Source organism: Amblyomma americanum, chromosome 10, assembly GCF_052857255.1.
Source record: "Amblyomma americanum isolate KBUSLIRL-KWMA chromosome 10, ASM5285725v1, whole genome shotgun sequence".
NCBI classification, from domain to species: Eukaryota; Metazoa; Arthropoda; class Arachnida; order Ixodida; family Ixodidae; genus Amblyomma; species Amblyomma americanum.
The window spans coordinates 50,861,608-50,933,696 of NC_135506.1; the positions used below are offsets into that span (position 1 = coordinate 50,861,608).

Genomic DNA, 72,089 nt, shown 5'->3' on the forward strand with positions numbered 1-72,089 from the left:
TGGCAGAAATTTAATAAAATTATTGCCTAACTATGATCACTTCAATCCCTAGTATACTCCATTTCATATATCATGTGCAATGCTGCCAAAGCTAGCACTCAAACAAGTGCTGCATGCCAACATCCGCGATCAAAAACAAGTGCATGCATTGTGGCAAGTGAAAACTAATAAATGCTTTGCTTTCAGGCTTATTACATGACGCAGTCATCATGAGCTTGATTAAATGCACTCTTATTGGTGACAACACACCGTCGCTTTCTCAAGCCTTAGACCACTCGAACTCAAACAAAGCACGGAGTGACACTCCTCACTCCATTTTTTCATGTGCACTACTTCTATACCTTTCACAGCATTGCACCTCATGTATGAAAAAGAGTATAGATACAAAACAAAACATGAATGTGTTGGCACAATCGCATTGGTGCATAGAAACAGAAACTTGGCGCCGTACTGCTAAGACTGATGGCAAAGCTTCTCTTCGACATGCATAGAGATTATTTCAAATCTGCACAACACCTTTCAATCCCCAAGGTTTGAATGTTGTAGACAGAATGAAACAACACTTCAAGAGCAATGTGCCTGCAGGCTTCTTTGCAAAATTAAGAGTACCAGTGGTCACATCATGCCAAGCAAAAAACACTGCCACCATAGAGATAGTGTTAAACAAGCACCCTTACAATGGACACACCTTGCAGTCTCGAGGCTCCAGTTCTAGGGCATCACTGATATTATTTTCACACAGCTGCCAGTAACCTTTAATATTCTGACAACTTTTAAACCAGACTGGTGTGGTCATCACAAAAGCTTTTCTAAGAAAACGAAGGCATGTTTTTGGCAATGCATACAAACTGCACCTCATTAATACTAGGTATAAAATTTCAGAAATTTTCAAAAATTAGTAGTGCTTATAAAATGACCTTTAATGCTAGGACAAAAATGGTTCGAGAAAATCTCTCTAAATCCCTACAATAAATTGCAATAAAAATAGTATATCACTACATTCTGCAAATAGCAAAACACTGCCATTCCAAATTTCATTGTGACATTACGAGTGATTCCAGTAATAAGCACGAAGGTTGCACGAAAAACACAAACGAAAGAAAATTCATACCAAGATATTCATTGATAGCGGCAGTGCAGGATCTGGGACAAAAAAACACGTTTTCATTTTTTTTTATTCTAGCTGCAAAACTACAGAAAGATACGTTTGAAACAAGGAAGCTTCCTTTACCTGCCTACAGCATCAAAGTGGTGGGAAACACCACTTTATTATTTCTTTGTCGTAAATGTAGGTAATAGTGCTTGTTTTTCACTCACTGGTCATGTTTACGTCACAGTGTGCTAATTTTTGCCTCCAAATTCGGCACTGGTGTTGCTGCACATCAAAGAAAAAGGCTTGCAAATAATAAAATGAGCAAAAATTAAAAGGTATTTTTCTCACCCACGCATCCCCTTAACAACTGCTAATAGAAAAAGATACTGAAGCATTGGAGATCATGAGTACCAGATGTCATGCCCCTTAGTTGCCATTGCTGTATCGCCAGCCACTCCCATCCTCAGGCCTCGCAACACCATCATTACCTTCTCAATATCTCCAAAGAGTGGCTAGAACCACATGGGTGTTCTGCTAAGGTGACCGTGTGCCAGCATGTTTCTAATAAACAGTGGTTGAACCAATTCCCATTCTAATTATTGACCTGTTTTATATGTAGACTTCAGTAAAGCACAACTGGAATAAATTATACAGTTCAAATTAATAAAGTCCCAAGCTTTTCCTGTATGAGGGTCCATAGGCCAAAACAAAACTGGGACAAGTCATGAGCGCTAAGTGAGGTCACAACATGTAAAATCAGGAAGTCAGGAAACCATCACATAAAACCTCAAGTGCAAAGCAAATCTGCCTTAGTATTGTTATAATGGTAAGCAAGCGTGCGAATGCACTAGACAACAAATAAAGGCACACTCTGGAACACAATGCACTGCAGTGAAAAAGGAGGAATGGCTCCACCAGAAGTGATTCACAGATTTGTAGTGGAGACTTGCATTTCATCAACTATGTCACCAAGGCTTACTATCTGAAAAAAATAAAAAGGTAATATTTTATCACTGGCCAAATGTTCCATTCATTACTATTTATGCACTTCTCTCTTTTAGACTTTCACCACAAACACGAAGCAAACTGTGACAAGATTATACGTAGACCAGCTGAAATGTAAAATGCATCAGCAAGGAGCAAAGGGATTCTTTTATTTTCAAAAGAATTAGGACACCAGTGATAAATTAAGACCACAAAAGAAACTGTATCATTGCAGTGCTTGTTGTACAGTTCAGATACCTGTGCTGTGTAGCGAGCCTCAAGGCAATGGATCTATCAGAAAGCTGCCCTTACACACAAATATTCTTATGCTTTCAACTACACAGAAATCGTGTACAAGAGAGTGCTAACTCAACACTCCTTTAACTCTTTTGACCATTAGGATAAACTTTGATCTGCCCCTCTCAAATAGTGAAATATATTAATTTCATTCATAAATTTCTGGTTCATATGGTCAAAATCATGAGCAATTCAATGGCGTCAATTTTTTCTGCTGCTTAATACATTACCAGATAACAAACGTTTTGGTAATGCTATTATTATTTTTGCCAAATTTTGATCATACGATATGCTTACAGTCCAAGCATGAAAGCACAGCAGCTTTTCCGCAGTGCATCGTTGTGGGGTGCCGAGCATCAAAAAACGTTGGTGACTACAAAGAAGCCCCGGCTACTTTCGCACATGCAGTAGTTGAGCGGCACATGTTGCAAAGGTTTGCACTAAGGCTAATGTAAATGATATAAACAAGTGCACAAGCAGTAATGAAAATTTTTCGGGCTGCACCACCAAGTGCTCAGAAGGCTTGCCAAAGATGTCATCGAATACCTTTGTAGTTTCCGCTTGACTTGTTTTTTAAATTCGGCAGTTTTAAACCACACTTTGCAAGATAAAAACCTTTTCATTTGTATATTTAAAAACAGATAAATGCAGCTCTCCTGCATTTGCTGATTTTGCTTCATTTCATTTATTACTGAGAAAAGAAATTTTGACATTACGAAATCATAAAAAACACATATAAGGCATTGGAAGATGACAAGAAATTTGGAGAACGGCCAAATTAACTAGAATAGTGCAGCTGCTTTCCAATCATAATATACCTTTAACACAGTAGTAGTTTTCAGGCTGCAACAATGCTTCAAACAATGAGAACAAGATGTGGGAAGGAATCCTGCATACACAATAAATATAGCACTACAGAAGACATTACACAACTTTTCAAGGAACCATTCAACGCCATTGGCCTTTTCAATTCCCAGCTTCAACAATGTGCCTGAATCTTCTTTGTTCTGTTCTCAATGCCAACATAGTACATTTATAAGGTTTTGAAGTGACACTGTTAAAAAATGTCACATATGATTACGACATTTGGTTATGTGAAATTCAGCACAACTGCGGAGGAATACACTCACACAAGACGTTGGACACAAACACACCAAATGCAGATCACTAAGCAGCTTCTATTCTTTTTTCTTTTTCACAGATCACGCCTGGTGCATCATTACTGTCTCACCCAGTTCATCAAACTGACAAATTACGTTTTGTGCTTCATAAAGTAAGACAGTATTTCATCCACATTATACGCCAAATCTCCGCATCTGCTGCCTCACACTTCCGAATCTTTGTGGTGGCAATGCATAGCCTCCACATTACAGATACGAAGAAAACATTCAGCACTTTCCTCACACAAGCAAAGTGACATCTACAAAGCACAATCAAAGCAAACAAGTAAGGGAGAAGCCTCAGAAAGCTTGCCAACGTTTCAACAAAGGACACATCTTCACCTGGGCAAAGCTTCATCATCATTGGCGGGGTTTACATAGGGCCTTCACTCCGAGGAGGAAGGTTCGCTGAGGAGGATGGCATGAAGTGGGAAGGGTGTTCGGATGGGAGGCGTGAACCTTGTCCAGGCATGATGGTTGCCAGAGAATTAACCAGTTGACCCGCAAAGCTGTGAAAAGAAATGCATCAGCAAAGTAGAAAGGAATCCATTCAGTGACGTGGGTGCATAGAAAGCGAAGATGTGTTTGAAGAGCTACGCGACCACACATGGGGAGCTGCGACAGGTGGCATGGTACGACTGATTGGGCTGAGCAGGATAAACTGAAAAACGAGTGAGCATAAGGTTTTATGGAATACCTGAAAGTGAAGAAGGAGACAAAAATAGGGGCAGAGAGAAATAAAAAAATAATAGGTCGGGCGAGAGAGTGTGAAAGCAAAGAGCTACTCAGAAATTGTAGCAGCTGGTGCGGAGATCAAGGGAAAGATAGGTAATAAGAAATGATAAAGAAAGGGGGAAAGAGGAGAATATATACGGAGGCAAGCAGGGTGAAAGAGTGGATAAGGAGGTGAAATGCAGCACTCAATCTGGTGTACTGATATTTTTCTTATTGCTTCTGCTCTGGTCATGTGCAAGACTTCTTTTAAGAATTATGTCAGTGCTGAAATGGAAAGGAAAGATTCCAGTTACTTTTGGAGATGTTGATCCCTGCTGGCTGTAAGGTTTTAATTTTGTAGACAAAAGACCAAATTTTGCTGCAGTAAAATACTTTTAGCAGTACGTGACTTGGTTTCTGGATGCAATAAAGGTTACCTTGGAAGTTTCTGATGCATTTAGTGAAAAATTATACCTGCACAAATTGTGACGGTTTATGCACATTGCAAGGCATCTACCAGCTTACAGTCCTTGCCCTTAATGTAAATGATAAAAGCATCAAAAAAGCTGATGTTATAAATGAAATAGAGAAATTTAGCACTCTTTCACACAGCCTAAAAAATAATGAATGAAGGTGATGTACTGCAACACGGCAGGAATAATTTTTCCATCTGCTCAGCCCCAACACAGCAAAAATATGTTTGATAACGTTGCTTTCAAAGTAGCTTTTCGGTTCAACAGCAATAGGGCATCTTTATGATATGTTTCTTTTTTTTTCAAATACGCCTACAACCTAAATTAGTTAAAGTCCCAAGAGGTGAATGGGCAGGACACTTCTTAGTTAGGTCATTATTGCCACTGGTGGTAACAAAAGATAGTTTTTGGCTGTTGCTAAAGTTCTGCAATATGAAAGTATTCCCATCACAGAAGGTAATGCCCTCTTTTCTTTTATCAATTTGAAGGTTCATTTGGCCCCAGCTTCCATCTAAGACAAAAAGTATATATAAAGAAAGTAGCAAGAACATTTACGCACCGTCTTAAGTGTATGACACGATAGTGTTAATGGGATACTGTCCATATATGCAGAAATGGTAACTGTCAACTTTACATTTATAGATCCCTGGGAGTACTCACATCACACCTGGCACAATGGTATAGCAGATAAATGATGCGTCATTGCCCTGCGATGGCAGGTGCTGCCAGCAGTGAAGCTTGAGCGACCAGCATTGCTGTTTCCAAGCAACCTCTCACGGCCAGTCATTCGGCCACCTGCCACGGTGGCCACTTTGCTCACAATTAAGTGGACAGGTTGTGATAACCCGAACAGAGCATCTTATCACTTAGCAGCTTGGGACCACACTTGTGGACGAGTAAGCTGGTGACCCATTTTCTCTGATGCACGGGAGTTAGATCAGGCACTCATTCGCGTGCATTGCACCTGCATGCTTGAAGCGCCGACAGAGCCTTTGGAGACCTCTGCCCGTAACTGTAAAACAAGCTGCAAAAGTTAAGCGATCACAGGGAACACAAAAAACGTATGCAGAAGCTAGCTGTGCATACTGAAATTAACACAAGAGCAGTGTATGCCTGCAGGTTCGCATCTACCAGTTCCACTCTACATGCATAATCAAAGAAATTGCACTTTTTTGGCAGCCCACAAACTAACATTGGCAATCCAAGAAAGCACAAAAAGGAAGTAACTCAGCACCTTTGCAGGCCTATTGCATGGTCCGACTGGCGCAGACAGCTTAATATGGCTCCGGCACAGAGGAAAGCAACTAATCAATAAAAAAAACAAGAAATAATTAATAAATAAACACAAGAAACTTCAATCAAATAGACTCTTCCTAATTCGAACTTCTTTGATTCAAATTACCACTTTGCTGGAATTGAAGGTTTGGTCTAGTCTACAGCAGGTATACTAAAAATGTTTCCATTATTTCAAACTCTGCCTGAATTGAACAAATTCTCAGGCTCCTTCAAGTTTAAATTACATGATAATCAACTGTAGCATATAACAAACATTACATTTAGTTTTATTGTTTTAGAATGAATATTAATAGCAAAAAGCTGTCCAAATGAGAAAAAGTAAAGCAGATAACAGTAAAATTGTAGTTGAGTGTAGCAAGAGTTTCATTTAATAAGTAAGCAAATTTCCAATGCCCTGAAGTAAAAATAAAAAGCTTTTAAGTTTACTGTAGTACCCACAGACTACATTGCCCACAGAGTACATTGTCAAGTGACCACGAATGCTTCCCAGAGCATATATTTGTGGACCCCGAACCATGAATGCCTTTGAGGTGCCACAAATTGTTCGGAAAAGGATAACTTATTGAACTAAATATAATGCATTGTGGACATAATAGGCAACTTTATTTCTACCAAAGTACTAACTAAAACATAACATTTCCAGTACGCAGTAAGCAACTTCATTTCTACTTCAGCTGGGACTCCTTTGATGCTATGGTCATACAAAGCCATAGCTCTATGCCTGCACTAGTAGTTGTGTTTATCTTTTCTCTCAACCATGAGCATGTGTTAATTGCAGTTTCCAAGGTTTTATTACAGTCTACGAACATGCACAAGTGAAAATACTGAAATCTTATTGCAAGGTATATGCTTCGAGAATCCAGCAGAAGTGGCAGTTCACGAATAATTCGTAAGCACTAAATTTAGCCAGGTGGCAAGGCATTCAGTCCTCCTGTCTTCCATGGGACAGTTAAATGCTTTTACATGTAATGTGCATAAATATGCATTACAGCAAGGATAAAATTGCAGTGAGTGCAAAGCACGATAAAGTCGACGAGAGTTCGATGTCTTATTGAAGTGTACCTTCAAAATGACTGGTAAAATTATGCTTCATGAACTACATACACTCTGGCAGGAATTTTGTGAAATCCTCTAATTAAGCATGAATTCCAATTAAAAGCGCTCATCTGTATCAAATAGATAATGAGGAGACGGAGAAGAAAGTGTTTTTCATAGAAATCGTTGCTACCAAAAGAAGTCTCTCAGCACGCCTGCACGTGGAATCACTGAATATAGAGTTACCACCAAACACAATCAACACAACAAAGGTGAATCTTCACCTGGCTTGTGCACTATCATTATGTCAGCTTGTCAAAGCTACTGAAGCTGCTTCTTACTCGGTCAATTCTTCATTGTAAGCAAGGAACTCGTAGGAGGTTCCGAGGCCCCTAATAACTGTTTTTGTTTTTTGATAATTGGTTAGTGACCCAAGGCTCGTTCAACTGAGCAAAATTGTGTAAGCATTTTGCCACATTAATTTGTAAACATGAGGTGCGCGCAAAAATTGTTGTTCACGTTAATTTTAAGCAAGCTTTATTGCTGCAAGAAAACAAAGTAAGCAACAATGATCTGGCCACAGCAAAATTACAAATGGGTGCAATGCTAACTAAAAATTCTTGCCAGCTAATTTGACCTTAAAGTAAAACTGTGCTAGAAAACTTCACTTATTTCATGCAGAAATGAAATAACAACAAAGAAAAATGAACACTGCAGCACTCTTATTTTATGATGTAAAGCAAAGAAAATGACATTGGGCGTTGCTGCAGTGAGTGCTCTAGAATGGCTTCTTGCATGTGTCGGTATGAATGTGTTTCACCATACTTCTCTTCGCAGTGAAGCTCTTGCTACAACGAGGGCACTGGAATGGCTTCTCGCCTGTGTGCATACGATAATGCCTCACCATATTCGACTTTTGGGTGAAGCTCTTGCTGCAACGCGAGCACTTAAACGGTCTCTCGTCTACATGAAAGTCAAAGTGAACCCTCAGATGACTCTTCCCACAAATGGACTTGCTGCAAATTCTGCACTGGAAAGGGCGATCCCAGGTGTGTGTCCGCAGGTGGTCCTTGAAGTGAGTTGGATGATCTGTAGAATAGCCGCACCCAGGGCACACGTACTGTAGCCTGCCTGCTTGCAATTTCTTTTGAGGCGGTGAGCTGCATGCACTCCCGGTGCTGAACAATCCTGCAGAGTGCATAAAAGCATGTTTTCTAAATTCTATATAGGAATAAGCTTTACTCATTTAGTTGGGAGCACCTCTGAAGCTAGGCAATCTAATGATAAGGCCTTTTAAGCAGGTGTTTTAATATTTGATGTAAATGACATCAAATGAGTGTGTCAAAGTCAGATCATAAACAAATTGTTTCTTATCGTTAGCATGCAGAGTAGTCATAGACCATTATTGCACAAAGAAGAGTTGATACATCAGAATAATCTGAGCCCCTGTAATAATTCTGATCACTATACTCTTTACAGACACACAAAACCGTATATGTCAGCACATGCCACACTGCCTCTAACATCTACATCTTAAAGTAGCAATATGCACAAGTAGCAACAACATAAAACACATGCCAAAAAAAGTAAATGTTTGAGCCAAAAAATCATAGGAGGCAAAACAACAAATCCGGAAGGTAAAGAGTAGAACAGTACACGAATGATACAAAGAAAATTTTTCAGGACTGATTAAATGCCAGACCATCTCTGGTCTAATTTGCCCATAATTCTAAAGCTGAACACTACAGATCAAAGCACATTTGCAACGTCAAGAAACTCCACTGTTCACAGTTAAAGACCTCTTCATGTAGACACTGCATACATGTTCTAATCAAGCTTTATAGCTCCTCTTTCAGGTATCCTCTCTGAAAACTTACTATAGAAATTTGAGCACACATATCAAAATAGCAAACAAATCCATATATTGTGTGGCACAGGTTCTGTAATACACATAAAGAATCGGTCGCACTCTCCAAATTGGGCTACCAGTTTAAATAATGAACTCTCATTGTGATCGTTTTAATATGAAATTTGATTACCTAACAAAGTATTATCGCCAAGATTTATCAATATTCTTTTTATGACCAGTATCTGTTGAACACGGCCATTAAAGCCACACTTTACGCCGTAAAAGCAAGTAAATTCATGCCATCTCCTTGGAAATCATGAATACTTGTATCTCATGAACCACTGCAAGTACTCAGTGGCAGAAATTTAATAAAATTATTGCTCAACTATGATCACTTCAATCACTAGAATACTCCATTTCATATATCATGTGCAATGGTGCCAAGGCTAGCACTCTTGTTTGTGCTGCCTACTTCCACAATCAAAAAGCATTGCGTCCATTTTGGCGAGCGAAAACTAATAAATGCTTTGAATTCAGGCTTCTTTCGTGATGCAGTAGTCATGAGCATGATTAAATGCGCTTATTGGAGACGACACGCTTTCATTTTCTCAATCCTAAAACCACTCGACCTTAAAAGAAGCGCGGAGTAACACTCCTCTCTCTATTTTTCCATGTGGACTACTTCCATACCTTTCACAGCATTGCACCTCATGTATGAAACAGAGTATATGTACAAAGGAAAAAAAAGTGAATGTGTTGGCACAATCGTATTGGTGCATAGAAACAGAAACTTGGTGCCATACTGCTAAGACTGATGGCAAAGCTTCCTTTGTATATGTGCAGAATACTTCAAATCTGTACAACACCTTTTAATTCCCAAGATTTGATTGTTGTAGACAGCATGAAACAACACTTCAATAGCAATGTGCCTACAGGCTTCTTGACAAAATCACGACTACCAGTGGTCACATTATGCCAAGCAAAAAACACTGCCACCATGGAGATATTGTTACACGAGCATGCAATGGACACACCTTTCACATTCTTGAGGCTCCAGTGCTAGGGCATCACTGATACTATTTTCACACAGCTGCCGCTAACCTTTAATTACCTGACGACTTTTAAACCAGACTGGTGTGGTAACCACAAAAGCTTTTCTAAGAAAACGATGGCATGTTTGTGTCAGTGCATACAAACTGCACCTCACCAATACTATGTACAAAATTTCAGAAACATTCAAAATTTTTAGTGTTTAAAAAATGTCTTTTAATGCCAGGAATGCAATGGTTTGAAAAATTTCACTCCAATCCCAAGCACAAATTGCAATAAAAATGGTATATCGCTGAGTTCTACATATAGCGAAGCATAGTCATACCAAATTTCATTCTGATGTTACGAGAGTGACTACAGTAATAAGCACCGAGATTGCATGAAAATGATAAACTAATGAAAATTCATCCCATGTTACTTAATCAGATAGTGGCGATGAAGATTTCATGGACATAAAAAACACATTTCCATTTTTTTTTCTTCAAGCTAAAAAACTCGAGAAGGATGCGTTCGAAAAAAAAGGCTTCCCTTACCTCCCTACAGCATTGTAGTGGCAGGAAACCGCTATATAAATTTTTGTCGTCGTGAAAGTAGCCATTAGCACTAATTTTTTGGTCACTGGAAATGTTTACGTCACAGTGTTTACTAAATTTGCATCTAAATTTCATGCTGGTATTGTAGAACATGAAAGAAAAAGGCTTTCACATTAAAAAAAGATTTAAACAGGTATCTTTCGATAAAAACCGCGATTTTTTTCAGCCACTCGTTCCCTTAATAACAACAGCTAATAGAGAAGGCTACAGAAGTCTTGGAGATCATGGCTGACAGATGTCATGCCCCTTAGTTGAAATTGCTGTACCACCACTCCCATCCTCGAGCCTCGCAACACTGTTGTTACCTTCTCCAAATCTCCTTAGAGCGGCTGGAGTCTCATGGGTGTTCTGCTGTAGCCACCGTGTGCCCACATGATTCTATTAAACAGTGGTGGAACCAATTCACATGCGAATTACTAAGCCATTTTATATGTAGACTTCAATGAAGCAAAAATTAATTAAGTCATACAGTTCAAATTAATGAAGTTTCGAGCTTTCCCTATTTGATGATTCATGGAGCAAACAAAGCTAGGACAAGTCATGAGCGCCATGTGAGGTAACCATACATAAAATCAGGAAGTTGGCAAACTGTCACATAAAACCTCAATTGAGTGCAAAACAAAACTTCCTTAGCTTTGTTACAATGGTAAGCAAACATGCGAATGCACATGACAACAAATAAAGGCACACTCTGGAACACATTGCACACCAGTGAAAAAGGAGGAATGGCTTGGCCAGAAATGATCCACAGATTTGTAGTGGAGACTTGCATTTCATCAACTATATCACAAGGGCTTACTATCTGAAAAAAAGAAAAAAGGTAATGTTTTATCACTTGCCAAATGTTCGATTCATTACCATTTATGCACTTTTCTCTTTTAGATTTTAATCACAATCTCGAAGAGACAAGAATATATAGACCAGTAGAAACAAAAAATGCATCATCAAGGAACAAAGGAATTAATTTTCACATTTTCATAACAATTATGACACCAGTGATAAACTAAGATTATGAAAAAAACTGGATCATTGCAGAGCTTGTTGTACAGTTCAGACATATGTGCTGTATCGATCGGCCACAAAGCACTGGATCTATCTGAAAACTGGCCTTACACACAAATATTCTTATGCTCGCAACTAGACATAAGTTGCATAAAAGAGAGTGCAAACTCAACACTCCTTTGACCCTTAAGCTCACCATTAATATAAAGCTTGACCTGTAGCTCCCAAGTGGTGAAATATAATAATTTCATTCATAAATTTTTGGTGCACATGCTCGAAATCATGGGAAATTCAATGACTCCACTTTTTTTCCACCACTTAATACATTACCAGATAACAAACTTTTTCGTAATGCCATCCATAATTTTGCCAAATTCTGATCCCACAAGATGCTTACAAACCAACTATGAGAGCACAGCAGCTTTACTGCAGTGCGCTGCTGCAAGGGTGCAGAGCGTCAAAAAACGATGGTGATTGCAAAATAGCCCCGGCTACTTTTGCACTTGCTGTTGTTGGGCCGCACATGTTGCAAAGGTTTGCAATAAGGTCAATGTAAATGTGGACATGTTCACAAGCAGTAATAAAGCTTTTTCAGATTGCACCAGCAAGTGCTGAGAAGGCTTGCCAAATATGTCATTGAACACCTTAGTCGTTTCCTCTTGAGTCATTTTTCAAAATCTGCAGTTTTAACCAACACTTTCCCAGATAATACACTTTTCATTTATATATTTAAAAACACATACATGCAGCTGTACTGCATTTAGTGAATTTGTTTTGCTTACATTTATCACCGAGAAAAGAAACTTTGACATTAGGAAATGGTAAACTAGGGGTGTGCGAATATTGAAATTTTCGAATATGAATCGAATACAAATATGAAGGAAAAATGGCTTCGAAAATCGAATCGAATAACTGGTCAGCACAATAAATAAATTCAGAAAAGATAAGCAAGCAAAAATTGTTGCTCATATTTTTTTCAAAATTGTGTATGGCCTTTGCAACTGAAGTAAACAAATCTAGACTGCCTGAGCACCGTACAAAAAAAACATGATGTGCGCAAAAATGTATACTACCTAATTGAACTGCATAACAATATCCAACCTGTAATGTGGTCAGGCAAAATGCAATCCATAACATGACAAGACTGGAAACAAAAAATAACGTGATGGCTAGTAAACCTCATTAATTCAGAGCTCAAAGAACCAACAGAAATGCCCAGGTTATTTGAAGGTAGATTTACAAAATTCTCCGGGGTCCCGAAAAAAAATACCAAAAATGCGGTAGTTTTATGAGGTGGCTCTATCATGCAAAAAACTGTAATCCAGTGACGAGCACAGAGTTACGGTGTGCTGGAAGACATCGCGAACATAAGCGAGATGGGAACGCACATTGACGTCGGAATGGCGAGACTGTTTCTAAAAAAAGAAAAGAAATGGCGAGCGACATGGTGCTGAGATTGGACTACTGCCGAATGCGCGGGCCGACAGTTGCCATTGCAACGGGCGAGCGGCCAAGCTCAGAAATCAAAACTACGCGGCCAGGTGGTTTTTTTTTGACCTAGTGACAGGGGCCTTCCGAACATTGTCACGCCTGCCGTTAGGCCCACTTAAGAGGTGCATGGGTTACAGTGCACAATGCAACACGCGGGATTTTTACATGATCGCTTCCCCTGTTATGACACCTTGACTCGCCCCTTCGGGAGCCTCACGCGAAATTCCGCGAGAAGGCTTTCCCGCATAGCGTAGTTGACAAAACAAGTGGTCACGCTCAGAGAGTTAAGGTGACAGAACGATTGCCATGGATGTTGGCATTAATTAGATAACATGTTACAGAAGGATAAAAAATAAACGCGCTTTCGCGTTGCAATTGTTAGAAGCGGGTCGTCCCCCATATTGTTCGCAGCACGTGTGGTAAGTGGGAAAGCCCACTTGCAAAATTGCACGCAAGGTCAAGCCTAGCAGCATCGGAATGCGATCGGTCGACGCAATAAACGACAAAGAAGGAAGAGAACAGGGCCTTTATATTGTTTTCCTGGAATTTTAAACTCTATATTCAGATAATTTGTCTTTATACTGCGCTTTTGTAACAATCAGATTAACGAAAGTCGGCGCTGTATACGATCGCTGCCGAGTATTCTGGAATTTTTGAATATTTGGAAATTCATGAATATCATTTCTCGAATACGAATATCAACCGAATATGAAAATTATTCCATTCGTATTCGAAATTTCGAATACTCGCACACCCCTATAAAAAACACAAATACGGCACTGCAAGATGACATGAAATTTGGAGAAGAGCCAAATTGACCACAATAATGCAGCTGCTTTCCATTTATAATAATCTACGACAAAGTAGTAGTTTTCAAGCTGCAACAATGCTTCAAACAATGCGAACATGATGTGGGAAGGAATCTTGTGTGCACAATGAATGTAGCACTACAGAAGACATTACGCAACATTTAAAGAGAACATTGAACACCACTGGCCCTTTACAGCCCACTTCATCAGTGTGCCTGAATCTTTTTTGTTTTGTGTTCTCAATGCTTACATACTACGTTTACAGATTTTGGTATCACTTTATTAAACGAGGACCCATATGATTACGACACACGGTATTGTGAAAATCAGAACACCTATGAAGGAATACACTCCCTCAAGACATTAGACACACACACCGTATGCAGACCACTAAGAACGTTCTATTTTTTTTTACACAGATCTCACCTGGTGCATCATTAGTTTCATGCCCAGTCCATCAAAGTGATAAATTAGAATTTGTGCTTCATAAAGTAAATTACTATTTCATCGAATTGATACACCAAGTCTCTGCATCTGCTGCCTCACACTTCCGAATCCTTGTGTTGAGAATGCTTAGCCTTCATATTGCAGATTACAGCCGTTCTTTTACACTAGCAAAGTGGTGTCTACAAAGCACTTTCAAGGAGAACAAGTAAGGGGGAAGCCTCAGAGAGCTTGCCGTTTCAACAAAGAACACGTCTTCACCTGGGCAAAGCTTTGTCATCATTGGCGGGGTTTACAAAGGGCCTTCACTCCGAGGAGGAAGGCCCGGTGAGGAGGATGGTGTAAAATGGGAAGGGTGTTGGGAGGCGTGAACCTTCTTCAGGCATGATGGCTTCCAAAGAGGATTAACTCGTTTACCCGCAATGCTGTGGAAAAAATATGACAGCTCAGTAGAAAGGAATCTGAGCGGTGGCGAGTGTGCATAGATAGCGAAGATATGTTCGAAGAGCTACGCATCCACACATGGGGAGCTGCGACAGGTGGCATTGTACAACTAATTGGGCTGAGCTGGATAAACTGGAAAACAAGTGAGCATAAAGGTTAATGGAATACCTCGAAGTGAAGAAGTAGACAAAAATAGGGGCAGAGAGAAATGAAAAATTATCGGTCGAGCGAGAGAGTGTGAAAGCAAAGAGCTACTCAGAAATTGTAGCAACTGGTGCAGAGATCAAGAGAAAAGTAGGTAATAATAAATGGTAGTAAAAGAAAGGGGGAAGGAGAACAAGAGGACGGATATGGAGGGGAACAGGGTGAAAGAGTGGATAAAGAGGAGACATGCAGCACTGAAACTGGTGCAGTGATATTTTTGTTAATGTTTTTTGTCCTGGTCATGTGCAAGAAGTTTTGTAATAATTATGTCAGTGCTGAAATAGAATAAAAAGATTCTTGTTAGCTTTGGAAATGTCGATCCCTGCTGGTTGTAAGCTTTTATTTTCCAGACAAAAGACCAAAGTTCGCTGCAGTAGAAGACTTTCAACATTACGTGGCTTGGTCTCTGGATGCAATAGAAAATTACCTCGAACTTTGTGATGCCTTTAGTGAAAAGTTATACTTGCACAATTTGTGATGGTTTTTGCACATTGCAAGGCATCTGCCAGCTGACAGTCCTTTCCCCCTAGGTATATGATAAACGCATCTGATAAACGCAAGAGCTGATGTTATCATCGAAATAGAGAAATCTAGCACACTTTCACACAGCCTGCAAAATTATGAATGAAGGTGATGTATTTTAACAGGACAGGAATTAACTTTTCCATCTGCTCAGCCCCAACACAGCAAAAAAATGTTTGATAACTTTACTTTCAGTTGTTTTTCGGATCAACAGCAATAACGCATCCTTATGACATGTTTCTTATTTTTTTTCTAATACGCAATGTGAATGGACAGGACACTGCTTAGTTAATCATTTCATCATTGCCACTGGTGGTAACAAAAGATAGTTTTTGGCTGTTGCTAAAGTTCTGCAATATTAAAGTATTCCCATCACAGAAGGTAATGCCCTCTTTTCTTTTACCAACTTAAAAATCCATTTGGCCCCAGCTTCCTTCATATACAAAAAGCATATATAAAAAAAGTAGCAAGAACATTTACGCTCCATCTTAAGGGTATGACACGATAGTGTTTATGGGATACTGTCCATATATGCAGAAATGGTAACTGTCAACTTTACATTTATAGATCCCTGGGAGTCCTCATATCAGACCTGGCACAAAGGTATAGTAGATAAAATATGCGCCACTGCCCTGCGACGGCAGGTGCTGCCACCAGTGAAGCTTGAGTGACCAACATTGCTGTTCCCAAGCAACCTCTCGTGGTCAGTCATTCTGCTACCTGCCACAGTGGCCACTTTGCTCACAATTGAGTGGGCAGGTTGTGATAACACAAACAGAGTCTCTTATCTCTTAGCAGCTTGGGACCACACTTGTGTAGCAGTAAGCTGGGGACCACTTTTCTCTGATGCACGGGAGCTAGATCAGGCACTCATTGGCACGCATTGCACCTGCATGCTTGAAGCGCCAACAGAGCCTTTCAAGACCTCTGCCCATAACTGTAAAACAAGCTGCAAAGGTTAAACGATCACAGGGACGACAAAAACGTACACACAAGCTAGCTGTGGATCTTGAAATTAACAGAAGAGCAGTTATGCCTGTAACTTCACATCTACCATTTCCACTCTACATGCATTTCCCAAGAATAGCACTTCTTTGGCAGCCCAGAAAATAACTTTGGCAGACCAAGAAAGCACAAAAAGGAAGTAACTAAGTAGCTTTGCAGGCCTATGGTATGGTACGACTGATGGAGACAGCTAAATATGGATCTGGCACAATAGAAAACAACTAATTAATTAAAAATCCATAACTACTTATTAATTAAATGCAAGAAACTTTAAAGAAGTAGATGCTTTATAATTTGAACTCCTTTGATTCAAAGTACCACTTTGCTGGAACTGAAAGTTTGGTCTAGTCCACAGCAGGTATACTCAAAAGATATCAATTATTTCAAACTCTGCCGAATTTGAACAAATCCTCAGGCTCCTTCAAGTTTATATTATATTATTGATAATCGACTGTAGCATAACACAAACATCACTTTTAACAATTTCAAGTTTTATTGTTTTAGCATGAACATTGATAGCAACAAAAGTAAAGCAGATAACAGAAAAATTGTAGTTGATTGTAGTAACAGTTTCATTTAATAAGTAAGCAAATTTCCAATGCCCTGAAGTAAAGATTAAAAAGATTTTAAGTTTACTGTAGTACCCATAGACTACATTGTCAAGTGACCACGAATGCTTCCCGGGGCATATATGTTTGTGGACAAAGAACCATGAATGCCTTTGAGGTGCCACAAATTCTTTGGAAAAGGATAACTTATTGAACTAAATATCATGCATTGTGGACATATTAGGCAACTTTATTTCTACCAAAGTACTAACTAAAATATAACATTTCCAGTACGCAGTAAGCAACTTCATTTCTACTTCAGCACGGACTCCTTTGACGCTATGGTCATACACAGCTGCAACTCTATGCCAGCGTTAGTAGTTGTGTCCATTTTTTCTCTAAACCATGAGCATGTGTGAATTGCAGTTAACCAAGGTTTTAAGACAGTCTATGAGCATGACAGAGCACAAGTGAAAATACTGAAATTTTTTTGCAAGCTCAACACTTTGAGAATCCAGCTTAAGTGACAATTCACGAATGATTAGTGTGCACTAAATTTAGCCAGGTGGCAAAGCACTCAGTACTCCTGTCTTCCATGGGACAGTTGCATGCTTTTACACGTAACGTGCATAAATAAGCATTACAGCAAGGATAAAATTTTAGTGAATGCAAAGCATGATAAAGTCGTGAGGTCGACATCTTATTGAAATGTACCTGCAATATGAGTTGTAAATTATGCTTCATGGACTACATACACTCAGGCAGGAATTGTGAAAGCTTCTCATTAAGCATGAATTCTAATTAAAAGTGCTCATTTGTATCAAATGCATGATCTGCAGAGAGAGAAGAAAGTGCTTTTCATAAAAATCGTTGCTACGGAAAAAAGTCTCTCAACACGGCTGCACATGGAATCACTGATTATAGAGTTAACTCCAAACACAACCAATACAACAAAGGGTAATCTTCACCTGGTTTGCGCAAAATCGTTACGTTGACTTATGAAAGCTACTGAAGCTGCTTCTCGCTTCGCCAGTTCTTCATGGTGAGCGAGGAACTCCTAGGGGGTCCCGATGCGTCTAATAACTGTTTTTGTTTTTTGACAATTCTTCAGTGACCCAAGGCTCGTGTAGGTGAGCAAAATTGTGTAAGCATTTTGACACATTAATGCGCGGTACCAAATTTCTCCCAAATTCAATGCGATTTGCAAAAATGAGGTGCTCACAAACAATAGGTTGTTCACGTTACATTTAGGCAAGCTTTATTCCTGCAAGAAAACAAAGTAAGCAACAATGATCTAGCCACAACTAAATTACAAATAGGTGCAGTGCTAACCAACTTGCTAGCAAATATGACCATAAAGTAAAATTGCTAGAAAACTTCACTTGATTTCAAGCAGGAATGCAATAGCAGCAAAGAAAAATGAACACTGCAGTGCTCTTCTTGTGTAATGCAAACCAACAAAAATGACATTAGGACTTGATGCAGTGTGTGCATTAGAATGGCTTCTTCCCTGTGTAGGTGTGAATGTGTTTGATCGCATTGCACGGCTGCACCTGGAATAACAGATTATATATTTACCACCAAACACATCCAACACAACAAAAGGGAATTTTCACCTTGCTTGTGCGCAATCCTTACATCGACTTGTCAAGGCTACTGAAGCTGCTTCTTACTCGGCCAGTTCTTCATTGTGAGCAAGGAACTCGCAGGGGGTTCCGAAGCCCCTAATAACTGTTTTTGACAACTGGTCAGTGACCCAAGGCTTGTTCAACTAAGCAAAATTGTGTAAGCATTTCGCCACAATTTGTAAAAATAGTGCTCACAAAAATTAAGTTGTTCACGTTACATTTGAGCAAGCTTTATTGCTGCACGAAAACAAAGTAAGCAACAATGATCTGGCCACAAAAAGATTACAAATGGGTGCAATGCTAACTGAAAATTGAAAATTGCCAATAGGTCAGTGACCCAAGGCTTGTTCAACTAAGCAAAACACAATAATTTGTAAAAACAGTGCTCACAAAAATGAAGTTGATCACGTTACATTTGAGCAAGCTTTATTGCTGCACAAAAACAAAGTAAGCAACAATGTTCTAGCCACAAAAAGATTACAAATGGGTGCAATGCTAACTGAAAATTCTTGCTAGCTAATATCAACATAAAGTAAAACTGGGCTAGAAAACTTCACTTAATTTCTTGCAGAAATGAAATAGCAGCAAAGAAAAATGAACACAGCAGCACTCTTTTTTTGTGATGCAAACAAGCAAAAATAACATTAGTCCTTGCTGCAGTGAGTGCACTATAATGGCTTCTTAACTGTGTGGGTGTGAATGTGTTTCACCAAACTGATCTTCTGGGTGAATCTCTTGCTGCAATGAGGGCACTGGAATGGCTTCTCGCCTGTGTGGATACGGTAATGCGCAACCATATTCGACTTCTTGGTGAAGCTCTTGCTGCAACACGGGCACTTAAATGGTCTCTCACCTACATGAATGTTAAAGTGCACCCTCAGATGACTCTTCCCACAAAAAGACTTGCTGCAAATTTTGCACTGAAAAGGGCAGTCTCCGGTGTGTGTGTGCAGGTGATTCCTGAAGTTACCCAGATAATAGGTGGAATAGCCACACTCAGGGCACACGTACTGTAGCCTGCCTGCTTGCAATTTCTTTGGAGGCGGTGAGCTGCGAGCACTCCTGGTGCTGACCAATCCTGCAAAGTGCATAAAAGCATGATTTCTAAATTTTAACTAGGAATAAGCTTTACTGATTTAGTTTGGAGCACCTCTGAAGCTAGGCAATCTAATGAGAAGGCATTTAAGCAGGTGTTTTAATATTTGATGTAAATGGCATCATAGTGAGTGTGTCAAAGTCAGATCATAAACAAATTGTTTCTTATCGTTAGCATGCAGTACACAGCCATAGGCCATTATTGCACAAAGAAGAGTTGATTTCAACAAAATAATCTGATCCCCTGTGATATTTCTGATCACTATACTGTTCACACACACACAAAAATGTATAGGGCAGTACATGCCACACTGCCTCTAACATCGACATCTTGAAGCAACAATATGCGAAAGTAGCAACACACAACACGTAACAAATAAGTGAAAGTTTGAGCCAACAAACCATAGCAAGCAAAACAGCAAAACCGGAAGGTAAAGAGCAGAACAGTACACAAATCACACAAAGAAAATTTTTCAGGACTGATTAGATGCCTGACCATGTCGAAGTCTAATTTGCCCACATTTCAAAAGTTAAAGACTGCTCATGAAAGCCCATTTGTAACATCAAGAAACTCAAACTCCACTATTCACAGTTAAAGACCTCTCCACGTAAGCACTGTATACATGTCCTAATCAAGTCTTTTAGTTGCTCTTTCAGGTATACTCTCTGTAAATCGACTATAAAAATTTCACCACACATATCATATTAGCAAACAAATCTATATATTGTGTGGCACAGGTTTAAATACACATAAAGAATCTGTCGCAGTGTCCAGATTGTGCTACCGGTTTAAATAATGAACTCTTATTGCCATCGCTTTATTATGAAATTTGATTACCTAACAAAGTATTATCGCCAAGATTTGTCAATACTCTATCTTTACACCCAGTATCGTTTGAAAAAGTCCATTAAAGCCACACTTTAAACCATAAAAGCAAGTAAATGCATACTATCCCCTTGGAACGGATGATTACTTGTATCTCATGAACCACTGCAAGAACTCAGGGGGAGAAATTTATTAAAATAAATGCTTAACTATGATCGCTTCAATAACTATTATACTCCATTTCATATATCATGCGCAATGGTGCCAAAGCTAGCACACAAAACGTGTGCATGCCTACATTCGCGACCAAAAACTAGTGCTTGCATTGTGGCGAGCGAAAACTGATAAATGCTTTGCCTTCAAGCTTATTACATGATGCAGTCGTCATGAGCTTGATTAAGTGCGCTCTTATTGGTGACAGCACACTGTCGCTTTCTCAAGCCTTAGAACACTCGAACTCAAAAGAAGCGCGGAGTAACATTCCTCACTCCATTTTTTGATGTAGACTACTTCTATACCTTTCAGAGCATTGCACTTCATGTATGAAACAGAGTATAGATACAAAGCAAAACAAAACGTGAATGTGTTGGCACAATCATATTGGTAAATAGAAAGAAACTTGGCGCCGTACTGCTAAAACTGATGGCAAAGCTTTGCTCCTACTTGCATAGAGATTATTTCAAATCTGCATGACAGCTTTCAATTCCCAAGGTTTGAACGTTGTAGACAGCATGAAGCAACACTTCAAGAGCAATGTGCCTGCAGGCTTCTTGACAAAATGACGAGTAGCATTGGTCGCATCATGTCAAGCAAAAAACACTGCCACCATGGAGATATTATTAAACAAGCACCCTTAAGAGCATGCAATAGACACACCTTACACAGTCTCAAGGCTCCGGTGCTAGGGCATCACTGATATTATTTTCACACAGCTGCCAGTAACCTTTGATATTCTGACAACTTTTAAATCAGACTGGTGCGGTCTTCACAAAAGCTTTTCTAAGAAAATGAAGGCATGTTTTTGGCAACACATACAAACTGCACCTCGCAAATACTATGTACAAAATTTCAGAAATTTTCAAAAGTTAGTAGCGGTTATAAAACGTCTTTTAATGCTAGGACTACAATGGTTCGAGAAAATCTCACTCCAAATCCCTACCATAAATTGCAATAAAAATAGTATATCACTACATTCTGCAAATACCAAAACACAGCCATACAAAATTTCTTTGTGACGTTACGAGCAATTGCAGTAATAAGCACATAGGTTGCATGAAAATGATATACGAAAGAAAATTCACCCCAAGTTATTTATTGAGATAGTCGCAATGCAGCATCTGGGGACAAAAAAAAAACATTTTTCTTTAGCTGCAAAACTACAGAAAGATGCGTTTGAAATAAGGCTTCCTTTACCTGCCTACAGCATCGAAGCGGAAGGAAACGCCACTTTATAAATTTTTCGTAAAAGTAGGTAATAGTGCTTGTTTTTCGGTCACTGGTCATGTTTACATTACAGTGTTTACTAATTTTGCCTCTAAATTCGGCACTGGTGCTGTTGCACATCAAAGAAAAAGGCTTGCAAATATAACACGAGCAAAATCAAAAATGGTATCTTTCGATAAAAATTGCAATTTTTCTCACCCGCGCATCCTCTTAACAACAACTGCTAATAGAAAAAGATACTGAAGCCTTAGAGATCATGGCTAACAGATGTCATGTCCCTTAGTTGCCATTGCTGTATTGCCAGCCACTGCCATCCTCCAGCCTCCCAACACCATCGTTACGTTCTCAATATCTCCAAAGAGTGGCGAGAACCACATGGGTGTTCTGCTCCGGTGCTCATGTGCCCGCATGTTTCTAATAAACAGGGGTGGAACCGATTCACATTCTAATTATTGACCTGTTTCATATGTAGACTTCAATGGAGCGCAAGTGGATTAAATTATACAGTTCAAATTAATAAAGTCACGAGCTTTTCCTGTACGAGGGTCCATATGACAAAACAAAACTGGGACAAGTCACGAGTGCTATGTGAGCTAACCATACATCAAATCAGGAAGTTGGGAAATCGTCACATAAAACCTCAAGTGCAAAGCAAAACTACCTTAGTATTGTTGCAATGGTAAGCAAGCATGCGAATGCACTAGACAACAAATAAAGGCACACACTGGAACACATTGCATTGCAGTGAAAAAGGAGGAATGTCTTGGCCAGAAGTGATCCACAAACTAGTAAAGGAGACTTGCATTTCATCAAGCTCTGTCACAGAGGCTTACTATCTGAAAAAAGTAAAGAGGTAATATTTTATCACTGGTCAAATATGCCATTCATTACTATATATGTACTTTCCTTTTGTAGGCTATCACCACAAACACGGAGCGAACCGTGACAAGAATATACAGACCGGTTGAACCAAAAAATGCATCAGCAAGGTACAAAAAAAAATCTTTCATTTTCATAAGAATTAGGACACCAGTGATAAATTAGGGCCACAAAAGAAACTATCTATCAGTGCTTGTTGTACAGTTCAGATACCTGTGCTGTGTAGCGAGCCTCAAGGCAATAAATCTATCAGAAAGCTGCCCTTACACACAAATATTTTTATGCTTTCAACTACACAGAAATTGTGTACAAGAGAGTGCAAACTCAACACTCCTTTGACCCTTTTGATCATTAAGATAAACTTTGATCTGCCCCTCCCAAATAGTGAAATATATTAATTTCACTCGTACATTTCTGGTTCACAATGTCAAAATCATGAGCAATTCAGATAACAAACTTTTTGGTAATGCTATTCATAACTTTTGCCAAATTTTGATCGCATGATATGCCTACGGCCCAAGCATGGGAGCACAGCAGCTTTTCTGCAGCACATCATTGCGGGGTGCGGAGCATCAAAAAACGATGGTGGCTGCAAAGAAGCCCCGGCTACTTTCGCACATGCAGTTGTTTCGCGGCACATGCTGCAAAGGTTTGCACTAATGTTAATGTAAATGATGTGGACAAGTTCGCAAGCAGTAATGAGAATTTTTCAGGCTGCACCACGAAGTGCTCAGGAGACTTGCCAAAGATGTTATCGAATACCTTTGTAGTTTCTGCTTGATTCATTTTTGAAATACTGCAGTTTTAAACCACACCTTATCAGATAATAAACTTTTTATTTATATATTTAAAAAACATAAATGCAGCTGTATTGCATTCGCTGAATTTGTTTTGCTTACATTTATTACTGAGAAAAGGAATTTTGACATTAGGAAGTCGTAAAAAAAAACATGGCGCTGCAAATTGACAAGATATTTGGAGACGGGCTAAATTAACCAGAATAGTGCAGCTGCTTTCCATTTATAATATACCTCCAATACAATAGTATTTTTAAAGCCGCAACAATGCTTCAAACAATGAGAACAAGATGTGGAAAGGAATCCTGCATACACAATGAATATAGCACTACAGAAGACATTACGCAACATTTCAAGGAACCATTCAACACCATTGCCCTTTTAGATTTCCACCTTCACCAATGTGCCTGAATCTTTTTTCTTTTCTGTTCTCAATGCCAACGTACTATATTTTTACTTATTGAAGTGATGCTGTAAAAGAAATGTCACATATGATTACGACATTCGGTTATGCAAAATTCACCACAACTGTGGAAGAATGCACTCACACAAGACTTAGGACACAAACACACCATAAGCAGATCACTACGCCTCTTCTATTTTTTTCTTTTTGCACAGATCAAGCCTGATGGATCATTACTGTCTTGCCCAGACCATCAATGTGATAAATTAAATTTTGTGCTTCATAAAGTCAGACAGTATTTCATCCCCATTATACTCCAACTTCCCGCATCCGCTGCTTCACACTTCCAAATCCTTGTGGTGGCAATGCATAGCCTCCATATTACAGATACGAAAAGAGCACTCAGCAGTTCCTTCACACTACCAAAGTTACATATACAAAGCACGTTCAAAGCAAATAAGGGGGAAGAATAAGAGAGCTTGCCAACGTTTCAACAAAGGACACGTCTTCACCTGGGCAAAGCTTCGTCATCATTGGCGGGGTTTACGTGGGGCCTTCACTCCGAGAAGAAAGGCCCGGTGAGGGGGATGGCGAGAAGTGGGATGGGTGTTAGGATGGAAGGCATCAACCTTGCCCAGGCCTGATGGCTGCTAAAGAGGATTAAACCGTTGACCCGCAAAGGTGTTTTTGCAGAAACTGCAAGGATTTACAAACATTGCAAGGCAGCTGCCAGCTTACAGTCCCCACCATCACTGCAAATGGTAGGAATCAAAAAATTTCATTTCAAACTTAGTAATCCTTACTCTTATACCATGAGGCTGTATATTAAATCTCATTAGAAGATGCAAGATATGAAATGGCAGATCAACACCTCCTCATATGACTATAACATGAATCTGCGTCGGCAGAATGGGCACCTTACACCAACAAAAGCCAGCAGAAATAACAAACGCCAAAGCACATTTCTCACTTGAGCAACAAAAAGAGCTGATGTTATCAATGAAACACAAATGCTAGCACTTTCACACTACCTAAAAATAATGAATGAAAGCGGTGTATTCTCACTCGACAAGAATTCAGTTTTCCATCTAGCCAGCCCCAACACAGAAAAAAATATTTTTGTAGATGCTTTCAAAGTCACTTTTCAGTGTAAAAGTAAAAAAAGCATCCTTATGATGTGCTCGTTTTGTTTTTTTGAATACATTTACAAATTTATTTAGCTAAAGCACCCAGAGCAGAATGCGCAGGACATTGCTTCGCTTATCGTGCCATTACTGCCATTGGTGGTAAAAAAGATGGTTTCAATTCATTTAGGGTGGTTTAACGTCCCAAAATGACTCAGGTTATTAGGGATGCCACAGTAAAGGGCTCCAGAAATTTTAACCACCTGGGGGGTTATTTAACGTGCACTGACATCACACAGTACTTGGGACTCTAGAATTTAGACTCCATCGAAATTTGACCGCCACGGTGGGGATCCGACCCACATCATTCGAGTCAGCAGCCGAGCGCCATAACCACTGAAAAACCACGGCAGCTGGTAACAAAAGATGATACAAGGAATTGGCTGTTGCTCTGTAAGATGGAAGATTTGTAAAATGGAAGTACACACATTACAGAAGGTAACACCTTTTTGTTCATAAATTCAAAGGTACAATTGGCCCCGGCTTCCATCTAACACAAAATATATATACAAAAAACTAGTGGTGACACCTAAACTCTGCATTATGGGTATTGCATAATAGTGTTAATGGGACAATGTCCATATATGAGAAACTGGAAGTTCTCAACTTTGCATTCATAGACCTCTGGGAGTCCTAATATCACACCTGGTACAATGGTGCAGCAGGTAAACGATGCGTCACTGCCCTGCGACGGCAAGTGCAGCCACCAGTGAAGCTTGTGCGACCAACATCGCTGTTCCCAAGCAACCTCTCGCGGCCAGTCAATACTGCCACCAGCCACAACAGCCACTTTGTTCACAACCCAGTGGGCAGGTTGTGATGACACAAACAGCCATAGCCTCTTATCTGATAACAGTTCGGGACCACACTTGTGGAGGAGTAAACTGGAGACCCATTTTCTCTCATGCACGGGAGCTAGATCAGGCACTCATGAGCACGCATTGCACCTGCATGCTTGAAGCACCAACAGAGCCTTTGGAGACCACTGCCTGTAACTGTAAAACAAGCTGCAAAGGTTAAACGATCACAAGGACAACAGAAACGTATGCACAAGCTAGATGTGCAATTTGAAATTAACAGAAGAGCAGTCTATGCCTGTAAGTCTATATCAACCAGTTCCACTCTACGTGCTTATGCCTAGGAATTTCACTTCTTTGGCAGCCCCGAAAATAACATAACCTGAATTAGTTAAAGACCCAAGAGGTGAATGGACAGGACACTGCTTCGTTAATCATGTCATTATTGCCACCTGTGGTAACAAAAGATAGTTTTTGGCTGTTGCTAAAGTATATATAAGGAAAGTAGCGCAAAACTTACTTTGTCTTATGGGTATGACGCGATAGTGTTAATGGAATACTGTCCATATATGCAGAAACGGTAATTCTAAACTTTATATTCATAGATATCTAGGAGTCCTTACATCACATCTGGCACAATGTCATAGCGGATAAATGATGTGTCACTGCCCTGCGGCGGCAGGCGCTGCTACCAGTGAAGCTTGAGCGACCAGCATTGCTGTTCCCATGGAAGCAACCTCTCACGGCCAGTAATTCTGCCACCTGCCACGGTGGCCTCTTTGCTCACAATTAAGTGGTGAGGTTGTGATAATGCGAAGAAAGCCTCTTATCTCTTAGCAGCTTGGAACCACACTTGTGGAGGAGTAAGCTGGAGACCCATTTTTTCTGATGCACACGAGTTAGACCATGCACTCATAAGCATGCATTGCACCTGCATGCTTGAAGTGCCAACAGAGCCTTTGGAGACCTCTGCCCTAAATGTAAAACAAGCTGCAAAGGTTTAACGATCACATAGGCAGCAAAAACATAGGCACTAGCTAGCTGCGCATCTTGAAATTAACAGAACAGCAGTTTATGCCCGTAACTTCACATCTACCAGTTCCACTCTACATGCATTTGCCAAGTAATTGCACTTCTTTGGCAGCCCAGAAAATACCATTGGCAATCCAAGAAAGCACTGAAAGGAAGTAACTCAACACCTTGGCAGGTCTATTGTATGGCATGACTGACGGAGACAGCTAAATATGGCTCTGGCACAATGGAAAGCAACTAATCAATAAAAAAACCATTAACAATTTATTAATTAAATACAAGAACCTTTAAAGAAGTATACACTTAATAATTTGAACTCCTTTAATTCAAAGTACCACTTTGCTGCAACTGAAAGTTTGGTCTAGTCAACAGTAGGTATACTCAAAAGATGTCTATTATTTCAAACTCTGCCAAATTTGAACAAATCCTCCGGCTGCTTCAAGTTTATATTATATTACTGATAATCGACTGTAGCATATAACAAACATCACTTTTAAAAATTGCAAGTTTTATACTTAGCATGAACATTAATAGCAAAAAAAGTAAAGCAGATAACAGAAAAATTGTAGTTGATTGTAGCAACAGTTTCATTTAATAAATATGCTAATTTCCATTGCCCTGAGGTTAAAATTATAGAGCTTTTAAGTTTACTGTAGTACCCGCCAACTACACTGTCAGGTGACCACAAATGCTTCCCTGAGAATATGCTCCCTGGATGCCAAAAGATGAACGCCATTGAGGTGCCACTGAATGCTAGGAAAGGATGGCCTACTGAACTCAAGGTAATGTATTGAGGACCTATTAGGCAACTTCATTTCTATCAAAGTAGTAACTAAACAATTACATACATGGTATGCAGTAAGCAAATTATTTCTAGTTTAATGGGGCCTCCTTTGACATGATGACCTTACATAGCCGTAGCTCTATACCAGTGCTAGTAGCTGTGTCGATCTTTCCTCTCTACCATGAACATCTGTGAATTGCAGTTTCCAAGGTTTTATGACACACTACAAACATACACATGTGAAAATGCTGAAATCTGTTCGCAAGGTCAATGTTTCGAGAATCCAGCACAAGTGGCAGTTCACGAATAATTCGCGAGCACTAAATTTATCCAGCTCGCAGAGCACTCATTGGTCCTGTCTTCCATGGGACAGTTGCATGCTTTTACATGTAACGTGCATAAATATGCATTCCAGCAAGGATATGATTGTAGTGAATGCAAAGCATAATAAAGTCATGAGTTAAATGTCTTATTGAAGTGTACCTGCAAAATAGATTGTAAAATTATACAATTACAAATAGCTTTATTTCAACATCAGGGATGTTAGGTGTGCACCCAAAAAACATGACTGGCTTGACAGAGGGGTGCACCCCGTACACAAAAACCGGCAGCAACAGAACACAGACAGAACAATAAATAAAAGACTACAGTGCATAGGTAAACATCATATTCAATAAGAAATTAGTGAACTTCCTCTTGCAATAATAAGTAAGTGAAGTCGGCAGAATTAACACGAAACGCTCAGGAACACTGAAGAATGCAAAACGAAGAATGGACTACATACACTCTGGCAGTAATTGTGAAAGACTCTCATTAAGCATGAATTTCAATTAAAACAACACTCATATGTATCAAATACAGTATTGTGCATTTTTATCGCTGACACTTTCAAAAATTTCCCCGCCTCAACCGCTGGCTCGTTTGCGGTGAAACTGCACACAGAGCTTGCGTATTATGGTAACTTTTGTATCGTAGCAAGTTTGACAATGGTACTTACTTAGTTCAGGCGCACATGATGCGAAAACATAAGCGTATACGAGAGATCGGCGAGCCAAAACCCGCAGACGACGCTTTTTCGATGAGAACCGGCAGTGGCACCATCTGTTTTGGGCAGTTGAAACCGTACCGACAAGGCCGCTGAGGCGAGCATTGCAAACAATATTCTTTAAAAGGTAAAGCCTCGTTAAATCATTTGTTCTGATATTTTTCCGCTTAATTAGTCGAAAATGTTGTAAGCGCTTCAGTAGAAGCAGACGAAACGACAGGAATGGCATATTCAAACGGCCCGCGCTCCTTGCAACGCTCGCCTCGGCGGCCTTGTCGGGACGGTTTTCACTGCCGAAAACAGTTGGCGCCACTGCCGATTCTCAGCGAAAAAGCGTCGTCTGCTGCTTTTGGATCGCCGATCTCTCGTAGACGCTTATGTTTTCGCATCATGTGAGCCTGAACTAAGTAAGTACCATTGTCAAACTTGCTACGATACAAAAGTTACCATAATACGCAAGCTCTGTGTGCAGTTTCACCGCAAACGAGCCAGCGGTTGAGGCGGGGAAATTTTTGAAAGTGTCAGCACTAAAAACGCACAATACTGTACATAATGAGGAGAGGGAGAACAAAGTGTTTCTCATAGAAATCATGGCCACCGACCAAAGTCTCTCAGCACGGCTGCATCTGGAATCACTGATTATAGAGTTACCTCCAAACACAGCCAACACAACAAAGGGGAATCTTCACCTCGCTTGTACACAATCGTTACGTCGACTTATCAAAGCTACTGAAGCTGCTTCTTACTCGGCCAGTTCATCATTGTGAGCAAGGAACTCGTAGGCGGTTCCGAAGCCTCTAATAGCTGTTTTTGTTTATTGACAATTGGTCAGTGTCCCAAGACTCGTTAAACTGAGCAAAATTGTGTAAGCATTATGCCACAATAATTTCTAAAAATGAGGTGCTTACAGATATTAAGTTGTTCGCATTACATTTAAGCAAGCTTTATTGCTGGAAGAAACAAGATTACAAATGGGTGCAATGCTAACTAAAACTTCTTGCTAGCTAATATGACCATAAAGTAAAACTGTGCTAGAAAAGTTCACTTAATTTCAAGCAGCAATGAAATAAAAATGAAAAATGAAGACTGCAGCACTCTTTTTTTGGGATGCAAACAAAAATAACATTAGGCCTTGCTGCAGTCAGTGCACTAGAATGGCTTCTCGCCTGTGTGGGTGTGAATGTGTTCCATCACACTTGTCTTCTCGGAGAAGCTCTTGCTGCAATGAGGGCACTGGAATGGCTTCTCACCTATGTGGATACGATAATGCCTCACCATACTCGACTTCTGCGTGAAGCTCTTGCTGCAACGTGGGCACTTAAATGGCCTCTTGCCTGCATGAGCATTAAGGTGCTTCCTCAGATCACTCTTCGTACGAAAGGACTTGCTGCAAAGTTTGCACTGGAAAGGGCGCTCCCCGGTGTGTGTCCGCTGGTGGTCCTTGAAGTGACTGAGATGAGCTGTGGAATAGTCGCACTCACGGCACACGTACCGTCGCCTGCCTGCTTGCAATTTTTTTTGCGGCGGTGAGCTGCACACATTCCCAGTGCTGACCAATCCTGCAGAGTGCATAAAAGCATGCTTTCTAAATTTTAAATAGAAATAAGCCTTACTCATTTAGTTGGAAACACCTCTGAAGCAAGGCAATCTAATGATGTACTCCATTAAAGCAGGTGTTTTAATATTTGACATAAACGGTGTCACAATGAGTCTGTCAAAGCAAGATCACAAACAAATCGTTTCTTATCTTTAGCATACAGTTCACAGTAATAGACTATTAGTGCACAAAGAAGAGTTGATGAGATCAGAATATTCTGAGCCCCAATAATATTTCTGATCACTATGCTGTTCACGCACAAGAAAATGTATAGGGCAGAACATGCCCTACTGCCTCTAACATCTACATCTTGGAGCAACAATATGCATAAGTAGCAACAACACACAACACGTGCCAAAAGAAGTGAAAGTTTGAGCCAACAAATCATTGGAAGCAAAACAACAAAACCATAAGGTAAAGAGGAGAACAGTGCACAAATCACACAAAGAAAATTTCTCAGGACTGATTAGATGCCAGACCATGTTTAGAAGTCTAATTTGCCCACAATTCAAAAGCTGAACACTGCACATCAAAGCGCATTTGCAGCATCAAGAAACTCTACTATTCACAGTTAAAAACCTCTTCACGTAAACACTGTATACATGTTCCAATGAACCTTTTAAGTTCTCTTTCAGGCATCCTCTCTGAAAACTGACTATAGAAATTTGAGCAAACATACCAAAATAGCAAACAAATTCATATATTGTGGTGCACAGGTTTTGAAATGCACGTAAAGAATCTGTCATGCTCTCCGAATTATGCTACCAGTATAAATAATGAACTCTTACTGCCATCGCTTTAATATGAAATTTGATTACCTAACAAAATATTATCCCCAAGATTTGTCAATACTCTCATTCACACCCAGTAACTGTTGAACAACGCTATTAAAGCCACACTTTACGCCTTGAAAGCAATTCATACTGTCCCGTTGGAACTGATGAATACTTGTATCTCGTAAACCACTGCAAGAACTCAGTGGCATAAATTCAATAATAGAAGTAATGCTTAACTATGATCACTTGAATCACTAGTATACTTCATTTTATATATCATGTGCGATAATGCCAAAGCTAGCACTGTAGTTTGTGCTGCATGCTTACATCCGTGATCAAAAACTCGTGCATGCACTATGGCAAGCAAAAACTAATAAATGCTTTGCCTTCAAGCTTATCACATGACAAAGTCGTTACGAGCTTGACTAAATGCGCTCTTATTGGCGGCGACGACACGCCGTCGCTTTCTCAAGCCTTAGACCACTCGAACTCAAAAGAAGTGTGGAGTGACACTCTTCACTCCATTTTTTCATGTGCGCTACTTCTATACCTTTCACAGCGTTGCACCTTATGTATGAAAAAGAGTATAGATACAAAACAAAACAAAACATGAATGTGTTGGCACAATCGCATTCGTGCATAGAAACAAACTTGGTGCCGTACTGCTAAGACTAATGGCAAAGCTTTGCTTCTCCATGCATAGAGATTACTTCAAATCTGCACAACACACTTCAATTCTCAAGGATTGAACATTATAGACAGCATGAAGCAACACTTCAAGAGCAGTGTGCCTGCAGGCTTCTTGAGAAAATCATGCCAGTACGTGGTCACATTATGCCAAGCAAAAAACACTGCCTCCATAGAGATATTGTTACACGAGCATGCAATGGACACACCTTGCACAGTCTCGAAGCTCCGGAGTTAGGGAATCACTGATATTATTTTCACACAGCGGCCAGTAACCTTTAATATTCTGACAACTTTTAAACCAGACTGTGTGACCATCCCGAAAGCTTTTCTAAGAAAATGAAGGCATGTCTTTGGCAATGCATACAAACTGCACCTCACAAATACTATGTACAAAATGTCAGAAATTTTCAAAAATTAGTAGTGGTTATAAAATGTCTTTAATGCTAGGACTACAATGGTTCGAGAAAAGTTCACTCCCAATCACGACCTTAAATTGTAATAAAAATAGTATATCGCTACATTCTGCAAATAGCTAAAGACAGCCATACCAATTTTCATTGTGAGGTTACGAGAGTAATTGCACTAATAATCACAAAGGTTGCTTGAAAATGATATACGAAAGAAAATTCACCCCAAGGTATTTATTGAGATAGTTGCACTGCAGCATCTGGGGACAAAAGAAAACATTTTATTTTTTTTGTTCTAGCTCCAAAACTACAGAAGGATGCGTTTGAAACAAGAAGGCTTCCTTTACCTGCCTACAGCATCGAAGCAGCAGGAAACGCCGCTTTATAAATTTTTGCCATAAAAGTAGGTAATAGTGCTTGTTTTTCGGTCACTGGTCATGTTTACATCACAGTGTTTACTAATTTTGCCTCTAGATTCGGCACTGGTGCTGTTGCACATCAAAGAAAAAGGCTTGCAAATAATAACACGAGCAAAATCAAAAATGGTATTTTTCTATGAAAATTGCAATTTTTCTCACCTGCGAATCCCCTTAACAACAACTGCTAATAGAAAAAGATACTAAAGCCTTGGAGATCACAGGTAACAGATGTCATGCCCCTAGGTTGCTATTTCTGTATTGCGAGCCACTGCCATCCTCCAGCCTCGCAACACCATCGTTACCTTCTCAATATCTCCAAAGAGTGGCTGGAACCTCATAGGTGTTCTGCTCCGGTGACCGTGTGCCCGCATGTTTCTAATAAACAGTGGTGGAACCGATTCACATTCTAATTATTGACCTGTTTCATATGTAGACTTCAATGGAGCACAAGTGGATTAAATGATACAATTCATATTAATAAAGTCATGAGCTTTTCTTGCATGAGAGTCCATAGGACAAAACAAAACTGGGACAAGTCACGAGTGCTATGTGAGCTAACCATACATCAAATCAGGAAGTTGGGAAATCGTCACATAAAACATCAAGTGCAAAGCAAAACTACCTTAGTATTGTTGCAATGGTAAGCAAGCATGCGAATGCACTAGACAACAAATAAAGGCGCACTCTGAAACACATTGCACTGCAGTGAAAAAGGAGGAATGGCTTGGCCAGAAGTGATCCACAGATTTGTAGCGGAGACTTGCATTTCATTAAGCTCTGTCACAAAGGCTTACTATCTGAAAAAAATGAAAAAGGTAATATTTTATCACTGGCCAAATGTTTCATTCATTACTTTTTATGCAGTTCTCTTTTAGACTTTCACCACAAACACGAAACGACCTGTGGCAAGATTATAGAGATCAGCTGAAGCAAAAAATTCATCAGCAAGGAACAAAGGAGATCTTTCATTTTCAAAATAATTACGACACCAGTGATAAATTAGGACCACAAAAGAAACTGAATCATTGCAGTGCTTGTTGTACAGTTCAGATACCTGTGCTGTGTAGCGAGCCTCAAGACAATGGATCTATCAGAAAGCTGCCCTTACACACAAATATTCTTATGCTTTCAACTACACAAAAATTGTGTACAAGAGAGTGCTAACGCAACACTCCTTTGACTCTTTTGACCATTAAGAAAAAATTGATCTTCCCCTCCCAAATAGTGAAATATATTAATTTCATTCAAACACTTCTGGTTTATATGGTCAAAATCATGAGCAATTCAATTGCCCCACTTTTTTTCTGCTCTTTAATACATTACCAGATAACAATCTTTTTGTTATTGCTATTCGTATTTTTGCCAAAATTTGATCGCATGATATTCTTACTGCCCAAGCATGGAAACACAGCAGCTTTTCTGCAGTGCATCGTTAAGGGGTGCGGAGCATCAAAAAACGATGGTGACTGCAAAGAAGCCCCGGCTACTTTCGCACATGCAGTTGTTTGGCGCCACATGCTGCAAAGGTTTGCACTAATGTTAATGTAAATGATGCGGACAAGTTTGCAAGCAGTAATGAGAATTTTTCAGGCTGCACCATCAAGTGCTCAGAAGACTTGCCAAAGATGTTATCGAATACCTTTCTAGTTTCTGCTTGACTCATTTTTGAAATACTGCAGTTTTAAACCACACCTTATCAGATAATAAACTTTTCATTTATATATTTAAAAACACATAAATGCAGCTGTACTGCATTCACTGAACTTGTTTTGCTTACATTTATTACTGAAAAAAGAACTTTTTACATTAGGAAATCGTAAAAAAAAACGACACTACAAATTGACAAGATATTTGGAGACGGGCCAAATTAACCAGAATAGTGCAGCAGCTTTCCATTTCTAATTTACCTTCAATACAGTAGTAGTTTTCAAGCTGCAACAATGCTTCAAACAATGAGAACAAGATGTGGGAAGGAATCCTGCATACACAGTGAATATAGCACTACAGAAGACATTACGCAGGATTTCAAGGAACCATTCAACACCATTGGCCTTTTAAATTGCCACCTTCACCAATGTTCCTGCATTTTTTTTCTTTTCTGTTCTCAATGCCAACGTACTATATTTTTAGGTATTGAAGTGATGCTGTAAAAGAAATGTCACATATGATTACAACATTCGGTTATGCAAAATTCAGCACAACTGTAGAGGAATACACTCACACAAGACTTAGCATACTAACAAACCGTAAGCAGATCACTAACCCTCTTCTATTTTTTTTTTTTTTATACAGATCAAGCCTGGTGGATCATTACTGTCTCGCCCAGACCATCAGAGTGATAAATTACATTTTGTGCTTCATAAAGTCAGACAGTACTTCATCCACATCATACACCAAGTCCCCGAATCCACTGCCTCACACTTCCAAATCCTTGTGGTGGCAATGCATAGCCTCCACATTACAGATACGAAAAGAGCACTCAGCAGTTCCTTCACACTAGCAATGTGACATATACAAAGCACATTCAAAGCAAATAAGGGGGAAGCCTCAGAGAGCTTGCCAACATTTTAACAAAGGACACGTCTTCACCTGGGCAAAGCTTCATCATCATTGGCAAATTTACGTAGGGCCTTCACTCCGAGGAGAAAGGCCCGGTCAGGGGGATGGCGAGAAGTGGGATGGGTGTTAGGATGGAAGGCATGAACCTTGTCCAGACCTGATGGCTGCCAAAGAGGATTAAGCCGTTGACCCGCGAAGGTATTTTTGCAGAAACTGCAACGATTTACAAACATTGCAAGGCAGCTGCCAGATGACAGTCCCCGCCATCACTGCAAATGATAGGAATCAAGGAATTTCATTTCAAACTTAGCAATCCTTACTCTAATACGATGAGGCTGCGTATTAAATCTCATTAGAAGATGCAAGATATAAAATGGCAGATCACAAGCTCCTCCTATGACTATAACGTGAAACTGCGTCGGCAGAATGGGCACCTTACACCAACAAAAGCCTGCAGAAATAACAAACACCGAAGCACATTTCTCACTAGAGCAACAAAAAGAGCTGATGTTATCAATGAAACACAAATGTTAGCACTTTCACACTACCTAAAAATAATGAATGAAGGCGGTGTATTCTCACTCGACAAGAATTCAATTTTTCATCTAACCAGCCCCAACACAGAAAAAAATAATTTTGACGATGCTTTCAGTCACTTTTCAGTGTAAAAGTAAAAAAGCATCCTTAAGAAGTGCTCGTTTTGTTTTCTTGAATACGTCTACAAATTCAATTAGCTATGGTGCCCAGAGCAGAATGCGCAGGACATTGCTTCGCTTATCGTGCTATTATTGCCACTGGTTGGAAAAAAAGATGGTTTGGTTTCGTTTAGGGTGGTTTAACGTCCCAAAACCACTCAGGTTATTAGGGATGCCACAGTAAAGGGCTCCGGAAATTTTAACCACCTGGGGTTCTTTAACGTGGACTAACATCACACAGTACTTGTGACTCTAGAATTTAGACTCCATCGAAATTTGACTGCCATGGCGGGGATTCGACCCACATCATTCGAGTCAGCAGCCGAGCGCCATAATCACTGAACCACCACGGCAGCTGTTAACAAAAGATGATACAAGGTATTGGCTGTTGCTCTGTAAGATGGAAGATTTGTAAAATGGAAGTACACCCATTACAGAAAGTAACACCTTCTTTTCGTTCATAAATTCAAAGGTACAATTGGCCCCAGTTTCTATCTAATATGAAATATCTATACAAAAAACTAGTGGTGACACCTAAACTCTGCATTATGGGTATGGCATAATAGTGTTAATAGAACAATGTCCATATATGAGACACTGGCAGTTCTCAACTTTGCATTCATAGATCCTCTGGGAGTCCTGATATCACACCTGGTACAATGGTGCAGCAGGTAAACGATGCGTCACTGCCCTGCGACGGCAAGTGCAGCCACCAGTGAAGCTTGTGTGACCAACATCGCTGTTCCCAAGCAAACTCTCGCGGCCAGTCATTACTGCCACCAGCCACAACAGCCACTTTGTTCACAACCCAGTGGGCAGGTAGTGATGAAACAAACAGCTATAGCCTCTTATCTGATAACAGTTCGATCCACACTTGTGGAGGAGTAAACTGGAGACCCCTTTTCTCTCATGCACGGGAGCTAGATCAGGCACTCATGGGCACGCATTGCACCTGCATGCTTGAAGCACCAACAGAGCCTTTGGAGACCACTGCCAGGAACTGTAAAACAAGCTGCAAAGGTTAAACGATCACAAGGACAACAGAAACGTAAGCACAAGCTAGATGTGCATTTTGAAATTAACAGAAGAGCAGTCTACGCCTGTAAGTCCATATCGACCAGTTCCACTCTACGTTCTTATGCCAAGGAATTTCACTTCTTTGGCAGCCCCGAAAATAACATAACCTGAATTAGTTAAAGACCCAAGAGGTGAATGGACAGGACACTGCTTCGTTAATCATGTCATTATTGCCACCTGTGGTAACAAAAGGTAGTTTTTGGCTGTTGCTAAAGTTATGCAAGATGAAAGTATACCCATCACAGAAAGAAATGCCCCTTTTTTATCAATTTAAAGGTCAATTTGGCCCCAGCTTCCATCTAATACAAAAAGTATATATAAAAAAAGTAGCACAAAACTTACTTTGTCTTAAGGGTATGACGCGATAGTGTTAATGGGATACTGTCCATGTATGCAGAAATGGTAACTCTAAAATTTACATTCATAGATATCTAGGAGTCCTCACATCACACCTGGCACATTGGTATAACAGATAAATGAGGTGTCACTGCCCTGCGGCGGCAGGTGCTGCTACCAGTGAAGCTTGAGCGACCAGCATTGCTGTTCCCAAGCAACCTCTCACGGCCAGTCATTCTGCCACCTGCCACGGTGGCCACTTTGCTCACACTTAAGTGGTCAGGCTGTGATAATGCGAAGAAAGCTTCTTATCTCCTAGCAGCTTGGAACCACACTTGTGGAGGAGTAAGCTGGAGACCCATTTTTTCTGATGCACACGAGTTAGACCATGCACTCATAAGCATGCATTGCACCTGCATGCTTGAAGTGCCAACAGAGCCTTTGGAGACCTCTGCCCTTAAATGTAAAACAAGCTGCAAAGGTTAAACGATCACAGGGCTGACAAAAACATACACACAAGCTAGCTGTGCATCTTGAAATTAACAGAAGGGCAGTTTATGCCTCTAACTTCACATCTACCAGTTCCACTCTACATGCATTTCCCATGGAATTGCACTTCTTTGGCAGCCCAGAAAATTACATTGGCAATCCAAGAAAGTGCTGAAAGGAAGTAACTAAACACCTTGGCAGGTCTATTGTATGGCATGACTGACGCAGACAGCTAAATATGGCTCTGGCACAATGGAAAGCAACTAATCAATAAAAAAACATTAACAATTTATTAATTAAATACAAGAAACTTTAAAGTAGACACTTTATAATTTGAACTCCTTTGATTCAAAGTACCACTTTGCTGCAACTGAAAGTTTGGTCTAGTCAACCGTAGGTATACTCAAAAGATGTCTATTATTTCAAACTCTGCCAAATTTGAACAAATCCTCCAGCTGCTTCAAGTTTATAGAATATTACTGATAATCGACTGTAGCATATAACAAACATCACTTTTAAAAATTGCAAGTTTTATTCTTAGCATGAACATTGATAGCAACAAAAGTAAAGCAGATAACAGAAAAGTTGTAGTTGATTGTAGCAACAGTTTCATTTAATAAGTTAGCTAATTTCCATTGCCATGAAGTTAAAATTAGAGAGCTTTCAAGTTTACTGTAGTACCCACCAACTACATTGTCAGGTGACCACAAATGCTTCCCTGAGAATATGCTCCCTGGATGCCAAAAGATGAACGCCATTGAGGTGCCACTGATTGCTAGGAAAGAATGGCCTACTGATCTCAAGCTAATGTATTGAGGACCTATTGGGCAACTTCATTTCTATCAAAGTAGTAACTAAACAATTACATACACGGTATGCAGTAAGCAAATTATTTCTAGTTTAATGGGGCCTCCTTTGACATGATGACCTTACATAGCCGTAGCTCTATACCAGTGCTAGTAGCTGTGTCGATCTTTCCTCTCTACCATGAACATCTGTGAATTGCAGATTCCAAGGTTTTATGACACACTACAAACATACACATGTGAAAATGCTGAAATCTGTTCGCAAGGTCAATGTTTCGAGAATCTAGCACAAGTGGCAATTCACGAATAATTCGCGAGCACTAAATTTATCCAGCTCGCAGAGCACTCATTGGTCCTGTCTTCCATGGGACAGTTGCATGCTTTTACATGTAACGTGCATAAATATGCATTCCAGCAAGGATATGATTGTAGTGAATGCAAAGCATGATAAAGTCGTGAGTTAAATGTCTTATTGAAGTGTACCTGCAAAATAGGTCGTAAAATTATACAATTACAAATACCTTTATTTCAACATCAGGGATGTTAGGTGTGCACCCAAAAAACATGACTGGCTTGACAGAGGGGTGCACCCCCGTACACAAAAACCGGCAGCAACAGAACACAGACAGAACAATAAATAAAAGACTACAGTGCATAGGTAAACATCATATTCAATAAGAAATTAGTGAACTTCCTCTTGCAGTAATAAATGAGTGAAGTTGGTAGAATTAACACGAAACGCTCAGGAACACTGAAGAATGCAAAACGAAGAATGGACTACACACACTGGCAGGAATTGTGAAAGACTCTCATTAAGCATGAATTCCAATTAAAACCACTCATATGTATCAAATACATAATGAGGAGGGAGAAGAAAGTGTTTTTTATAGAAATCATGGCCACCGACAGAAGTCTCTCAGCACGGCTGCACCTGGAATCACTGATTATAGAGTTACCTCCAAACACAGCCAACACAACAAAGGGGAATCTTCACCTCACTTGTACACAATCGTTACGTCGACTTATCAAAGCTACTGAAGCTGCTTCTTACTCGGCCAGTTCATCATTGTGAGCAAGGAACTCGTAGGCGGTTCCGAAGCCTCTAATAGCTGTTTTTGTTAATTGATGTGTCCCAAGACTCGTTCAACTGAGCAAAATGTGTAAGCATTATGCCACAATGATTTCTAAAAATGAGGTGCTTACAAATATTAAGTTGTTCGCATTACATTTAAGCAAGCTTTATTGCTGGAAGAAAACAAAGCAACAAAATTAAAGATGGGTGTAATGATAACTAAAACTTCTTGCTAGCTAATATGACCATAAAGTAAAACTGTGCTAGAAAAGTTCACTTAATTTCAAGCAGGAATGAAATAAAAATGAAAAATGAAGACTGCAGCACTCTTTTTTTGGGATGCAAACAAAGATAACATTAGGCCTTGCTGCAGTTAGTGCCCTAGAATGGCTTCTCGCCTGTGTGGGTGTGAATGTGTTTCATCACACTTCTCTTCTCGGAGAAGCTCTTGCTGCAATGAGGGCACTGGAATGGCTTCTCCCCTGTGTGAATACGATAATGCCTCACCATATTCGACTTTTGGGTGAAGCTCTGGCTGCAACGCGGGCACTTAAATGGTCTCTTGCCTGCATGAGCATTAAGGTGCTTCCTCAGATCACTCTTCGTACGAAAGGACTTGCTGCAAAGTCTGCACTGGAATGGGCGCTCCCCGGTGTGTGTCTGCTGGTGGTCCTTGAAGTGACTGAGATGAGCTGTGGAATAGTTGCACTCACGGCACACGTACCGTCGCCTGCCTGCTTGCAATTTCTTTTGCGGCGGTGAGCTGCACGCACTCCCAGTGCTGACCAATCCTGCAGAGTGCATAAAAGCATGCTTTCTAATTTCTAAATAGAAATAAGCTTTACTCATTTAGTTGGGAACACCTCTGAAGCAAGGCAATCTAATGATGCACTCCATTTAGGCAGGTGTTTTAATATTTCACATAAATGGTGTCACAATGAGTCTGTCAAAGCAAGATCATAAACAAATCGTTTCTTATCTTTACCATACAGTTCACAGTAATAGACTATTAGTGCACAAAGAAGAGTTGATTAGATCAGAATATTCTGAGCCCCAATAATATTTCTGATCACTATACTGTTCACGCACAAAAAAATGTATAGGGCAGAACATGCCATACTGCCTCTAACATCTACATCTTGGAGCAACAATATGCATAAGTAGCAACAACACACAACACGTGCCAAAAGAAGTGAAAGTTTGAGCCAACAAATCATTGGAAGCAAAACAACAAAACCAGAAGGTAAAGAGGAGAACAGTACACAAATCACACAACGAAAATTTCTCAGGACTGATTAGATGCCAGACCATGTTTAGAAGTCTAATTTGCCCACAATTCAAAAGCTGAACACTGCACATCAAAGCACATTTGCAGCATCAAGAAACTCCACTATTCACAGTTAAAAACCTCTTCACGTAAACACTGCATACATGTTCCAATGAACCTTTTTAGTTGTCTTTCAGGCATCCTCTCTGAAAACTGACTATAGAAATTTGAGCAAACATACCAAAATAGCAAACAAATCCATATATTGTAGTGCACAGGCTTTGAAATGCATGTAAAGAATCTGTCACGCTCTCCGAATTGCGCTACCAGTTTAAATAATGAACTCTTACTGCCATCGCTTTAATATGAAATTTGATTACCTAACAAAATATTATCCCCAAGATTTGTCAATACTCTCATTCACACCCAGTATCTGTTGAACAACGCTATTAAAGCCACACTTTACGCCTTGAAAGCAATTCATACTGTCCAGTTGGAACTGATGAATACTTGTATCTCGTAAACCACTGCAAGAACTCAGTGGCATAAATTCAATAATAGAAGTAATGCTTAACTATGATCGCTTGAATCACTAGTATACTTCATTTTATATATCATGTGCGATAATGCCAAAGCTAGCACTGTAGTTTGTGCTACATGCTTACATCCGTGATCAAAAACTAGTGCATGCACTATGGCAAGCAAAAACTAATAAATGTTTTGCCTTCAGGCTTATCACATGACAAAGTCTTTACGAGCTTGATTAAATGCACTCTTATTGGTGGCGACGACACGCCGTCGCTTTCTCAAGCCTTAGACCACTCGAACTCAAAAGAAGTGTAGAGTGACACTCTTCACTCCATTTTTTCATGTGCACTACTTCTATACCTTTCACAGCATTGCACCTCATGTATGAAACAGAGTATAGATACAAAACAAAACATGAATGTGTTGGCACAATCGCATTGGTGCATAGAAACAGAAACTTGGTGCCGTACTGCTAAGACTGATGGCAAAGCTTCTCTTCTACATGCATAGAGATTACTTCAAATCTGCACAACACATTTCAATTCACAAGGATTGAACATTATAGACAGCATGAAGACACACTTCAAGAACAGCGTGCCTGCAGGCTTCTTGAGAAAATCATACCAGTACGTGGTCACATTATGCCAAGCAAAAAACACTGCCTCCATACAGATATTGTTACACGAGCATGCAATGAACACACCTTGCACAGTCTCGAAGCTCCGGAGTTAGGGAATCACTGATATTATTTTCACACAGCCGCCAGTAACCTTTAATATTCTGACAACTTTTAAACCTGACTGGTGTGATCCCGAAAGCTTTTCTAAGAAAACGAAGGCATGTCTTTGGCAATGCATACAAACTGCACCTCACAAATATTATGTACAAAATTTCAGAAATTTTCAAAAATTAGTAGTGGTTATAAAATGTCTTTAATGCTAGGACTACAATGGTTCAAGAAAAGTTCACTCCCAATCACGACCTTAAATTATAATAAAAATAGTATATTGCTACATTCTGCAAATAGCTAAAGACAGCCATACCAATTTTCATTGTGAGGTTACGAGAGTAATTGCACTAATAATCACAAAGGTTGCTTGAAAATGATATACGAAAGAAAATTCACCCCAAGGTATTTATTGAGATAGTTGCACTGCAGCATCTGGGGACAAAAGAAAACATTTTATTTTTTTTGTTCTAGCTCCAAAACTACAGAAGGATGCGTTTGAAACAAGAAGGCTTCCTTTACCTGCCTACAGCATCGAAGCAGCAGGAAACGCCGCTTTATAAATTTTTGCCATAAAAGTAGGTAATAGTGCTTGTTTTTCGGTCACTGGTCATGTTTACATCACAGTGTTTACTAATTTTGCCTCTAGATTCGGCACTGGTGCTGTTGCACATCAAAGAAAAAGGCTTGCAAATAATAACACGAGCAAAATCAAAAATGGTATTTTTCTATGAAAATTGCAATTTTTCTCACCTGCGAATCCCCTTAACAACAACTGCTAATAGAAAAAGATACTAAAGCCTTGGAGATCACAGGTAACAGATGTCATGCCCCTAGGTTGCTATTTCTGTATTGCGAGCCACTGCCATCCTCCAGCCTCGCAACACCATCGTTACCTTCTCAATATCTCCAAAGAGTGGCTGGAACCTCATAGGTGTTCTGCTCCGGTGACCGTGTGCCCGCATGTTTCTAATAAACAGTGGTGGAACCGATTCACATTCTAATTATTGACCTGTTTCATATGTAGACTTCAATGGAGCACAAGTGGATTAAATGATACAATTCATATTAATAAAGTCATGAGCTTTTCTTGCATGAGAGTCCATAGGACAAAACAAAACTGGGACAAGTCACGAGTGCTATGTGAGCTAACCATACATCAAATCAGGAAGTTGGGAAATCGTCACATAAAACATCAAGTGCAAAGCAAAACTACCTTAGTATTGTTGCAATGGTAAGCAAGCGTGCGAATGCACTAGACAACAAATAAAGGCACACTCTGGAACACATTGCACTGCAGTGAAAAAGGAGGAATGTCTTGGCCAGAAGTGATCCACACACTAGTAGAGGGGACTTGCATTTCATTAAGCTCTGTCACAAAGGCTTACTATCTGAAAAAAGAAAAAAGGTAATATTTTATCACTGGGCAAATGTTCCTTTCATTACTATTTATGCACTTCCCTCTTTTAGACTTTCACCACAAACACGAAACGAACTGTGACAAGATTATAGAGATCAGCTGAAATGCAAAAAGCATCAGCAAGGAGCAGAGGAATTCTTTCTTTTTCAAGAGAATTAGGACACCAGTGATAAATTAGGACCACGAAAGAAATTTGATCATTGCAGTGCTTGTTATACAGTTCAGATGCCTGTGCTGTGTAGCCAGCCTCAAGGCACTGGACCTATCTGAAAACTGCCCTTACACACAAATATTCTTATGCTTGCAACTACACAAAAGTTGCGTACAAGAGAGTGCAAACCCAACACTCCTTTGACCTTTTTGACCATTAAGATAAACATTGATCTGCCCCTCCCAAATAGTGAAATATATTAATTTCATTCATACATTTCTGGCTCACATGGTCAAAATCATTAGCAATTCAATGGCCCCACTTTTTTTATGCTCTTCAATACATTTCCAGATAACATACTTTTTGTTAATGCTATTCATACTTTTTGCCAAATTTTGATCGTACGATATGCTTACTGCCCAATCATGGGAGCACAGCAGCTTTTCTGCAGTGCATCGTTGCGGGCTGCGGAGCATCAAAAAACGATGGTGACTGAAAAGAAGCCCCGCCTACTTTTGCACTTGCTGTTGTTAGGTTGCCCATGTTGCAAACGTTTGCAATAAGGTTAATGTAAATGATGCAAATAAGGGCACAAGCAGTAATGAAAATTTTTTAGGCTGCACCACCAAGTGCTCAGAAGGCTTGCCAAACATGTCACAGTTTCTGCTTGAGTTGTTTTTGAAATGCTGCAGTTTTAAACCACACTTTGTCAGATAACAAACCTTTCATTTATATATTTAAAAACATATAAATGGAGCTGTACTGCATTTGCTGAATTTGTTTTGCTTACATTTATTACTGAGAAAAGAAATTTTGACATTAGGAAATCTAAAAAACACAAATATGGCACTGCAAGATGACAAGAAAATTGGAGAAGGGCCAAATTAACCATAATAGTGCAGATGTTTTCAATTTATGATTGCGTTGCGGTTATGATTGCGGTTGCGTTCCAATACAAGGTGTCCGGAATCCAAAACAACCGAACCTCTGGTAGTTCGGTTTGCCGCTAGTCAGCCGGGCCTATCGCCAGGACGCCGTTTATTTCCACTGGCTCCGGACTGCTGGCTCTGCGATTGTATCGTTGCGCGCTTATTGCTTAGAGCTGCGAACGCGGCATCATACCATCCCGCGGGGATCGCGAAATCTCCGCATCTCTTTCTGGAGTTCTAAATTACTGAAAAAAGCGCACAAATGATGCGAGTGAACGTCTCGTTGTCCGCACAATAAATACAGCTTGCTAAGTGAGGTAAGTTCACAATACCGCCCACACTCAAACTATATTACCAGATAATAGTTAAAAGTACTTACTTTTACTCATGCTTGTGCAAGCCTCTCGTGACTGCCGTGCCGGCCGCCACGTGCAGGGACACCAGCGAACTGAGCTTAGAGGAAAAATTTTCCTCCCTCCATGGAACCGAGCGAACCCAACTGTCGATACCAATGCGGTTGCGTCCGTTTCGTAGGGAGCACCCAGTGTTGCCCAGCCGACATTAACACTCGGATAAATTTGGCTCTGTATACTTGCAGTGGGAGTAAATTGCCGTTTAGGCGCAGCTTGGCGCAGGAGATCAAATTGGCACAGAATGGCGCAATTGGCGCAGCACTTCCACCCCTGTATACCTTCAACACAGTAGTAGTTTTAGAGCTGCAACAATGCTTCAAACAACGAGAACAAGATGTGGGAAGGAATCCTGCATACACAATGAATACAGCACTACAGAAGACAGTATTTCATCCACATTATACACCAAGTCTCCGTATCCACTGCCTCACACTTCCGAATTCTTCTGGTGGCAATGAATAGCCTCTACATTACAGATACGAAGAGAGCACTCAGCAGTTCCTTCACACTACCAAAGTGACATATACAAAGCATAGTCAAAGCAAAGAAGGGGAAAGCCTCAGAGAGCTTGCCAATGTTTACACAAAGGACACGTCTTCACCTGGGCAAAGCTTCGTCATCATTGGCGGAGTTTACGTAGGGCCTTCACTCCAAGGAGAACGGCCCGGTGAGGAGGATGGCGAGAAGTGGGAAGGGTGTTAGGATGGGAGGCGTGAACCTTGTCCAGGCATGACGGCTGCCAAAGAGGATTAACCCATTGACCCGCAAAGCTGTGAAAAGATATGCGCCAGTTCAGTAGAAAGGAATCGGAGCAGTGCATGTGTGCACAGATAGCGAAGATGTGTTTGAAAGGCTATGCGTCCACACATGGGGAGCTGCGACAGGTGGCATGGTACGACTGGTTGGGCTGAGCTGGATATACTGAAAAAAAAGTGAGCATAAAGTTTTATGGAATACCTGGAAGTGAAGAAGGAGACAAAAATAGGGGCAGAGAGAAATGAAAAAATAATCGTTCAGGTGAGAGAGTGCGAAAACAAAGAGCTACTCAGAAATTGTAGCAGCTGGTACGGAGATCAAGGGAAATGTAGGTAATAATAAATGATAATAAAAAAAAGGATGAAAGAGGAGAAGAGGGTGGGTATGAAGGGGAGCATGATGAAGAGTGGATAAAGAGGCGAAATGCAGCACTCAATCTGGTGCAGTGATATTTTTGTTATTGTTTTTTTCACTGACTATATGCAAGAATTTTAATAAGAATTATGTTAGTGCTGAAAAGTACTGAAAAGATTCTAATTTACCTTTGGAGATGTTGATCACTGTTGGCTGTAAGGTTTTAAATTTCCAGACAAAAGACCAAATTTTGCTGCAGTAAAATACTTTCAGCAGTACATGAATTGGTTTCTGGATTAATAAAAACTTACTTCAAACTTTCTTCATGCCTTCACTGAAATATTATATTTGCACAAACTGCAATGATTTACATATGTAGCAAGGCAGCTGCCAGCTGACAGTCCCCACCATCACTGCAAATGATAGGAATCAAGGAATTTCATTTCAAACTTAGCAACCCTTACTCTAATACCATGAGGCTGCATATTAAATATCATTAGGAGATGCAAGATATGAAATGGCAGATCAGAAGTTCCTTCTATGACTATAATGTGAAACTGCATCAGCAGAATGGGCACTTTACACCAATAAAAGCCAGCAGAAATAACAAACATCGAAGCACATTTCGCACTAGAGGAAAAAAAGAGCTGATGTTATCAATAAAATAGAAAAATTTAGCACTTTCACACTACCTAAAAATAATGAATGAAAGTGTTGTATTCTTACACGACAAGAATTCTATTTTCCATCTACCCAGTGCCAACACAGAAAAAAAATTTTTGATGATGATTTCAAAGTTGCTTTTCGATTTAAAAGTAAAAATGCAACTTTATGATGTGCTTGTTTTGTTTTTTCAAAACGTCTACAAAATTCATTTAGCTGAGGAGCCCAGAGCTGAATGCACAGGAGATTGCTTCACTAACCATGTCATTATTGCCACGGGCGGTAACAAAAGATGGTTTGGTTTCGTTTAGGAAGTTTAACGTCCCAAAATGACTCAGGCTATAAGACACCATAGTGAAGGGCTCCGGAGATTTTAACCACCCGGGGTTCTTTAACGCGCACTGACATCGCACAGTACATGAGACTCTAGAATTTAGCCTCCATCGAAATTCGACTGCCACGGCCGGGATTGAACCCGCATCATTCGAGTCAGCAGCCGAGCACCATAACCACTGAACGACCGCGGCACCTGCTAACAAAAGACAATACGAGTTATAGGCTGTTGCTTTGTAAGATGAAAGGACACCCATCACAGAAAGTAACGCCTTCTTTTTGTTAATAAATTCAAAGGTCCATTTGGCCCCGGTTCCCATCTAACACAAAGTATATATACAAAAAAACTAGTGGCGGCACCTAAACTCTGCATTATAAGTATGGTGCAATAGTGTTAATGAGTTAATGTTCATATATGCAAAAATCGCAATTCTCAACAACGCTAAGGCACCCGTGTGCTGTGCGATGTCAGCGCACATTAAAGATCCCCAGGTGGTTGAAATTATTCCGGAGCCCTCCACTACGGCACCACTCTCTTCCTTTCTTCTTTCACTCCCTCCTTATCCCTTCCCTTACGGCGTGGTTCAGGTGTCCAAAGATATATGAGACAGATACTGCGCGATTTCCTTTCCCCAAAAACCAATTATTATTATTATTATTATTCATAGACCTCTGGGAGTCCTAATATCACACCTGGTACAATGGTGCAGCAGGTAAATGATGCCTCACTGCCCTGCTACGGCAAGTGCGGCCACCAGTGAAGCTTGTGCGACCAACATCGATGTTCCCAAGCAACCTCTCAGGGCCAGTCATTACTGCCACCTGCCACAATGGCCACTTTGTTCACAACCCAATGGCCAGGTTGTGATGACACAAACAGCTATAGCCTTTTATCTGATAACAGCTTGGGACCACACTTGTGGAGGAGTAAGCTGGGGACCCATTTTCTCGGATGCACGGGAATTAAATCAGGCACTCTAGGGCGCGCTTTGCACCTGCATGCTTGAAGCACCAACAGAGCCTTTGGAGACCTCTGCCCGTAACTGTAAAACAAGCTGCAAAGGTTAAACGATCACAGGGATAACAAAAACATGCACAGGCTTGCTGTGCATTTTGAAATTAACAGAACAGCAGTCTATGCCCGCAACTTCACATCGACCAGTTCCACTCTACGTGCTTATGCCAAGAAATTGCACTTCTTTGGCAGCCCAGAAATTAATATTGGCAATCCGAGAAAGCACAAAAAAGAAGTAACTAAGCACCAGGCCTATTGTATGGTACGACTGACGGAGACAGCTAAATATGGCTCTATTACAGTGGAAAGCAACCAATAAATAAAAAAAACATTAACTAATTATTAATTAAACACAAGAAACTACAAAGAAGTAGACTCAATATAATTTGAACTTCTCTGATTCAAAGTACCAGTTTGCTGGGTTTGGTCTAGTCCACAGCAGGTCTACTAAAGAGATTTCCATTATTTCAAACTCTGCCTAATTTGAACAAATTCTCAGGCTCCTTCAAGTTTAAATTACTGATAATCAACTGCAACATATAAAAGACATTACTTTTATAAATTTCAAGTTTCATTCTTTTAGCATTAACATTGAAACCAAAAAGCTGTTCAAATGAGAAAAAGTATAGTGAATAAAGATAATATTGTAATTGATTGTAACAAGAGTTTTATTGAATAAGTAAGTGAATTTCCGATGCCCTGAAGTTCGAATTAAAGATCTGTTAAGTTTACTGTAGTTCCTATACGCAACATTGTCAAGTTCCCACGAATGCTTCCCAAAACATATGCCCCTTGACCCCAAACCATGAATGCCATTGAGGTGTCACAAATTGTTACGAAAAGAATGGCCTACTGAACTAAAGATAATATATTGTGTATATATTAGGCAACTTCATTTCTAGCAAAGTACTAGTTAAGCAGTCACGATTCTAACATGCAGTAACCAAGCAACTTCATTTCTAGTTTAGCGAGCCCTCCTTTGACACTGTCTATACATAGCCGTACCTCTATGCCAGTCCTAGTAGTTGTGTCCATCTTTTCTCTCAACCGTGAGCATGTGTGAATTGCAGTTTTTAAGGTTTTATGACAGTCTACGAACATGCCACAGCACGAGTAAAAACATTGAAATCTTTTCGCAAGGTCAATGCTTTGGGAATCTAGCATAAGTGACATTTCACGAATAATTCGTGACCACCAAATTTAGCCAGGTGGCAGATTACTCGGTGCTCCAGCCTTCCATTGGAGTTTCATTCTCTTACATATAGTGCACAGTAATATGCCTTACAGCGAGGATGAAGTGCAATATATGCAAAGCTGGACTTAAGAGAAAGCATGATGAAGCCAAGAGTTCTATGTGTTCTAAAAGTGAATCTAGAAATTGAGGTGTGAAGCGACGTTTTGTGGAATGCATACAATGTGGCAAGCATTGCAAAAGTGATGCCTCTGGTAAAGTGTATATTACAGTTACAATGCTCATTTGTATCAAATACACAATCAAGACAGAGAGAAGGAAGTGCTTTTCTTACAAATTTTGTGTACAAATTGTGTAAGTATTATGGGCAAATAATGTGCGGAAACAATTCTTTACATCTTGAACGTGATATGTGAAAACGAGGTGCACACACAAATTAAGTTGTTTGCTTTACGTTTAAGCAAACTAATGGCTGAGAGAAAATGAGGTAAGGAAAAATGATCGAGTGACAGCTAAACTACAAATGGGTGTATTAATATATAAAATTTTTTTCTAGGGCTAATATCGCCATAAAGTAAAATTGTGTTTGAAAATTGCACTTTATTTCAAGCTGACGTGAACAAGAAGCAAAGAAAAACGAACACCGCAGCACTTGTGACGCAAACCCACAAAAGGAACCTTAAGAAAGGTCATACAAAAATTTAACACTTTCTTTCACAATCCCTAAATATATTTTGTCAAGATAATGCTCCATATCAGGAAAGAAGCTGCCTTAAATACATAAGGACAGAAAATTTTTCGGAAATCCACAATTGTAAGACCATGCACTTTATTCATAAAAAAAAGCAAATACAGTCGAGCCCGCTTATAACGAACATGAGCATCACGCGGAGTCTGTTATGTCCCGAAGTTCGTAGTAAGTGGACCACAGCTTTAAAGACAGTTGCTTGTCAAAACACAAATTTTTTTCTTTGCAAAGAAGTCCGTGATGGACGTCTGTTTCTGCAGCGCAGATCCGATGAGGGAGGTTTACAGTTTATTTAAAGCAGAAGCGTGCTATCGCCGAGACCCTTGGCATAGACAAGTTGTCTGAGGCTCTCTATATATGTAGCTCATAGCTACAGGAGCGCTTATGGGTGCTGGCTCCGAAGTTTCATCGTCTGATTCCTCCGCGTCACTCTCGTCCTGCAGTTCAGAAACGATGCCCTCGTCCGTGCACCGTTCTGCGGTGTCGGCGTAGTCATCGACAGAAATAAAATCATTTCAAAGTCATGACCTTCATGTCGTAGTCAACGACGCGCTGCCACAAATCGCCGCCTGGCTGGTGATCTTCCAAAGCATCAGGCTCGGAATCGGACACTGTGTCGACGAAGCTGGCCTTGCGGATGCAGTTCCGCTCGCCAGTGGCCGCCACCTCCGCCCAGGCCGCTTCCATCATCTCTACCGCTGAATACAATGGAAAATGGGCACGGTGTTCCCGTCCGCCATCCCAAACTACAACCAGGGCCCGAGATTTGAACGAAGCCATCAAAACGTCCGTACCGCAACAAGAGTGAAAAAAGCGCGCGATGAAGTAGACATGCAACGTGCAGACGGCAATCAAGCCAATCGAGCTAGCACAACGCCAGCGGAGAGACCAATGAGGGGCGTCCGTGAGTGACAGTGCAGCCACCTCTTGGCTCCCACGGAAGGCCTGCTTCACGGAGCGTAGCCTCCGCGATTGGCACCGTCGGCGAAGTTGTTGCTCGCAGAGGCCACGCGCGGATTTGCAAGAGAGTGAGGAGAGGGGAACGGAGTTGCGAGCGGGGCGGGAGGGCGATGTTGGAAGGAGCGTCGGCGTTGAAAGGGTAGTGCGCTCGAGAGCAACGCGAAACGGGGCGGGCAGTTGACCTGCGATGTAGGGAGCCTACATACAGGCCGCCTGGCTTAGGGTGGTGACATCTCTCCCAGTGTTGCCGAAAACGGCCGCTAAACATGACGGGCAGCCATGTTGTTCCCCTTGAAGAGAGCATCCCCGGCTTTCAGTGGCGTGGTCGCTGGGGCGATCTACAACATTAGTTTATATTCTAGTTTATCGGCGTTTCTTTCGAAGTTAGTACCAACAGATGACGCCGTTCCGACGACATAGAGCAGTTCTCAGCGACGGTGCATTACACTCCGAACGGGTCTCTCCTCTGCGCGCGTCATCATGCCAAAAGGCAGCGCTTATCAATTACGTAAAAAGGGTTCCTCCTCACGATGAGCACTAACCGAGCTTAGGTGTTGGGCGTTCAGAATTTAATGTTATGACGGTAATCAAAAGATCACGCAGGCCCACTTTTTAATGCTTATCAATTACTTGGTTCATGCGCGGCCTGTACAGAATGTGGCCGTAGTGGCTGTGTAGCTTATGTCGGGCATAATCGCCGCAAGTGTTCTATCGTTGGATAGCTTATGTCGAGTATAATTGCACCGGACTAATTTTAGGTCTCAATTAATTACCGGTAATTAGTTAATTGTAATGTAATTGATATTTACGCTACATCACTAAGTCGCTGGATAGCTTATGTTGAGTACAATTGCACTGAACTAATCTTGTCTTACCGACCATTAATTAGATAACCGTGATTAAAAATCAATCGTTATGCTCCATCATCAAGCTATATATCGTTGGATAGCTTATGTCGAGTATAATTCCACCGGAGTAATCGCAGGTCTTAATTACCATTAATTAGTTATTTGATTTAAAATTGAACCTAATGCAATAGCGTCATCATATATCGTTGAAAGGTCTCGATGAGTAGAATCGAAAATGGAACGGTAAACCGAGCTAACGCTGGTCTATGTAGGTTCAAAATAAAACCACGCAACAGAAGCAAAACAGTAGCACCTAATGCTTATGCATTCCCAGCACGGGAAGAGACTTAAGTGCCCCAGTAGTTCTATTACCGACATCACAATGGCATTTGCGTGTGCAATGTACCATTAGTTTGTGCATTTTGCTCTTCTGTGAGCAATTACACATGCTCTACGCAATGAGCTATGCAACCCCATACTAGCACACTGTAGCTTCAGCAAAAGGTATAAACATACTTAAAAACAATTTAGGGAATCTTGAGGCTGATGTTAACAAATTAAGATCGAGTGTTGTAAGCGTCTTAGTTTTGTACAGATTGCCATTGAGTTAACATTAAAGCAGTGCTTCATTTCACATTGCCTACCATTTTTCCACGTGTGCTGAGAAACTAACTTACACAGGGTGTTCAGTAGGAGGCTCAAATGTTCAGAGTGTAACATGAGACTTGCTGGAATGGAATCAGAGAAAGAGGAGCAATACAAACAATGGGACAAGTGAGAAAACCTAAAATCAAGAAACCAAATGACATTTTCAGACGCCTTCGTGTAAACATTCAAGAAGCTTCTTTTATTGCCGACACACTTCTGGCAACTGTCAATTAAAGGGGAGGTGCTCATATTCTTTCTCAAGCAAACTGACAGAATATATAAGCATCCGCAGCCAGCTAAAGTGCATATGAAATTACATTCTTCCATTATCAGCATCTGTGAAACCAGTGAAATTTTTGTACACATATCAGTCACTCCTGTAAAACATATCTGGTGCGCACACTAATGGTGTAATTGCAAACAGGCTTATTATTTTTAAACATTGACCGAAGTAAAGCAGCTTCGTTGCTCAATGAACACTTCTACATAAAACAAAATATACTGATAGCCATGAACAAATTGCATGAGTGCAGTACAGAGGACACAATAAATGGGCTAAATTAGCAGGACTAGTAATGCAAACAACCCAAATGATAATGAGAAACACCACGGCAACTCTGTGGGAGCGTATGTTTTACAGCCCCTAAATAATGCAAGGCATGGTAGTGATGCTCCAGCCACAAAAATAAGACTGTTACGCACTTCACAAAAGACTTGAAACAGTGGTTTACACATTTGCATCTAGTTCCAACACTTGCTCCTAAAAACTTCACCTTTGATGAACACACTAGTGGCACGCACTGTAAATCAGTTTGCTATTTCCAAATGCTGACTGAAGCAAAGCAGCTTCATTGGTTAGTGTAGACAATTTGCAAGCAACAGCTTGCTACAGAGAGGTGACATAAAAATATGCTGAAAGACGTGAACAATTTACAGGCGAGCAAAGTACACACGACATACACAGTGAAAGTGTCAGAGTGCTATATTCGGGTACAACCCAAGGAAGTAGTGGCAGATGCCCCCCGACCGTTTCCCTCCAGCCAATAGCGGTGACCGATTTTCATGACAACGCGGTCAATCCGATTAAGCCACGGTTAACTGCCGTTCATCTGCCACTCCCAGCGATGCAACTTCCCAGCATTAAACATGGTGTCATGAAAATCGGTTGGCGCCATTGGCTGGATAGAATTCTTTGAGGACATTCCCCTATTTTCTTGAGTTGTGTCAAACTATAGAAAAACAACGAAAGCAAGGCCAAATCATTAACTAGCTGACTGCAAGCATCTAAGCATATGATGTTACCATCCTTCTCAGAGTTCAGACCAGGTTTGTTGCGGCACGTTTTGCTAGACATTCCATCCACCCTCCGTGCATGCTGCTGTCGTAGATGGATCCTCAGTCTTGTCCTCACATATTTTGTCAGGAGCACCTTCCCTGCCTGAGCATGATGTGTTTCACAGCAACCTAAGTTCAACTTGACAGCCTTGCACAGGGCATTCAGAATGCTAGCAAATGGGGTTTTGAGCACCATGATTTCCTTCATATCTGCAAAAGTCTTAAACTGCTCCTCACATTCTATAAGGACATTAATCACTGCTTGCGTTGGATAAATGAGGTTCTCAGAATTTTTCACGTACTCTTTAAGCTTAATAAGATTGCTATACTGATTTGCAGCATCTCCAACAAGGGCATTTTTGCAGTCACTACAGTTACCAATGGACTTCATGACAGACTTGACCAGGAATCCTCCTAGATAAGCAAGAATGTCACATTCTGCTTCTGTGAGAGCACACACAAACAGGTTTTCTAGCTCTTCAGGCTCTTGGTTTTGTCCTTCATGTCTCTGTATAGTTTGGTCAAGGAGGCCAGCTAGATGCAAGCTGTCATCAATCTCGTAGCTAGAATTTGTAGGTGTGTGCATGAACTGTCCAACACAAATCAGCTTCAGTGCACACTTAACGTCGTATGCACTAGGGACCGGCTTCTTGAGTCTCAACACAGAGAATATGTTTTCGAGACAATCTTGTACGAGCCGGCCAAGAAGCACATACTTGTAGCTTTGGTTGTCCAAGAGGTCTTGCGACAGGCTGAGAGCAACAGTGGTCGATGCCAGAAGGCCAGCTTGTGAAGGCTTCCAATGTGCCGTTGCTCCCATTTTCATTTGACGGAAAGTGCTGCACGTCAGTTCCAAAAGCGCAGTGGCCTCTTTATGCTTTGAAGGATCTATATCGCTCAGAGCAACAACCGGATGTCTGGCCGACATAAGGGTGTACCACCTGCTCACGAGGTTAAAGAACCACGCTGTAGCCTCTGCTTCGGGGGGCAAAATTTTTTGTTGGATTAAATATCGGATAGCAGCAGGAGCCTCACGGAACAATTGCACAGCAATGTTCAATGGTAGTGAAATTTCCACTGCTGATGTGGATTTCCGAAAGCCTATTTGCAATCTTCAGCTCACTTTGACAGTCGTACTTCAACACTGCTTCAACATGCTCCACCTTGACAGTGCCAGAAGGAAGACTTTGTTCCTTAACAGTTTCTTCACTCAGAGTGAATTCTCCCACTCGGAGTAGTTGGGCACGGATGTTCTTCAAGACGTGGGCGGGGTCAGCCATAAAGAATAGCTGCCTGCCACGGAGGTGCGGGTGCGGAATACAGCAGACAGTCTGTGAGTTTCTGTGGTTGGACAAGCCAAGCAGGCGCCAAACTGCACGGTTGGCAGCTCCCATGTCACTTGTGACAACAAGCACTCTAAGCGAGATTTGAAAACAAAGCTCAATCCAGTGGAACACAATGTCCTTCAAATAGAGCCATCTATCGACCTTCCAGTGAAGTGATAGGCGATAACCTGTTTCCATCTCGTGTTCACGCCACCAACCATGAACACAAGAGCATGGTTGGCAACATCTGTAGCGGACTCCGGCAATGTAGTGCTCCCAAAAAAGCAATCAAGCGAGCGATCGTGGTCAAATCCTTGGGAGATTTCCATCTCATCCATGAAGAGCACACAGTCTTTTTCTATGTCTTGCATTGTGGCTACTTTGGATTTCAGGACATTAAAAACTTCATGAAGAACTCCAGGCAAAAATTTAATATTTTGAAGCCTTCGTATTAATGTCCTATTGCATGGCAGTGGATATGATAATGATCTTAATAATTCATAGGATGCTGTTCCACATGCGTGCTTTATTTGAAGGGCCTCTCGAATAGTCTTCTCAGACCACTTAAGGCCCTTCGTAGTTTTGACCGTCAAAGCCCTTCTCTGGTCGTGTTTGAGTAACGGTAATTGTTCCAAGGTTATCATTTTTTGTTGTGGCGACTGTGACTTCTTTACAAGACTGCGCAGTTTTCTCTTTGTTTGCTCGTGAAGCCTCTGTAGGTTTCTGTACTTTTGGGCCAAGTCCTTATTTCTCTTTCTCAGCTCAGCATTCTGTCTTTGAAGAGACAAGTCAGTTGAAGCCGTACTTGAACCAAGTGTGAATGCAGCTTGAGGTATTTCTTTACTTGATCGCTCATTACTATGCTGTGACCTTTCACCGCTTAAGGATTCGGCCTCCATGGGTGAAGCTGCGGGCAGAAGAAGTCGACTTGCATCAGTGGAATCTTCCCCACTGGCTTTATCTGTTCTCAGAAAGGAATGGGCAACGCTGTCTGCATAGATAACAGTGTCGACAGCTTTGGGCGGCAGCAAGGTGGTTGTTAAAGGTAGATCATACCCTGGTACCTGAGCACATTGTAGTGGACTGACAGTGTCCTGGGAACTCATGCTGTCACTCACAGCCGAGTCTTGTGTTTGTTCGGCTGTTGATGCGAAGACAGGCTCTAGAGCAGCACTACCACATGGTTCATTTCCAGTGGGGTCAAGTACTGGGCTTTGCGTTGGCGTGGCCGGACGAAAGAAAGACCGCTTCTTCGGAGGCTTCCGGTGTTTCAGGATGGCTGAAATAAAAAATTCAGTCAATAGGGTAGCACTACACTCAAGAACTGCAGAAATTCTGCATTTACAGAAGAGCAACCTAGTACCTGCATAAAACTTCCAAATAAACTTCAGGAGTAGTAATATCAGTTGGGTTTTAAGATCCCAAAGCTGTACTGGGGGGCTTTAGATTTCTTACCGCCAGTGCATATTTAACAGCGTCGGAAAGCATGCTACGACTGGCAATGATTCAGTCGTGCAAAATTGTGCTCAACAGCAGGTTGTGTTAGCAGCTGAGGTACCATTGATGCAACTAGAATTACTAATCGTCCTGAATTTTGCCATTTTAGCTTCTGTGCCAGGTGACATAGAACAAATGAGACAGCACAGAATGCAGTCTGCTACAGGATATTTGTTTGATTCTAGACGCCCCCTTTCTCGCAGGCGTCGGGTGAATTATAAAGAAAAAACGATGCTATACAAAGTATAAAACACACTATAGGTGGCCTTGTGCTCTTTGAATACAAGGCTATATCTGTGTGTTACGTTTTGGATCTTAGTATCATATATATGAGTGCATGTAATGTGTAGAGAAGATAAACAGTAGTCCCTTAGAGAAGCAGTGGGTGTTCAAGAAAAGCAAATATAGTAGGGGTAGGCAGAGAGTTAGGGGGCAAAAGTTTTGTTTAGTGCCATACTTTATACCTTTATGGCTTACACGGAAGATTTCAATTGTCATTCATTCATTTTTTTTCAATCTACAGTGAAAAATGAGCCAGAGGTAATGCAGAAGCCGTTAAAACACGGCTTAAGGTGATTTTATGTTTGAAGGTGCTGTTCGAATGCATGATCCTACAATAACGTGCAATATACATATTTTTTTTATGCCCGCGATTTAGTTTCACAAGAAATGAATTGCATGGATCCCAACAAATTTCTAGCTAGGGATCTAGATGCTGATGCAAACATGCGCTGTAGGAATGCTTGGATATAAAAGCCATATCAATAGACCAAGAAGTTTGTGTGGATAATGTGGCCACAGATGGCACAGGAACCGGTTAAAGGGAAGTCAGTAGGATAGGCTTCGTCCTGCTATGGACCTTGAAATGCTGATGGTGATGAACCTTTCTTTGCAGCCTTCTAAAAGCAGATGAGCGCACATTTTTGAACTTGCACAAAGCAACCACAGCACTACCGTATACGTGTAGACAAATTTCTTTGCAAACATTTCATATGAATGAGGCAGAGTTGTATTTAAGAGATGGATCAAAATTAGAAGCTTACCTCGATAAGTAAAAAGTGTGGGAACCGCATCTTGCCTTAGCTTCTTTAAGCCATCCTGTCTGTTTTGCTCGAAACTTGTTTCTTCAAAATGTGCCTGAAATGAATGACAGCAAGTACTTCATAAGCATCAAGAAGTATATTCATACCTGCACATAACTGTGACAAATGCTGCAAACCGGAACATGACTAGCGTTACAACTACAGAGCTGTTTCTACCTGCTGTAATGTTTTCACATGCAGTCTTTTACCAGGCTATAGTGCCAAGCTAAAAAAACTGGATAAGGGCTTCCTAAAGGCTTCATATGCATGCCAGTAAACGGGCATATACAAAATGTGTTCTTTCAGTCTGATCTTGGGTTTCCAATCTTTTTCTACCGAATAGCGTCGTACAGCAGAACGGTGCCTAGATAACCAGACCTGACTGGAAATAAGTTCCTCCGACCACAGCGCTCACGAAACAGCGAACACGTACAATGTCAGAGAGATGTAGAAATTTATTTTCACTACCTCAGTCATGTTCTCTGACATGAGTCTTGGCGCATGTATTACAGCGCAAACAAGGAAGCGGGCGCCAATATATCGTGAGTGCACTCGCGTGAGAATTACAGTCAGCGAGGGCGAATGCGAACCGTTGCTTCTCGCCCTTGGTGCTCGAGACACGCCGCCAGCGCATCTAAAAACTAACGAGAAGATTGCACCCACGCCCGCAATGCGTAGCCTGTTATCAAACCCACGCCGCGCACGCCGTTCGAGGCGGCCGTGGTTTAATTATCGTAAACGTGAAGCACAGTACACCAAACATGGCAAGCGAGCAGGTAACAAAAGAGAAAAAGGTACGGTACTCACAGAACATATGCGAGAAGCAGCAGTGGGTTCCCAGCAGTCTCGCTTTACTTGTGCCAGCCAACGTTTTCTTCGGTTGGAGTCAGCTGGGAAACGAAACATCCGTGTGCCCTTCCTGCAGTGGTTCGAGCACTGCGGAACGCAACACCCAGGCATTGCTGCTGCGTAAGCTTCCTGGCGCACTTAGTGCAACAACCGACAACATATGACTGTCCCACTCAACGATGAACGGCGATGAAGACGCAACTGCTGCAGCAGCTAATGCGCGCCTATGCACGGCGGGGAACAAGATGGCGCGGCGTCTTCCCGTAACCATGACAACACACGCGCTGGCAACATGGGTCTTAGCGGGAGGCGGCATGTGCTGTGTCAAAGGAAGTCACCACCCTAAGCCGGGAGGGGGCGCGACATGTAGGCTCCCTACTGCGATGAGTCTCGAGAAAACATGCCTCGTGCCGGGCGCACAAAGGGGTCGGAGGCAGGTTATCTCGCATCGCGGCGCCGGGTTTACGCCATCCATTCGCTGTAACTAATCAGCAGGGCTTAATGACGTTCGTTATACGTGTGATTTTGTGCCATTGAAACAATGTATATTTAGACGGTCGCGCAGGTCTCGTTCGTTATAAGCAAAAGTTCGTCTTAAGTGGGCCGTTAAATGTGGGCTCGACTTAATAATCTTTTTGGTGCATCATAGAGAAAGCGTGAAAATTAACACTCGAAATATTTCATGGCCTGTTTATGACCACAGTGCATTCTTAACACCACACCTCTTTTCACAAGCAGCAACTATATATCTCCAAATGTGCACCCCAAAATTTTACACCTCTTACATGGCAGCAGCATCGTAGAATGTAACACAAAAAACACTTTGTTAAAAAACATTCATAAAAAAATGAGCCCACTAAGAAAATGAAATGGCAGCAAGGTTTGTCGATCAGTACAACACATGAAGGCTATTGCCATGTGCTTCCCTGGATGCTTACAAAACAGGCAAGAGTAGAGTTTAATAGAAAAGTGGAATGTCTTGCAGGAGTTTTCCATTCAGTACTAAAGTTCTTGTTTACAGGCAAGTGCCCTCAAGAGGAAGATAAAGCAGAACCTCACCTCATGTGTTTTTCCAAAAGCCAATTCCGATGTACCTTCTGCATAAAAGCCTTTGGACACAGATGGCACAGGGCCTCTCACCTGTGTGGCTGCAAAGGTGGACTGACAAGACATTTTTCGTTATGAAGCTAGGCCTTTCTGCAGTGAGTGCACTGGAATGGCTTCTCTCCTGTGTGGATACGAATATGCTTCACCATATTGGCCTTCTGAGTGAAGCTCTTGCTGCAATGCGAACACTTATAAGGTCTCTCGCCTGCATGAGCGCGAAGGCCTAGAAAATGTCTTGCTGCAAAGTGTACACTGAAAAGGGCGCTCCCCGGTGTGTGTCCTCAGGTGGACCTTGAAATAAGGGTGAACAGATGTGGAATAGCTGCACTCAGAGCATATAAACCATTGACTGCCTGCATGTGATTTTTTTTGGATGTGGTGAGCTGCATGCATTCCTGGTGCTGATAGATCCTGCACAGTGCATAAAAACACGTTTTCTAAATAGAAATATGCTTTACTGATTCAGTCGGGTGCACATTTGCACCTAGACAAACTAATGATGCAGGTCTTTTTAAGCAGGTGTCTTATTATTTGACAAAAATAGTGTCACAGTGTGTGTGTCAAAGCCAGATCATAAATATTTTCTTATCATTAGCATGTAGTTCACAGTCACACACCATTATCGCACAAAGAAGAGTTGTTTACACTGCAATATATATTCTGAGCCCCTGTAATACTTCTGATCACTACTAAACACACACACAATATACAGTATTGTGCATCTTCATCGTGAAGACTTAAAATATTTCTCACCTTAACTGCTGGCTTGTTTAAGCTGAAATTGCACACAAAACTTGGGTACTGCAGCAACTTTCGCTTCGTAGCAAGTTTGTCAACATTACTTACCTGGTTAAGCCTCGCATGATGCAAGCCTGTCATCGTCTGCCTCAAAATCGACAAACCAAAAGCTGCCAACTTTGCGTTTTTGCCAAAGGGCATTAGTGGCGCCATCTGTTGTTTACATAGGATGCGCCATGATGCACAAAGCACTAAGGTCAGTACAACAAGCTGTGCAGGTCCTTTGATGGCGTCCCTGCTGCCCTTCACGGCAAACTGGCGCTGGCGGCTTTCAGTTCGGTAATCTCGGAGCAGACAATTACAGGGTTGCACCATTTGCGGCTGAATCAACTAAGAATCACTGTAAAACCAGCCGCGAGAAAAAACTTACCACAATGCGCAAGCGCTCTCCTCAGTTTTACTGCAAAAAAGCCAGCAGTTGAGGCGAGAAAATTTTTCGAGTTTTCACAATAAAGATGCTCAATACTGTATATGGCAGCACACGCCACACTGTCTTTAAGATCTACATCTTGAGCCAACAGTATGCGTAGGTAGCAACAACATACAACACACGCCAAAAAAATTGAAAGTTGGGGCCAACAAATCAAAGGAAAACAAACAACAAAAACAAGAAGGCAAAGAATAGAACAATAAATAAATCACACAAAGGAAAATATTCATGGCTAATTAGATGCCAGACCATGTCCAGAAGCCTAATTCGATCATAATTCAAAAGCTGAACACTGCACATGAAAGCGCATTTGTAACATCAAGAAACTCCATTGTTCACAGTTAAAGACCTCTTCACATAAACACAGCATGCATGTTCTAATCAAGCTTTGTAGTTGCCTTTCAGGTATACTTGCTTTAAACTGACTATAGATATTTGAGCACACATATCAAAATACCAAACAAATCCATAAATTGAGGTGCCACAGATTTTGAAATACACGTAAAAAATCTGTCGCAATCTCCATATTGCACTAGCAGTTTAAATAATTAACTCTTTCTGCCATTGCTTTAAAATGTATTATTACCTAACAAAGTATTATCGGCAAGAGTTGTGAACATTCTCTTTTTACACCCAGTATCTGTTGAGCAATGCCATTAAAGGGTACTTGATGCCTTAAAGGCAAGTAAATTCATGCAGTTCTTTTGCAACTGATGAGTACATCTCTTAAACCACTGCAAGAACTCAGTGATAGAAATGTAATAAAATACAAGCTTAACTATGATCACTTCAATCGCTAGTGTACTCCGTTGCACACATCAAGTGCAATGCTGCCAAAGCTAGCGTTCTTGTTTGCGCTGCCTACATCCGCGATCAAAAAGTAGTGTGTTCGTTGTTGCAAGCGAAAACTAATGAATGCTTAGCTTTCAGGCTTATTACATGACGCATTCATCATAACTTGTTAAACGCACTCTTAATGCTGATGACACGCTGTCGCTTTCTAGTGTCTTAGACCACACGGTCTGAAATTAAGCGCGGAGTAACACTCCTCACTTTATTTTTCCATGTGCACTACTTCTGTACCTTTCACAGCGTTGCAACTGATGTATGAAACAGTGTACAGGCACCAACCAAAATAGAATGTGCATGGGCTGTCAAAATCGTATTGGTGCATAGAAAGAGAAACGTATACGTTTATGTTGCAGTGAAACGTTTACGTTGCAGTGTTTACTAATTTTGCATCTAAATTTGGTGCTGGTATTGTTGGACATGAAAGAAAAAGGCTTGCACATAATAAAAGAAACAGAAAAATTAAAATTGCTATTTTTAAATGAAAATTGCCATATTTTCCAATTGCTCGTCCCCTTAACAACAGCATCTATTAGAGAAAGCTACTGAAATCTTGGAGATCACGGCTGACAGATGTCATGCCCTTTAGTTCCCATTGCTGTACCACCACTCCCATCCTCCAGCCTCGCAACAATGTCGTTACCTTCTCCACATCTCCTGAGAGCGGCTGGAACCTCATGGGTGTTCTGCTCTGGTTACCATGTGCCCACATGACTCTAATAAACAGTGGTGGAACCAATACACATTCGAACTACTAAGATGCTTTATATGTAGACTTCAATGAAGCAAAAATAGATTAAGTTATAGAGATTTAATTATTGAAGTTTCGAGCTTTCCCTGCAAAATGATTCATGAAAGACAGTCCGAACTCAACACTCCTTTGGCCCTTAAGCTGACCATTAAGATAAAGCTTGATCTTCACATCCCAAATGGTCAAATATGTTAATTTCATTCATATATTTCTTGTTCATATGCTCAAATTCATGGGCAATTCAATGACCCCACTTTTTTTTCCACTCCTCAATACATTACCAGGTAACAAACTTTTTGGCAATGCCATTCATTATTCTGCCAAATTCTGATCCCACAATATGCTTACTAACCAACCATGGGAGTACAGCAGCTTTTCTGCAGAGCACCTCTGAGAGTGCAGAGCATCAAGAAACGATGGTGGCTGCAAAAGAAACCCCGGCTACTTTTGCACATGCTGTTGTTGGGTCGCACATGTTGCAAATGTTTGCAATAAGCTTAATATAACTATGGACATGTTTACAAGCAGTAATCAAAACTTTTCAGACTGCTCCACCAAGTGCTGACAATGCTTGCCAAATATGTCGTCGAGCACCTTAGTAGTTTCCTATTGAGTCGTTTTTAAAAATCTGTAGATTTAAACTGCACTTTCCGAGATAATAAGCTTTTCGTTTATATGCTTAAAAACACATAAATTCAGCTGTACTGCATTTGCTGAATTTATTTTGCTTACATTGATCACCGTGAAAAGAAACTTTGACATTAGGGAATGGTAAAAAACACAAATATGTCATAGCAAAATGACAACAATTTCGGAGAACAGCCAAATAAGCCAGAATAATGCAGCTGCTTACCATTTATAATATACCTTCACACAGTAGTAGTAGTTTTCAAGCCGCAACAATGCATCAAACAATGCAAGCAAGATGTGGGAAAAAATCCTGTGCACAGAATGAATATAGCAGTACAGAAGACATTATGCAATTTTAAATTTAAAATACCACTGGCCTTTTATAGCCAACTTCACCAGTGCACCTGAATATTTTCTCTTTTCTGTTCTCAATGATTACATAATATATTTAAAGGTTTTGTTTTCACTCTGTAAACAGAGGTCACGTATAATTACTGCACACTGTAATGTGAAAATCAGCACACTTGTGGAGGAATACACTCACACAAGACATTAGATACAAACACACATCATATGCAGATCACTGAGAACTGTCTTTTTTTTTTGCACAGATCTCACCTGGTGCACCATTAAATTCGTGCCCAGTTCATCACAGTGGTAGATTAGATTTTGCGCTCGATAAAGTAAAATACTATTTCATCGAATTTATACACCAAGTCTCTACATCTGCTGCCTCACACTTGCGAATCCTTGTGGTGAGAATGTATAGCCTCCACATTACAGATACAAAGAAAACACTCAGCAATTCCTTCACCCTAGCAAAGTGACATCTACAAAGCACATTCAAAGTGAACAAGTAAGGGGAAAGCCTCAGAGAGCTTGCCATTTCAACAAAGGACACATCTTCACCTGGGCAAAGCTTTGTCATCATTGGCAGGGTTTACGTAGGGCCTTCCCTCCGAGGAGGAAGGCTTGCGGGGAGGATGGCGTGAAGTGGGAAGGGTGTTAGCATAGGAGGCGTGAACCTTTTCCAGGCATGATGGCTGCCAAAGAGGATTAACCTGTTGACCCGCAAAGCTGTGGAAAGAAATGCGCCAGCTCAATAGAAAGGAATCCAAGAAGTAACGTGTGTGCATAGATAGCGAAGATGTGTTTGAAGAGCTAGGCGTCCACGCATAGGGAGCTGAGACAGGTGGCATGGTACGACTGATTGGGCTGAACTGAATAAACTGGAAATCAAGTGAGCATAAAGTTGAACAGAATACCTGGAAGTGAAGAAGGAGATAAAAATAGTGGCGGAGAGATAAGAAAAAGAACCGGTCGGGAGAGAGAGTGGGAAAGCAAAAACTACTCAGAAATGGTAGCAGCTGGTGCAGAGATCAAGGGAAAGGTAGGTAACAATAAATGATAAGGAAAGGGGGAAAGAGGAGAATAGGATGGGTACGGAGGCAAGCAGGGTGAAAGAGCGGATAAAGAGGCACAATGCAGCACTCAATCTGGTTTACTTCTATTTTTCTTATTGTTTCTGGCCTGGTCATGTGCAAGACTTCTTTAAGAATTATGTCAGTGCTGAAATGGAATGGAAAGATTCCAGTTACTTTTGGAGATGTTGACCCCTGCTGGCTGTAAGGTTTTAATTTCCCACCTCGGAAGTTTCTGATCCATTTAGTGAAAAGTTATACTTGCGCAAATTATGATGGTTTACGCACATTGCAAGGCATCTGCCCGTTGACAATCGTTGCCCCTAATGTAAAGGATAAAAGCACGAGAAAGAGCTGATGTAATCAACAAAATAGAAAAATTTAACACTCTTTCACACTGAATAAATATAATGAATGAAGGTGATGTATTGTAAGAGGATAGGAAATAATTTTTTAATCTGCTCAGCCCCAACACAGCAAAAAAATGTTTTATAATGTTGCTTTCAAAGTCGCTTCTCGGTTCAACCGCAATAAGGCACCTTTTTATGATACATTTCTTCTTCTTTCAAATATGCCTACAAATTGAATTAGTTGAAGACCCAAGAAGTGAATGGACAGGACACTGCTTCATTAATCATGTCATTATTGCCACCTGTGGTAACAAAGGATAGTTTTTGGCTGTTGCTAAAGTTATCCAAGATGAAAGTATACCCATCACAGAAAGAAATGCCCTCTTTTTTAGATCAATTTAAAGGTCCATGTGGCCAAAGCTTCCATCTAATACAAAAAGTATATATAAAGAAAGTAGCACAGACACTTACACTCTGTCTTAAGGGTATGACACGATAGTGTTAATGGGATACTGTCCATATATGCAGAAATGGTAACTGTCAACATTACATTCATAGATCCCTGGGAGTCCTCACATCACACCTGGCACATTGGTATAGCAGATAAATGATGCGTCACTGCCCTGCGACGGCAGGTGCTGCTACCAGTGAAGCTTGAGCGACCAGCATTGCTGTTTCCAAGCAACCTCTCACAGCCAGTAATTCGGTCACCTGCCACGGTGGCCACTTTGCTTACTATTAAGTGGTCAGGTTGTGATAACGCAAACAGAGCATCTTATCTCTTAGCAGCATTGGACCACACTTGTGTAGGAGTAAGCTGGTGACCCATTTTCTCTGATGCATGGGAGTTAGACCACACACTCATAAGCATGAATTGCACCTGCATGCTTGAAGTGCCAACAGAGCCTTTGGAGACCTCTGCCCTTAAATGTAAAATGTACGCACAAGCTAGCTGTGCATATTGAAATTAACAGAACAGCAGTTTATTTCTGTAATTTCACATCTACCAGTTCCACTCTACATGCATTTGCCAAGAAATTGCACTTCTTTGGCAGCCCAGAAAATAACATTGGCAATTCAAGAAAGCACAAAAACAAATGTGAGCAAACAAAGCAAAATAGCAAACAAATTCATATATTTTGTGGCACAGGTTTTGAAATGCATGTAAAGAATCTGTAGCGCTCTCCAAATTATGCTAGCAGTTTAAGTAATGACCTCTTACTGCCATCGCTTTTAATATGAAATTTGATTACCTAACTAAATATTATTGCCAAGATTTGTCAGTATTCTCTTTTTGCACCCAGTATCGGTTGAACAAGGCCATTAAAACCACACTTTATGCTTTGAATGCAAGTAAATTAATTCGGTCCCCTTGCACCTGATGAATACTTGTATCTCTTAAACCACTGCAAGAAGTCAATGGCAGAAATTTAATAAAATTAATGCTAAACTATGATCGCTTGAATCACTAGTATACTCATTTCATATTTCAAGTGCAATGCTGCCAAAACTAACACTTGTTTCCGTTGGCTACATACGCAATCAAAAACTAGTGTGTGTATTGTGGCTAGCAAAACTAATGAATGCTTTGCGTTCAGGCTTATTACATGACGCATTTGTCATGTGCTTGATTAAATGCACTCTTATTGGCAACGACACGCCGTCGCTTTCTCAAGCCTTAGACCACTCAAACTCAAACAAAGCGCGGAGTGACACTCCTCACTTCATTTTTTCATGTGCGCTACTTCTATGCCTTTCACAGCATTGCACCTCATGTATGAAAAAGAGTACAGATACAAAACAAAACATGAATGTGTTGGCACAATCGCATTGGTGCATAGAAACAGAAACTTGGCGCCGTACTGCTAAGACTGATGGCAAAGCTTCTCTTCGACATGCATAGAGATTATTTCAAATCTGCACAACACCTTTCAATCCCCAAGGTTTGAATGTTGTAGACAGAATGAAACAACACTTCAAGAGCAATGTACCTGCAGGCTTCTTTGCAAAATTAAGAGTACCAGTGTTCACATCATGCCAAGCAAAAAACACTGCCACCATAGAGGTAGTGTTAAACAAGCACCCTTACAATGGACACACCTTGCAGTCTCGAGGCTCCAGTTCTAGGGCATCACTGATATAATTTTCACACAGCTGCCAGTAACCTTTAATATTCTGACAACTTTTAAACCAGACTGGTGTGGTCATCACAAAAGCTTTTCTAAGAAAACGAAGGCATGTTTTTGGCAATGCATACAAACTGCACCTCATTATTACTGGGTATAAAATTTCAGAAATTTTCAAAAATTAGTAGTGGTTATAAAATGACCTTTAATGCTAGGACTAAATGGGTTCCAGAAAATCTCACTCTAAATCCCTACCATAAATTGCAATAAAAATAGTATATCACTACATTCTGCAAATAGCAAAACACTGCCATTCCAAATTTCATTGTGACATTACGAGTGATTGCAGTAATAAGCACGAAGGTTGCATGAAAAAGATAAACGAAAGAAAATTCATACCAAGATATTCATTGATAGTGGCAATACAGCATCTGGGACGAAAAAACACGTTTTCATTTTTTTTTTATTCTAGCTGCATAACTACAGAAAGATACGTTTGAAACAAGGAAGCTTCCTTTACCTGCCTACAGCATCAAAGTGGTGGGAAACACCACTTTATTAATTCTTTGTCGTAAATGTAGGTAATAGTGCTTGTTTTTCACTCACTGGTCATGTTTACGTCACAGTGTGCTAATTTTTGCCTCCAAATTCGGCACTGGTGTTGCTGCACATCAAAGAAAAAGGCTTGCAAATAATAAAATGAGCAAAAATTAAAAGGTATTTTTCGACAAAAATGGCAATTTTTCTCACCCGTGCATCCCCTTAACCACTGCTAATAGAAAAAGATACTGAAGCCTTCGAGATCATGTGTACCAGATGTCATGCCCCTTTGTTGCCATTGCTGTATCGCCAGCCACTCCCATCCTCAGGCCTCGCAACACCATCATTACCTTCTCAATATCTCCAAAGAGTGGAAAGAACCACATGGGTGTTCTGCTAAGGTGACCGTGTGACAGCATGTTGCTAATAAACAGTGGTGGAACCAATTCACATTCTAATTATTGACCTGTTTTATATGTAGACTTCAGTAAAGCACAACTGGAATAAATTATACAGTTCAAATTATTAAAGTCCTAAGCTTTTCCTGTATGAGGGTCCATAGGCCAAAACAAAACTGGTACAAGCCATGAGTGCTAAGTGAGGTCACCATACGTAAAATCAGGAAGTCAGAAAACCATCACATAAAACCTCAAGTGCAAAGCAAATCTGCCTTAGTTTTGTTGCAATGGTAAGCAAGCGTGCGAATGCACTAGACAACAAATAAAGGCACACTCTGGAACACATTGCACCTCAGTGAAAAAGGAGGAATGGCTCCGCCAGAAGTGATCCACAGATTTGTAGTGGAGACTTGCATTTCATCAACTATGTCACCAAGGCTTACTATCTGAAAAAATTAAAAAGGTAATATTTTATCACTGGCCAAATGTTCCATTCATTACTATTTATGCACTTCTCTCTTTAAGACTTTCACCACAAACACGAAGCAAACTGTGACAAGATTATACGTAGACCAGCTGAAATGTAAAATGCATCAGCAAGGAGCAAAGGGATTCTTTCATTTTCAAAAGAATTAGGACACCAGTGATGAATTAGGACCACAAAAGAAACTGTATCTATAAGTGCTTGTTGTACAGTTCAGATACCTGTGCTGTGTAGCGAGCCTCAAGACAATGGATCTATCAGAAAGCTGCCCTTACACACAAATATTCTTATGCTTTCAACTACACAGAAATCGTGTACAAGAGAGTGCTAACTCAACACTCCTTTGACTCTTCTGACCATTAGGATAAACTTTGATCTGCCCCTCTCAAATAGTGAAATATATTAATTTCATTATTAAATTTCTGGTTCATATGGTCAAAATTATGAGCAATTCAATGGTGCCACTTTTTTCTGCTGCTTAATACATTACCAGATAACAAACTTTTTGGTAATGCTATTATTATTTCTGCCAAATTTTGATCATACGATATTGCACTGCCCAAGCATGGAAGCACAGCAGCTTTTCTGCAGTGCATCGTTGCGGGGTGCCGAGCATCAAAAAACGTTGGTGACTACAAAGAAGCCCCAGCTACTTTCGCACATGCAGTTGTTGAGCGGCACATGTTGCAAAGGTTTGCACTAAGGCTAATGTAAATGATATAAACAAGTGCACAAGCAGTAAAGAAAATTTTTCAGGCTGCACCACCAAGTGCTCAGAAGGCTTGTCAAAGATGTCATCGAATACCTTTGTAGTTTCCGGTTGACTTGTTTTTGAAATTCGGCAGTTTTAAACCACACTTTCTAAGATAAAAACCTTTTCATTTGTATATTTAAAAACAGATAAATGCAACTCTCCTGCATTTGCTGATTTTGCTTCATTTTATTTATTACTGAGAAAAGAAATTTTGACATTAGGAAATCAAAAAACACATATAAGGCACTGGAAGATGACAAGAAATTTGGAGAACGGCCAAATTAACTAGAATAGTGCAGCTGCTTTCCAATCATAATATACCTTTAACAGAGTAGTAGTTTTCAGGCTGCAACAATGCTTCAAACAATGAGAACAAGATGTGGGAAGGAATCCTGCATACACAATAAATATAGCACTACAGAAGACATTACGCAACTTTTCAAGGAACCATTCAACGCCATGGGCCTTTTCAATTCCCAGCTTCAACAATGTGCCTGAATCTTCTTTGTTCTGTTCTCAATGCCAACATAGTATATTTATAAGGTTTTGAAGTGGCACTGTTAAAAAATGTCACATATGATTATGACATTTGGTTATGTGAAATTCAGCACAACTGCAGAGGAATACACTCACACAAGACATTGGACACAAACACACCAAATGCAGATCACTAAGCAGCTTCTATCTTTTTCCTTTTTCACAAATCACGCTTGGTGCATGATTACTGTCTCACCCAGTTCATCAAACTGACAAATTACGTTTTGTGCTTCATAAAGTAAGACAGTATTTCATCCACATTATACGCCAAGTCTCCGCATCTACTGCCTCACACTTCCGAATCCTTGTGGTGGCAATGCATAGCCTCCACATTACAGATACGAAGAAAACATTCAGCACTTCCCTCACACAAGCAAAGTGACATCTACAAAGCACATTCAAAGCAAACAAGTAAGAGAGAAGCCTCAGAAAGCTTGCCAACGTTTCAACAAAAGACACGTCTTCACCTGGGCAAAGCTTCATCATCATTGGCGGGGTTTACATAGGGCAGGTTCGCTGAGGAGGATGGCATGAAGTGGGAAGGGTGTTAGGATGGGAGGTGTGAACCTTGTCCAGGCATGATGGTTGCCAAAGAGAATTAACCAGTTGACCCGCAAAGCTGTGAAAAGAAATGCATCAGCAAAGTAGAAAGGAATCCATTCAGTGACGTGGGTGCATAGAAAGCGAAGATGTGTTTGAAGAGCTACGCGTCCACACATGGGGAGCTGCGACAGGTGGCATGGTACGACTGATTTGGCTGAGCAGGATAAACTGAAAAACGAGTGAGCATAAAGTTTTATGGAATACCTGAAAGTGAAGGAGACAAAAATAGGGGCAGAGAGAAATGAAAAAATAATCGGTCGGGCGAGAGAGTGTGAAAGCAAAGAGCTACTCAGAAATTGTAGCAGCTAGTGCAGAGATCAAGGGAAAAATAGGTAATAAGAAATGATAAAGAAAGGGGGAAAGAGGAGAATATATACGGAGGCAAGCAGGGTGAAAGAGCGGATAAAGAGGTGAAATGCAGCACTCAATCTGGTGCACTGATATTTTTCCTATTGCTTCTGCTCTGGTCATGTGCAAGACTTTTTTAAGAATTATGTCAGTGCTGAAATGGAAAGGAAAGATTCCAGTTACTTTTGGAGATATTGATCCCTGCTGGCTGTAAGGTTTGAATTTTGTAGACAAAAGACCAAATTTTGCTGCAGTAAAATACTTTTAGCAGTACGTGGCTTGGTTTCTGGATGCAATAAAAGGTTACCTCGGAAGTTTCTGATGCATTTAGTGAAAAATTATATCTGCACAAATTGTGACGGTTTATGCACATTGCAAGGCATCTACCAGCTGATAGTCCTTGCCCATAATGTACATGATAAAAGCATCAAAAAAGCTGATTTTATAAATGAAATAGAGAAATTTAGCACTCTTTCACACAGCCTAAAAAATAATGAATGAAGGTGATGTACTGCAACACAGCAGGAATAATTTTTCCATCTGCTCAGCCCCAGCACAGCAAAAATATGTTTGATAACGTTGCTTTCAAAGTCGCTTTTCAGTTCAACAGCAATAAGGCATCTTTATGATACGTTTCTTTTTTTTCAAATACGCCTACAACCTAAATTAATTAAAGACCCAAGAGGTGAATGGGCAGGACATTGCTTAGTTAGGTCATTATTGCCACTGGTGGTAACAAAAGATAGTTTTTGGCTGTTGCTAAAGTTCTGCAATATGAAAGTATTCCCATCACAGAAGGTAATGCCCTCTTTTCTTTTATCAATTTAAAGGTCCATTTGGCCCCAGCTTCCATCTAATACAAAAAGTATATATAAAGAAAGTAGCAAGAACATTTACGCTCCGTCTTAAGTGTATGACACGATAGTGTTAATGGGATACTGTCCATATATGCAGAAATGGTAACTGTCAACATTACATTCATAGATCCCTGGGAGCACTCACATCACACCTGGCACAATGGCATAGCAGATAAATGATGCGTCATTGCCCTGCAATGGCAGGTGCTGCCAGCAG

General features: G+C 40.6%; 2 protein-coding genes across 2 annotated transcripts; both read right to left on the minus strand.

Moving 5' to 3' along the window:
* Positions 1-29,886: 29,886 nt before the first annotated feature.
* Positions 29,887-40,758, minus strand: LOC144108282 (uncharacterized). The gene is made up of 2 exons (XM_077641550.1): positions 40,241-40,758; positions 29,887-30,538 (listed from the first exon to the last, which is right to left on the minus strand). Exons 1-2 carry the CDS (start codon positions 40,696-40,698, stop codon positions 30,076-30,078), a joined length of 921 nt encoding a protein of 306 aa, XP_077497676.1. The 5' UTR covers positions 40,699-40,758; the 3' UTR covers positions 29,887-30,075.
* A 5,171-nt stretch (positions 40,759-45,929) lies between these two features.
* On the minus strand, positions 45,930-59,264 carry LOC144108283 (uncharacterized). The gene is made up of 5 exons (XM_077641551.1): positions 58,848-59,264; positions 58,002-58,095; positions 55,878-56,740; positions 46,583-46,607; positions 45,930-46,054 (listed from the first exon to the last, which is right to left on the minus strand). Exons 1-5 carry the CDS (start codon positions 58,998-59,000, stop codon positions 45,930-45,932), a joined length of 1,260 nt encoding a protein of 419 aa, XP_077497677.1. The 5' UTR covers positions 59,001-59,264.
* Between the last annotated feature and the right edge of the window lie 12,825 nt (positions 59,265-72,089).

What these genes read in the sequence shown, in the direction of transcription:
- LOC144108283 (XM_077641551.1), bottom strand. Translation starts at nt 59,000, where the DNA reads ATGCCTGGGTGTTGCGTTCCGCAGTGCTCGAACCACTGCAGGAAGGGC. An exon ending in CACACTTTTTACTTATCGAG is followed by an intron (nt 56,741 to 58,001) that starts GTAAGCTTCTAA and finishes TTTTTATTTCAG; the next exon opens with CCATCCTGAAACACCGGAAG. An exon ending in ATATTAAATTTTTGCCTGGA is followed by an intron (nt 46,608 to 55,877) that starts GTTCTTCATGAA and finishes AAAACCTTACAG; the next exon opens with CCAACAGTGATCAACATCTC.
- LOC144108282 (XM_077641550.1), bottom strand. Translation starts at nt 40,698, where the DNA reads ATGAGTAAAGCTTATTTCTATTTAGAAATTAGAAAGCATGCTTTTATG. An exon ending in CACACCCACACAGGCGAGAA is followed by an intron (nt 30,539 to 40,240) that starts GCCATTCTAGGG and finishes CAACTAAATGAG; the next exon opens with TAAGGCTTATTTCTATTTAA.